General features: G+C 39.8%; 1 protein-coding gene across 1 annotated transcript; it reads right to left on the bottom strand.

Moving 5' to 3' along the window:
* Window positions 1-10,419: 10,419 nt before the first annotated feature.
* P2RY8 (P2Y receptor family member 8) lies at window positions 10,420-43,875 on the bottom strand. Its single transcript, XM_066313544.1, has 3 exons — window positions 43,789-43,875; window positions 40,184-40,269; window positions 10,420-14,618 (listed from the first exon to the last, which is right to left on the bottom strand). Exon 3 carries the CDS (start codon window positions 14,548-14,550, stop codon window positions 13,477-13,479), a length of 1,074 nt encoding a protein of 357 aa, XP_066169641.1. The 5' UTR covers window positions 14,551-14,618; window positions 40,184-40,269; window positions 43,789-43,875; the 3' UTR covers window positions 10,420-13,476.
* Window positions 43,876-70,881: the final 27,006 nt, after the last annotated feature.

Here is a 70,881-nt window from a genome sequence, read left to right as displayed (position 1 = left end):
AAACAGTGGAAAAAGAACATAAAAACTCAGATTACTTTCAAGTAGTGTGATGCTGCATGCTTTCTCTGTTGGCTTGGAAGAAAGTGAAATGTATCCTCCAGCATTAAAAATATGTCCGGTCATTAAAACAGCAGTTTGTGTTGCATATTTGGATATTTTGACGCCTCTCTCATGGACCATGTGTCTCATTGGCAGAAGAGCCAGGCTCTTCTCGGTGGTGCCAAGCAATAGACAAGAGGCAACAGGCAGAAACTGATGCTCAGGAATTTTTCACCCAAGTATGAGGATGAAGTTTAATGTCTGGTTGCCCATGCATTAGGATAGGCTGCCCAGAGAGACTGTGGTGTCTCCCATACTGGAGATATTCAAGAACCATCTGGACACAATCCAGTGTGCCACAAGCACAGTACAGTGTGCTCTAGGACGGCCTTCCTTGAGCAAGGAAGTTGGACCAGATGATCCCTTCCAACCTTTCCCATTCTGTGATTCCATGGTTTGTGTTAGGGGCTGCCAATCTGACAGCCCCATGCCCCAGGTGCCCCCAGCAGCAGGGCTGAGCATGTACTCCATTGCCAGTAGGCAGATATGCACACATTGTATGGTATGTGTACTTGGAGACATGGAAAACCACATGGAGCAACACGGACAGGGACACTAAGCATTCACACAGGCACAGACAGCACTAGGAGTCTCTTTGTTCCCCTCTGGCTGATCAGGATGAAAAACTTTTTTGTATGCACACACATCCCCCTACCTACCTACTGTATGTGTGTACCTCTCCAGTAGCACAACTTGGACAAGGCTCCTGTGGCACCTGGAGTGGCTGGGACAGGGGACTCTCCTGTCCTCGTGGTGCTGCTGGGCCTCCTCTCAGGCTTGGGCCTCCTGCTCTTGTCATGATGCATGGGGATCAGCCATTTGTCACCATAACCTGACAGGCTGTACATCACTATTTTTTAAAATTTTTTTTTAGTGGTGATGACTTGAGAGCAGACTTGAAAATTTAATGACATTTTTTCTCAAGTAATTATAAAATACAAAGAATCTAGGGAAATTATGCTGAATTGAAAACAGAAATAAGAACCATAGATTAAGTAAAACTATGAATGTAGACAGCTGTGCTTTGCAAATCCAGAATACTGAATATAATTCTGGGATATCTGGAGAGCCAGTGGAGAAAATAGGGCCTGTGTGAAAAAGGAGGTCTATGCTTGTCCTAGAGCTTGTCAGAACAAATTCATTGTTCATTTTTCAGGGCTGTGAAGTGTGACACTGCTCCGTATTGAAAAGATATTGCAGAAATAAGATATTGCAGAAATGAAAACCATAGTACCTTTCTTATGATACCAATATAATTTATGGAACTATAATGGAATAAATAACAATGGAATAAAAGGACAAAAATCTCATCAAGTAACAGAGGCTTATGTTTCCTGGCATGCACAGAAAAAGATGTGGAGTTATTCCTCTGGAAAAAAAATTACAACTTAGCAAGCTTAACATAAATATAAATCCTAATATATTTACATCTTCAATGTGACTGCATTACTAACCAAAAAAAGGGAAATTGCAATTTCCTAGGGTGTTCCTAGAATCTGGGACAAATTTCTTATCCAGAGAAATCTTTCTATACTATGCCTTGCTTTGTGTTGAATATAAGCAAGCATGATAAACTAAAATCAGACACTCCAGAGGGCTAAGATGATAATGCAAAGATTTATGTATCAAACCAGCAGGCCAAATTTTCTTCTTTTCCTCATTTTATTCAGTGCTCCAACAGAGCAATGAAGCTGTGGCTCCATCCCAATCTGTGTGTCTGAATAAAGGAAAGACTTAAGCTGAAAGAACACCTGTTCCTGACAGCTTGTTTTGAGAGAGGAACAAAGACAGATCTGTCTCTAAACACCTATAGAGCCTTCAGAGATGCACCCAACATAAATCCTCTTTTTTAGGTGTGGCATCCCATTAACTGAAGAGGAGAACAAGCCTGATTTGTTTCCCTTAACTGAATTCTGCTTTGCACAACAGACTTTTTGAAATTTAAACAAATAAATGGGAAATATGTGGAATTTTGATATATTTTCCATGAAAGTTAAGACAATCCTAAAACCAGAGACCACCAAAAGTGTTTTCTAATTGAAGAAAATGAGATGTGGCTCTTGGATTTTTTTAAAGGAGTGGTAATTACTGAATTTCTTGCTCTGTTAAACTTACATGGCAAATAGTGGTTTTGTTTATTTAAAAGACAAAACCACGGACCTGTAGAAATACATATTTTCATTTACCATCTTTATATGTTATTTCTGCTGGTGTAAATGTCAAACTGAAGAACCCTGTGTGAAAAGCTAAAGCACATCACACAAGCTGCCACTGTTGGGAGAGGTTTGACAGAGAGCTGTTAACTGCCCCACGGTTGTGCCTCACAAGCCAGGCACAGCAAGTGTGAGGCTGCAGTGAGCTGACCGAGGGGGAGATCAATGACACCAGCAGTTATCAGAAAAGTTTGTGTCGTGCCTGACTGTGCTAGTCAAAGATTAGCTTATCCAAGGTTGGTTATGAAACTATTGACTTTTTCAAATATCCAAAGTATTTTGAACAGAAGCAAAACATCAGTTAAAGCTCTGAACTGCAGAGACCTCAATATTTTTGTTCTGGACTTCTCTGCTTTTCTGTCTATGCCTTTACTCGATGGCCATCACAGTAACACCTCCAAGCATGTGAAGAACACTGTGATCATTAGGTTCTTGTGCCTACTTGTGTGTGTATTGTGATGAGTGTCTCTATTTCAACCCAGATGTATTATTTGCCTGAGCCACCTGTGCAAGCACAGGATCATCTTGTTTGGGGAACAATGCACTTCCATTGTGAGGAAAATCCCGAACTCTAGGGGCTTAGCTACAAAGTTGCTATGAAGGGAATAAGCATTTCAGCTTTCACAGGGCAGCTTGACTTTTCTACTATAACCTCATCAATTCAAAGAGCTCGCACTTAGGTTTTTCAATGAACCTTTTTCTGCCACCAAAATCCTTGCCATAGTTTAATGTGTCTGCCTAATTCGTGAAGTAATTAATACCTCTTGTTTCTGTTACTGTAGGGGTAAAGATCTGTAGTTGTTTGCAGATGGATTCTATTTCATCAATTAATCATCAGTAACTCGATTCAAAATCGTGGTGGCATTTAACATTCCCTACGGGGTTTTTTTGTTTTTTATATACAGCTTGTATTTAGCTAGCAGCTTTCTGAGCAGAGTTACCTGCTTCATATAGCACTCCTCTCCTTGATATTTTAAGATTGCTTTACATGTTCAACTAGATTTGTGGTTTATGAAGGGGTATTCGAGATTTTTCCAGACTCAGGGAGTGGTTTCAGAACAGATACCCTAGATTTCTTTCATAGTTTTACTGCTTACGTCTGTGTTCTCATTTTTAAGAATCCATATCAATTTCATATCAATTCATATAGATCCAAAGTCAGCTCAGCTTCAAATGCTCCTTCCTCCTCTTTTATCCAGCTTGGAAGGCCTGTAATATCCCAGTGTCTCTAGATGACCACTTGCCAGAATTTCCTTCCTATCTGAAGTAGAGTAGTACTGCAATCATTTGGAGACATTTTGTGGAGACCACAGAAAGTGAGATGAAATAAGATTTAAATACCTGTAGGGTACGTAATGTCCCTGTAAATGTTTTTACATATACTTAATCTGAAGATCTTTGTCTTCATAGCATAGTTATTGAAAGACATCATACCTTGGGAAGAAACTTGACAACTGCTGAGGGAGTGCAGCATAACTAGGACCAGAAGAATAACAACTCACTTATCAGGCAGCTCCACGCCCATCTCCTGGGACAAGGAGAGCAGCTACATTAAGCATGGCTGTAGCAATGCCCAGGAGGAGGACATGGCATTCACAAAGCAACTTTTAACAGTACAGAAATAATTATCCAAGCCCCAAAGAGTCATCCTTGGCCAGCACATTAAAGTAGTGTAAAAAGTGTCCTTCCAAGAATAATTGAAGAAAGGATATCAGGAATTCAAACTAACTGCTTTTGGCCTCTGCCACAGAAAAAACATTGCAAATTGGAGAAGCCTAGAGCCTTGAAAAAAATTTCAGTGTGAAGACAGCTAAGTCCTACCAATAGGAGCACAGAATGACAGATTTTGTGCCTGTGCTGGCCAAGAGGATGAGCTGGCAGGTCGACAGTAGCAACACAAGATAGAAGAAAGAAATGAATGCTTCTTTCCTGCTAGTTTCTATCTGATATCAAATAAGTTCTATATCCTCCTTCAGTATAAAGTGGAGTGCTGCAAGCACATCCTGATTTATATGACTTAGAAACAGCATTACAGTTACACACACTGCCAGTGCTGACTTTCCCAGCTGTTTCCACAGCCAATGTCTGCTGCTGAGAGCAACTTATGGTCTGCAGCTTTCTTTCTCTGTGCTATAAGCTTGAGGCCAACAAGCAGCCTCAAAAGGGAAGACTGGGCAGTGTCTAATAACCCTGTAGTCTCTGGGACAGGAGGATAAGTGTTTGCTGACAGCATCCCAAGATATTTGTGTGTTTGACAGCCAGTGGATTATGTTGAATCCATGACGCTCTCTTGGAGTGATATGTTTGGTTTTGCTGCACATGCTGGTTCCACCTCTAATCTCAGCATTGCCCCAGTCTCAGTTCAATTAACACTTACATATTTGCTAGACAAAAAGAAGCTGTGTATCAGGCTAAAGAAAAACACTGGTTCTGTGTTATTTAAATTTGGAAAAGGAATAAACAAGTACATGAAATATTTTGGGAAAAATACATATACATAGTATGTTATATGCAGCATGCACATGACTATATGTGTGTGTTCTTATAAAAAAAATACATGTGCACATATGTGATGTAAGATACAAATATATACTTGCCTAAGTCTGGAAAATAAATCTTCTTCTTTTTGTACAGTATAATGATAGCTGCAAAGCTGCATGAAGTTAGGGAAAATTAAAATAAGTTGCAGAGAAGAGAATATTAATTGGCTCTACTGTAATCCCAGTTTTTCCAGAAAATAACTTCCGAGGCTCCAAGGTCAAGATCTGTGGAGCTCCTCTATTTATTATCTGAATCTCCACCGGAGGGCAGTGCGTCCCAGCTTTTTCCTACATATTGATTATGAACCTTAACTTTCAAGTACCTGTAAAATGCTGTAACTTCTAAGAACTAAAGACCACACACGCCAAACGCTCATATTTCTAGTTTTAATTTTAAGGATTACATAATAGAACAGCTTCAGGCCATTCCCTCGTGTCCTGTCACTGGTGACCACAGAGAAGAGGTCAGTGTCTGCCCCTTTTCTTGCCATCGAGAAGATGTGAACCACCATGAGGTCTTCCCTCAGCCTCCTCTCCAGGCTGAGCCGTGGATGCACATGTGTGTGTGCAGATGTGTACTTTTAGGGATCGTCAGAGCTGATGTGAATGGCAATATGTCTAGCAATATCTTGAAAGAGATGCATTGAGATTGAAGTGATAAAGAGACACCATAAGCACGCTAATAAGTGCTAAGTTATGATTGCCACAGATCCTAAGGCTCCTCCAGCAAATTTTCTTGGTTCTAAGAACAGGAATAATTCTACCCTATTAAAAAATACCTTTATTGAATATGGAAATAAACACTGTCAGATTTCTGTCTTCTATCATCTCAATTTTATCGCATGTATCAACTGAAGAAAAATTAAATGTTTTATTTTAACTTATTTTTGTAATAGTTTAGAGATTTTTAAAAGTTCAAACATATGGACACTTTATGTTAAAGTGTACAGAGAAATTTGCATTACTCATCAAAATGGGGTGGGATACCAACACATTCTGCATATACTATGGAATGCAGGATGAAATAGAGAAAAGAAAAAATGTCAGCATGCTGACAATAATAAGCACCCGGGGAAACCAAGTCAGAGGTGTTGTGCTGAAATTTCTTGAGGGAGAAAAAGCTATTGCACTCCATAGAGAGTTTCTATTTGAGAAGGTGGAAAGACTCTTTTTAGAGGTAAATGATGGGAAGAGACTTTAACTTATACATCAACATATATTTTCTTTTATTTTCTGAAGCCATGTGAGTTTGGGGAGGTAACAAAGACCCACAGCCTATTTAAATGTTTGCTGGGATCCCCAGGAATATTACTGTAACCTGCTGTTACAAGCATGAAGATGGCCAAATTCAAAAACAGCTGTCAAGATGAAGATGGTAGCAGTTGTGGGATACCAACATTTCTTTTGTAGTGTGTGGCTATGGTAACACAGAGATCTACTGACATCTGGGTGTCTGAATGCAATCAAAAACCAAAGCAGGTATCGTTTAGGAAATGAAGGAGACAGTCATCAGTCATCATGAGTGCTGCCAAGCGATAAGATGCTTAGGGCAACACTTGATCAGGTAAGCTGGACCTTTTGTGCATGGCAAGCCCACGTTTCCAGAGGTTTGAGTCACTCTGTGAAATGTTTGTTCTGTATCTCAATAGCATTTGTTTGTCTGTTAATCACATTTCTTTCCTTACAGCAGAGATCTGGAGATTTACTGCTGCTTCCAGCTTTTCTGCTGAAAAGGCACCATGTTTCTAAAATGAAAGTGTCTGTTTATGAAGAAAAGTATTTGCAGACATTCTTTAACTGCAGATTGCCTATTGCAGAAACTAACTTCCTGTGTCTCTCTGCAGTCATTTAAAGTATTTCTCTGCCCAGCTGCCACAGAAGTTACTTCTTTAACCCCTCTCCCATCTCTAGCTTGAATCTCTTTATACTTCATATAAGTCTGTTGTCCCTTTTCCTTTTGATAAAGCTGCTCAGGTTCACAGCAGAGGAGAAAAACCTTTAAATTTTCTTCAGATTTAAGGCACTCAGCAAAACACTTTTCCATTTTCCTGGTACTTCACCATACCCAACAACAGAAATTAAGATTGTGAAACATACTAGGAAAAGCTCCAAAGGACAATCAGCCTGGGTAGCTCTCAGGAGGACAGCGGGCACTTTCTGTAAACTGAGCTGTGCCAGGTCCAGGTCATGTGGGCAGTGGTGCAGAAACTGGGGAAAGAGAACCATCAGTGTGCTGAAAATTTCTGCAGAAGAAAAAAACTGACTGGAAGGCATCATCATGAGCGAAGACAGTCAAGAAGGGAGTTGAGGTATTTATTTACGCCAAAAGCTAGCAAGGTATTCTGTCTGGCAGCTCTGAACTTCATGTTTTATAATTAAAGAGGCTTGGGAGTCTCCCCATTTCATAACATATTCCAGCTGTTTAGACTTTATGGAAAAATACTAGCAGACTTGCAACTAAGTCATGAAAGACCAGGAGTTCAGTGGCAGTCCAGACTTCAGCTACTGCAGGTTTGTTCTTTTGGGTTTTTTTTTCTCAAACAGAAAAGAAAGCTTAAAAAAAGATATTTCAACTAAGCATTATGCTATACCCTATTATCCACTTTATAATTACACTTTATAGATTCAAGAAAAAAACACTTCCTTGCAAAAGCTTGATCCAGAATGAAAATAATCCAAATATATAAAAATTAATAGTATGACTGAAAATTTGCTCTCAATAACTCCTTTTGAGACTATGAACCACAGCATAAATAAGGGAAGTATATTTATTCCTGGATTTTTTTTTTTTTTTTTTTTTTTTTAGGATGGATTTAATTACTAAGGACAATAACCAAGGCTTATATCGTAATCATTCTTGTGAGAGTTATTTTATATTAGAATTTTCATTTGAGGCTCTTAAAAGAACTGCAACTTTAAATGTATCTAAAAAATTACCAATAAAACTGATTATTTTAATGGACTTTGCCAGGTAATAGCATCTTAAATTAGCTTTTTTAGAGGAACTAGTGAAGTCATTGAAAAAGATTTTGTTACCTTTTTTTTTACAGAATAGGTACACTAGACTGTATTTGCCAATGTATTTGTGACAATTCAGGCCAGAGAACTGTACTCTTCACTAATGCAGCAGTGAGCTTTAAAGAGTAGATTAGGCTTCTGCCTGAGAAATTAAAAAAAAAAAAAAAGCCAGCAACAGTGAATTTCCCTGCCTCAAATGGACAAGAAGGTCTGCTGCTAGTCAGCTGCAACAGCAGCAGCCTTTGAGAGAGATAGGTGATGGAAAAAATGAGACCAGAGGTGAGAAAATACATCAGAAATGGAATTACTAATTATGTGTTTTTAAGCAAAATGGATTAACTGTTACAAGCACCTGGAGAGATTTGTTGAAGGGCAAGACACAAGTTCATTTTTACCTGACCGTGAGAGATCACTTGGTTAGAGGGGTAGGACATGGTGACCTCCAGAGGTCTCTTCCAGCCTCAGCCATCCTGTGATCCTGTGACCAGTCAAAAGGGCTGTGACAGACCATCAAACTTGTGCCCCAGGCTCCCCTGACTGTGGAACAGCTTCTTCCAGGATGGCAACAGGGTGAATTCCCTGCTGAACCCCCTCTGGCAGTACTACAGCAGGTGGGGTGGAAGAGGCCAGGCTTCAAGGTGGTTCTGGCAGGTTCTGGGAGTGTGAGATGGACCAGAGCAGAGCCAAGGGGCTGTCTTGCTTATGGTGTCCTGTCTCAAACACTTTCAACAGAAGGGAGAACAGGAAAATTGACTTCCTCTTAGTACTCCTTCTACCTTTGACAATTTTAATTCCTGGGGTCTTCCTGGGCCGAAGATTGCCTGTTTAGTAACCTACAGTGGATTACTTCTCCATGTTCTTTTCCAATTTCTCTGGACCAGTGTACTGTGTGCATCCACAACATTCTTGGCAAACTATTTTCTAACTATACTATGTGTTATCAGAAGAGATATGAACTTATTCTGGTTTTAAGACTTGATCTCATTAGCTTTATATGTCGTTCACCAATTATTGGACAAAGGCAGTGTAAGTCATCCAAATCAGCTTTTGCACTTCATTGAGGATTTTGTAGGCCTCTTTCCTACCTACCTTATATTGTCTCTTTTCTGAGATAAGCAATCCTAAACTATTTAACTTCTAAGATTTTAAAATAATTTCGTAGAGCATACCATACGCTCTTACCTTGATGTTTTCTAGTCGTTGTTGATCTTATCTGTAACAGAGGCCAGAAGTGCAGAGAGTAACCTAGGTATAGGTTAACCGTGGATTTCTATGGTACTGAGCTGAAGAATGGAATTATGGATTCTGATTCACAGTAGTTGCTGACAAGCAACATTATTTTATACACAAAGGTGTGACTGGACTTTGCTGTGTGCATTACTTCACACTTACCAACACTGAATTTCACACACAAATATTTGTGCTATCCCTCCCACCTTTGGGTAACATATACCCTAACCATCACCTTAGAGAAATAACACCCCATCAGGTATCAATGTAGACTTCATGTTATTTTAAACACTTTGAACTGGAAAAAATGACAAAAATTTGTGAGTTGACTCCAGGATAATCTCTGGCCCTCTCATGTATCAGCATATATGTTGCCAGACAATGAACCCAAAATGGAACATAGTCTAGGGAAAATTTATGAAAACACAGCATGCTGAGCTGGTTGAACAAGGTGATTATCCTGCTTTTCTCTGTGCTGGTGTGGCTTTACCTTGTGTCCTGGGTGCCACTATATAAGACAGACATGAAGTTCTTAGAGAACATCCACAGGAGCAGTACAAGGATATTGAGGTCGGCAGAGGAGAAGCTTTATCAGAAGCATCTGAGGGCACTTGGTCTGGTCAGCCTGGAGGAGGCTGAGAGGTGACCTCATTGCAGTTACAACTTTCTTGTGAGGGGAAGAAGAGGGGCAGGCACTGAACTCTGCCCTCTGATGACCAAGAATAGGACCCAAGGGATTTGCCTGAAGTTGTCAGGGGAGGTTTAGGTTGGCTATTAGGAAAATATTCTTTACCCTGAGGGTGGTTGGGCACTGGGACAAGCTCCCTAGGGAAATGGTCAGAGCACCAGCCTGACATAGTTCAAGAAGTGTACGGATAATGCTCTCAGGCACAGGGTGTGACTCTTGGGGTGTCCTGTGCAGGGCCATGAGTTGGACTTGATGATCCTTGTGGGTCCCTTCCAACTTCTTATATTCTATGATTCTATGATTCCATGGCTACTGACCCTGACTGTCCATTCGCAATTTCCTCCAATGCCCTGTTCCAGGCTAGGGGTGGGACAGGATCTAACTGCTAGGCTCCTTCAGAAATGCATATAAATTTAAAAAAAAAAAAAAAAAAAAAAAAAAAAAAAAAAAAAAAAAAAAAAAGTATCAGTGCACCTATTGGGCAAGGAGAAAGATTCAAGTTAGCCAACATCTCATTAAGGTATTGATACTTTTAAAATTTGTGTGAAGGGTCTACAACAATACCCACTTCTAATATATATCTATTCTGGGAAAATATCTAAAAAAAAAAAAAGTGAAAAAAAATTCACAATAACAAGGGGAAACAGATTAATTTTATTTCATAACTTGGTTTCCCTACCCTCTTCTATGTTTGGAAGTTTTTCACACATGGCAGGTAAAAAACACAGCAATGAATCTTAAATCATATGCTTTTTAAAAAATTATTATCATTATATGTACAAAACAGTTCAAGCACATTCATAGATTAAATTTCTATACAGCAATTAAAAAAACAAAACCAAACACAAACTCACTTCCCAACCCTGAAACAAACAGAATCGTTTACATTCTTGTCTTTTCAGTAAAACTACATTAACTATGTAGTAATGCTTACAAATAAGCAAGTTTCCCAGGGACCTTATTTTCCAAACTGAATGTAATATGGACATGAAGTTCTCAATAACCTCACAAATTCCAATTTACATTTATATGTATATATGTATATGGATGTCAACTTGCACTCACTGATCAAGGAGGGGAGAAGCCATTATTCCTATGATGCTCCAGAAGGATATATTTCCAGAATCAATGAACAGCATGATGGGCCTCTTTTTAATAATAATTTTTTCTCTTCCTCTCTAATAAAAACTTTCCAAGACCTCACTGTATATGCCATTGAACTCGAAGGCTTGCTGTTGATGGGTTCATTTTTGTATTCCTTTCTCAAGGAACAATCCCACTGACCCAAACAGGAATCTGAGCTAGCTATAGCCTAGTTAATGGAATGGCAGTGCACTCAAAGAGGCATTCTTTCTGTTCCTTGTTAAACATTTTCAGAAGACACATGAAGGGTTATGAAGAGCTGGATGAGGCTGGAGAGAACATTTTCAATCAGTTGGGAACAACTTTTCTCACTTGAAAAAGGAGCAATTCACTGTTTTTCAAAATGCAGCAGTTTCAAAGTGCAAGGTTTCTGCACTTTTGGCTCTATTTTGTGTCAGTTATAGTTCAGGCACTTTGCAGCATATTTTAGGAGGAACTATGCACTTGACATCCATGTTCAAGATTAAACAGAGTCAAAATCTGCATTAGATGTCAGAGAGGTAAAGGCTTTCAATGTAAAAATATTTCCATGTTACAAAAAAAAAAAGAAAAAAGAGAGAGATTTCAGTATAAACTTCAAAAAATTTTCTGCCACAACAAAATGTGGAAGAAACTTAAACAACTGTGATAGTAAGAAAGCTGGAATCATGTGAAAGTGAATAATGAAGGATAGCTTCCAGGCAAATGGATGGGAGGATTTAGGTGCTACATATCACTAAGGTTGGCCTTGTATACAGAAAATCTGCAGATCAATTAAAACTAACACTATTAAATTCCACAAAGCGTTGAATGTTCACATTGGCTTATAAACAGTAGTGCTAGGTCCACTCACCTTTATTCTGCTCCAAAAACTGATAATACTTTAGCAGAAGATAGGACATTCAAATATCCCACTGTGTGTGTTGTGGTTTTCCACCCTCCACTGTGAATAAGTTTATGGTGATTAGTGGTGGAAAATAGGTTTTTAGTCATGAGATACCCAAAGAAAAATGGCAAATTTTAAGGGCCTTGGGCATTACCTAATACTTAGGCATAGGAGCTCAGGAATCAGTGCAGTATGAGATGTTCGAACCAACTATCCAAAATGCTTCAGACAGCTTCCTTCTCAGTGTTGGGTGGAGTTGAAGTGCAGCAAAAGGATATGTAGTAGCTTTGTCTTGCTTGTGTGGGGGACTTGTCTGGTCTTCTCAGGTGGTTCGTGTCTTTCCTCTGTCAATGAAGGTCAGATGTAGGGAAAAAGCTGTAAATACTACAGGAAAAAATTAATCTTTCTTCTGTCCCTAGTGAATGTTCTGTAGCAGTTGTCTTTCCAAGCACACAGGCAGTTGTTGAGATGTGAGAAGAATTAAAGATGGCATGGACTTTGCAAACAAGCTGTAGAAAGATATTTCAGAGGAGGGCTCCAAACACAGGGCTGCTCAGCTCGCCTGCCATACCTTATTTTCAGGATGTTTGTTACAGCTCCCATTCTCAAGCCCTATTTTCCTCTTTCTTTTATTCTTTCTTCTTGCATGCCTGAAAGAAATCTGTTTCTGACATCTGGTCATCAGGAAAAGTTTTCAGCTGGTTTCCGCTGGCACAGAATGACTCTTTAGTCTGTGGTTGAATTTTCATTGATCCAGTTGAAAATTTGGTTTATAATCTCCACCATCTCTGTAAGGAAGAAAAACTCACTCCCCAAGCACTATGTAAAGCTAAATTCTGTTGAGTAGTATGGTTCTTCTATGTGTAGCCTACAGTGAACTGGTGAAATTGACTGTTTGATACTAACCCCATACAAGCAGCATTGGTGCTGTAATAGGTTAATGTGGGAAAGTCTGTTTCCTTAAATAAACTGCTCCCCACAGTCCTGAGAAATTAACAATTTCAAGAAACACAGAAGTATTTTCAAATTTTGTTAGCTTTCCTTTCATTGTATGAGATGTTTTGCCATATAAGATTCAAGTAAATAATATGAGTCAACCTAACCTTTTCAAGTGTCAGTGTGGTTTGACTCTGATAAGCAGTTGGGTGAGTTTTGTGGTGGTTTCACAGTGGTTGTGCATTATGCATGAATGGTAAAATGCCATTCTACTTTTTTTATTTATTTTATAAAAATACAACAAGAGAGAAAGAAATATAATTAAAAAACTATAAACAAAAAAAATCTTAGCACATTGCTTAGAAAAACAACTCCCTTACTCCCAAACCAGCTTGGGTGTATGCTCTAATTTATGTACAGTATTATTTCACATTCACTAAGAATCACAAGTCTTTGGTTAACTATCATATAACCTGAGAATCACTGTTCTATACCTATCCCTTGGTCTTATGCAGCAAGGCTATTTCTAGGCTAACACTGTTTGATTTGCTTCAGTGCCTTCTTGAATAAATTCAGCTCCTGTAGTACTTCTATTTCTGACCAGAAAATGCTAAAATTCAATTTAATTACAGCTTGAGTTCTGTTACTGGAGCAAGGTATTTTGGGTGTGGCCATTCGAAAGGAAATGTTTTCTGTGTCTACACATGGGTTTCACAGGTGTTTTTCTTCTGGTAATATCTAAATCTAAAAAACACTTTCCTGCCTTTGCAAATTGACCTTTACTCCCTCTAACCCATCCATGGGTCCACTTGACATCGATCTGACTGACATGGTCCTGCCAGTGAATAAACTTTCCCTTCTGTTTTCCAAGCTGTCACTGAGCAGTAACGTAGGGCGAAACAATTGCATGAATTTCTGGTAAAATTCTTTCGATGCAAAATAATAAATGAAGGGATCTATGCAGTTGTTGAAGCAACTGAGGCACAAGGTGAGCTTGTAGGCAGGGTACAAACTGCTGCTGTAGAATAAGCGGCTGATCATATGCGCAAGTAGGATAAAGTTATTGGGTGCAAAGCAAGTGATGAAGGACAGAAGGACAATTATTGCCAGGTATATGGCTCTAGTCTTTTGCCTATCGCCATATCTGCTTGATGACTGAATTAGCTTCCTAATGATACCAATGTAGCATCCAACTGTTACAACAAAAGGGATCAGGAACAGCACAACAAATAAAGTGAGGAGAAAGGCTACCCAAGCTGCAAAAGTGGGCAGCATATCCCATTTTAGAACATCAAAACAGGTTATAATCCCTAATTCTTTCACTTCATAGGTCAGGTCTGTAGTTTCTAGTGGGTAGAAGGCTAGTAGCAAGAAAATCCACAAAGCTAGGCAGGCAGTCAAGGCATATCTTTTTCTTCTCCACTTGATCAACTTCAAGGGGTGTACCACTCCCACATACCGCTCCACGCTGATAAGGGTCATGGTTAGTATGGAAGAATACATGTTGGAGTAGAACATCACTGTCACAAGGCTGCAAAGAGTCTTGCCATATGTCCAGTGATTGCTATGGAGGTGATAAGAAATCTGGAAGGGGAAACAGCTGACCAGCATAAGGTCTGTGATGCTTAAGTTGATCATGAAGATAACAGAAGGTGTTTTGGGTTTGATGTGCCAAATGAGCACCCAAAGGGAGAACAAGTTGCCAGGGATGCTGATCAGGGCCACCACTGAATACACAACTGGTAGGGTGATGGAGATTGTTGTATTCTGGAGCATTGCCAGCGTCAAAGCATCCAGGTGGGATTCGTTTTTACCCATTATTCACAAGTGGATTGTCGATCCCTGTAAGCTAGCTGGATCGTATCATGAACATTTGGCTTGAAAACCTAGAGGAGAAATGTCAAGTGAAAAAAAAAATCAAAACAGAAATTAAGGACATAAATCCTATATTAATCAATTAAAAAAAAATCTTTACTTTGACGGATTTTCCTTGAATGTACTGAATCCATTAAAATTACTTTCTGAAGAGTCTTACCTCCCTCCAAATCCTCATGTTTTTACCAGTCTGACTTCTTCCTATCTTGGAATAGCTGCTTTTTCCTGCTGGATGATTTTCTGATGCTTAGAATCATAGCATCATTAAGCTTGGAAAAGACCTCCAAGATCATGGAACCTTTGATCAAACACCACCATGTCAATTAAATCATAGCACTGCTTGTTGTTAATCATCATCCCCAGGTTCTTTTCCACTGGGAAGCTTTCCAGCCACTCTGCCCCAAGCCTGTAATGCTGCATGAGGTTCTTGTGGCCCAAGTGCAGGACTTGGCATTTCACCTTATTGAACCTCACACCATTGACCTTGGCCCATCAATCCCTCCTGTCCAGATTGTTCTGTAGTCTATTCATTATCACACCTCCTATGTTACTGTAACATAAAGAAAATCACATATCACAAGTTGAAATTCAATTGATGTCTGCATGAGAACACTAGCCCATAGATTCTCTGTGAGCTAAATCCATTGTATCTACTCTAGATGTCATGACCTTGATTTTTTTAGCGCACAATATCTTCTGACCTTTTCCCCCCCTAACTAAACTGTGATCTATTTCAAGTAAGGGCTGAATTTTAATTTCTTTTCTTTTCTTTTTTTTTAACTTAGAGAAAGGAGAACAATGACTCCTGTTAAATCTATAACATAAAGAGAATATAAGGAGAGAAACAAGAGAACCAGGGACAGATTGCAATTGCTTGGACTGGTTTACAGGCTGGAGAAGCCCTCTTCTACCAAGAACAAAAAGACTATTGAGCTTCACTTTCTGCAAAATATAAGTTATTTTAAAATGTTTTGTTTGCAGCTGTCTTATTTGCATCATCTGTAATTCTGCAAAATTAGTTTCAGTTTTGCAGTCTGCAAAGCAGCCCATGCTTTCACTGTCTGGTTTACATAAATCTTTCTTGGCAAATGCAATAGCTCATGGTTTAACCTAATTATTTTAAGCAGCATAGTAGCAGTCAGCAGCTGCAGAACCCACACGTCAATGTGTGTGCTTGCTTTCGTTAAGCCACAAGTACAGGGAGGCAATTTCATAAAAGTACAGCATTGAAAAAGTGAAGAAATGGCAACAAATGCCCAGAAGGCAGAGGATATATCTACAGTGAAAAGTTACAATAATGGCTGAAGAGGTGCCAGGCCAAGTCAGCTGATAACTGTGGGCACATTTCTACTTAATAACAGGCAGAGAGTGGGATCAGGCACACTTGCTTGTGTAATCTCATTATCTGCATGGTTTATTCCAAGCATCTTGTTGCAAGACAGCCCTGATGTAAGAGGTTAGATTAAAAAACATAGGTGCCAGTTGGTGTCAATTAACTTCCTATCTTGTTAGAAAAGAGCTTTAATTTGTGTGGTCATAGGCCATGAGCAGTGTAACCAGCCAGTCCATCAAAGAGCCCATCCCATGGTGCTGGGAAACCCTGTTGCTGGAAATAACTATTCTGGCAAAATCTGTGCTTTCTGAGAGAGGCTTTTACTGAAAAACTTGCTTTCTGAACCACTGATGATTCCTGAAACCTGGCAAATATGAAGTCTCTACTGCAGGTAGATGTGCAGATCTACCAAGTACAGATCCAGAAAAAGGTACAGCTACAGCAGCAAGCAGCTCATTGGGGGCTTATTGAGGTTCTATCTTGATCTGATATATTTGACACAGTGCTTCAAATGTCAGCTAAAAATATTCAGAAGTTGTGAGAGTTAGTATCAAGAAAGTTATAATGATTAATGCTGCTTCCACCTGAGTTGTTGGAGTCCTAGATAAAGGAACAAGAAAATAGGAACTGCAAAAAAGTCAGAGATGTACATATATCATGCACATGTCACAGAGCAAGCATGTTTTAAATAGTAAAGTGATCATCAGATGGGCACAATTGCAAAAAGCCCTTTGAGCCAAATCTGTTGCAAATGAAATTCAGTTCTTGTCAGGGGACTCCTGTCAAGAATGAAACTGGTTCTTCATTTTTCAGGCTAACTTAAAAAAGCACACACTGTCACAGACCTCTTGTGAAAAAGCCTTAATCCTCTCTATTTCAACTCATCTGTCTGAATAGCAAATATTTGTTCATTAATCTATTGCCTCAAAAATCCTGCTCAAGTAGCATTCCTTTGTGCCTAACAACTCTATATTTCTCAAAACAAACAGAAAATTGTTGTCTATATCAGAGTTACCACAGACCTTTAGTAATATACTTCTGCAAGTGAAAGATATTTGCTATGACAAGCCCCTAGACGCTATTCCTATAGAGATTACAGGTACTTGGGAAAGTAGAAATATAGGTGAAAATTTCCATTAAATCTGTCACACTGATCATAAAGCTATCTAATATGTCTCATATTTTGGTTTGTGTTAGAATTAATCTCAAACATATTTTCTTCTGTACTTGCTTTTTCTGACAGAACATCTTGATAAGAAGGAGATAAAAAATGCACACATAGATGCTGCCGAATTCAAAACAGCGTCAGTATTAAGGGCCTGACTAAAGGCAAATTTTATGCACTTGTGGAGCACTACTGTCAGTAAAACATAAGTGCCTCCAAATGTAGGCACCTCTTGAATTAAAAGACCCCAGAGTTAAAAGACCCCAGATTTACTGATTACATGCCTACAAGAGCTTTCCAAAAAGGGTAAGCCTCCTTGACATCATTTTCAGTAATGACCATGTCCATCACAATGAGCAGAAGAAGAATGACAGGTTGTTCCTTTAGAGTCTTCTGCAGGGGAGAAGGGGGCATGCAAAGCACAAAAGACTGATGTTGCATGTCATTCTTGAGGGTCAATAGCCTCTTGAGGAAATGTGGAGTACAGAAAATCTTCCTCCCAGTTTTGTCTTTCTTTTTGCCAGATTCTATCATGCTCAAATCCTGAATTCCTTGTCAGGAAAACCTGGAGTAGAAGAAATTCCTGCTCTGATTCACCCTTACTTGTAATGATTTGCTTTTTAAATGCCCAGGTATGTGGGGTTTGGCTGGGATTGAGTTAATTTTCTTTACAGTGGCTAGTATGAGACTATTTTTTGGATTTGCGCTGAACACAGAGTTGACAATGGAAGGATATTTTTGTTATTGCTGAGCAGGGTTTACGCATAGTCACCACACTGTTTTTTGTAGTGCTATGCTGGCAAGGAAGTTGGGATACATAAGAGGAGACATAGACAGGAAGCCCAAACTGACCAAAGGGATATTCTGACATCATATACGACATGGATATACAAAGGGATATACGACATCATTACCAGTATATAAAGTAGATGGAAGAAGGAGGAAGGGGGATTGGAGGAAAGGGTTTGTCTTCCCAGTAAACCTTTCATGTGATGGGGCCCTATTTTCCTGGAGATGGCAGAACACCTGTCAGCCCATGGGAAACAACAGATTATTTCCTTGTTTTTCTTTGCTTGTGTGCATGGCTTTTGCTTTCTTTATTAAATTGCCTGTCTCAACCCACAATTTTTCTTCCTTTTACCCTTTCAAATCTCTCCCCAGTCCTGCCTAGTGGGGGAGGTAACAAGCAACTGTGGGGCTTTGCTGCTGGCTACGGTGAAACCACAACACCAGGTTAAGCTGCTGGAACCACAATGTACCATTTCAAAGTACTTTACTTCTCCCATGGCTGTGTCTGTTGGGGTTTAGTTAATGCTGTGTTTACATTTTCTTCTTTTTCAGGGTAATTATGACCTTCCCCCACTGCACCCACAGTCTCTGTCTGTCTCTTGTGGTTTAATTTGAAAATGTAATACATCAAGAGAGAAAATAATCTCTCTTTAGAGGTTTAGAATTAAACTGCTCTTACATTTTATGAGCTTTTCCCATTCCATTTCAGGTTTCCAACAGAATTCAAATCAGTGAAGCTTGCATGGATTTCAAAACATCCACCCTAAGCTATGGTTTCATATGCATAATTTTTAAGAATATAGTTCTGTTAGATAAATTTCCCTGTTAGAAATACATGGTTTTGCTTTAATTTTGGGACACCTAGATTTAAAATATTGCAGACCAATGAACATACAGGCAGACTGAAATGGAAACTCAATAATGATTCTTCAAGTGACATGATCCAGCCTTACTGACATTTGCATCAGTCCTCAAGCTTGTGACATAGGAGAAATGTGAAGCTTTTCTGCTTGCCTAATTTCTGAAACATTTAGTAGATAGATGTATATTAGTCTCATATTAAGTAGTAAGCCTCTGGAGTAATACTCACTAAATCCATGTGGGATTTTTTTGCTACTCTTTGTACTCACTGGCTCGTGGCACTGCACAGAAAGCTCACTTGGAAATTCAGTGGCATCAGGTTTTCATCCAAGCCACAAACCATAAGCTAAGGTGACAGCTGCTTAATGCTTTTCTGACAGGAATAGGAATTCCTTTCCCTTCAATTGACAAAAGATGATAAATAAAACATTAAAGGTGTACTGAAAATCAAAGAGTAAAAAAATCACAAAATATCTATGTTATTTCTTTGCTGTGGAAGAGTAACAGTAGAGATGTATCTATTTTTAGAGAACTGCTAAATAAGGCTGATGTGATTTCTCTCTTACATTTATTATCTTCCGACTGTCAGTGACAAGCTCACCTGTGAAAAAGACTGAAAAGCCTGTAAGCAAAATCAAAATGGAAATTGCCAATTTATAAAAAATTTGAGATTTTCTTTGTGACTTGGGAAGGAAAAATAACTCTTAACATATCGTGCAGCAGAAAGCATTTCAAAGCCTATTGTGTTTCATAATTTTTGGTTCACTACCTTTCAAAGCACTACTGCATAGGGAAAAAAAGTTCTTATTTCATAATTTTTTTGATATTGTTACACTTTTAGAAAGACACCTTTCTAGATGAAGAATGTAGGATGACATGTTTCAGATTACAGGAAAAACAAGCTGAAATGCAATTTCAGCTCAGTTGCATTCAATCTAAATAGGTTTAGGATGAAGCAAAGTGAAAGCACAGATTTTATTTTAAACACTTAAAAAAATTCCTATTAATAGTTTTTCATCAATGTAAGTGTACCAGATGAACATATTTTGGTTTTTTTCTTAAAAGACTGCTTTTTAGTATATATATATTCTTTTTTATTTTATTTTATTTACTTACTCAGTTTGATTACAAAGCAATAACAAGAGCTAAAGGGTTAGGACAGTTTATGTTTACCTAATCGCAGATAAAACTAGAGAAAACTTAGAGATTCTCAGTACTGACGGTTCCTCCTGGGTTTTCAGCACCTCCTGGACTGTCTGAATTACTACAGAGATGACAGAAGCGAGTAAAAGCAGGTAAAACAAATGCTTAATTGCTGTTGTAGACTGAGTGTGAGGAGAAGAAGGAGTCAGAAAGGTAAAGAGCCAAGAGTCAGTAATCTTGAGCTGTGGGAAAAGTCACAAATACTTCGATATTTAAATAAAGTAAGGGGTTTATATGAAGAACAAGAAGTGCCCTTCTGTAACATATCTCAAGTACAGTTCCTAAAGCATCATTCATGCGATTCAGAGAAGCACTTCTGCAAATGTTCAAGTTCACCAAACTGAGGCATGTAAATGAGTCCATCTCCGTCTGAATGTTTCCAAAACTGAACACGGGCTTTACCGAAAGAGGCTGTAGGTTTTGCCTTGATGGCTTTCTCACCCTTGCAATAAACTTTCATGCAAATTTTAGCTTGTGCTGTTACCTCTGTACATCTCCGAAAGCCAAGAGTTTGGTTCACTCAGTGAAGATGTGAACCTAAGTCTTCTAAGAAATTTCTTTGTATTTGGAGTTCCTTGTTCTTTTAGCAGATTTTTTCCCCTATTGTTTTGTTCTGAGTATCATTATTACAAAGGTCAGAAACTGTAGTTATGTTATCACAAAGGCATTATTTGATGTTTAAGCTTCCCTTCTTTTAAGAAGAAATACGTTCGGAAAATGACACTTCTACCCTCTCTGCACATGTGTGTGCAAGTATTACTGAGCAAACAAAACTGAAAGCATCTAAGTAGCTATGGTGTTCCTGACCTTCCATGCCATTTAGCTTTAAAACATTAAAACTGTACTTCTTATTTTTTACCAAAGATCACTCAGATAAAGGACATAAGTAAACCATATGTAAACCTTCACTGCAAAAGCGGGCATATTTTTTACAATGAAAAAGTGAAGCTATACTCATTATATTAATCAAAAGCTCTTTCAGAGACAAATGTCAATCTTTATCTTAGTACACACAGTCAGAGTAAACCCTATAGTGGTTATAGATCTGACCTCAAACCATCAGGGCAAGGTAAAACAAGAGTGTCTTCTCTCCACAAGGATTTCACATTGAGAGGTAAAAACTCTCTGGTTTTTTCAGCAAGAAAATAAAGAATCATTATCAGCTTTCATGTAATGGAGGGGTGCATACCTCTACCTGTTAAGCTTGTTAGCTGTATCCATCTAGAGAAAAAACTACTTTATTCAAAAGTGAAGAAAAATAATGCTGTCATTTCTGCCTACTAGGGAATGCTTCTGTTCTCTAGCCTGACTGAGTAAAAGCAGGCACTTTCCAAGATTGAACCAAAAAATTCATACTGTGAAATTTAAATATACAGATGAGATGCAAAGAAACTCCACAAGCAAATATGGCACCGAATCTTCAGAACTTGCTAAGTAGTAAAATTAAATGTACATATGTATTTTCAAATTTCCTGTGACTGTCCTGGACTATGCAGTTTTGCTGATAGTTGAATTTTAGTTCACTCGAACCTTCACCTTTTCTAAATATAAATCAGCAAAGTCAGGATTCTCTGCTGGTGTTAGCAACATTCACCCTAATTTAAGTAAGATTTGCATAAACACAGCCACTGTCATCTGTGTCAACGAGCCAGTTCAGAGTGAAACTCATCAATGTGGTCTTTAAAACATTAAAAAAAGTTTTTTCTGCAGTAGTCGGGTTCTTGGAAATATTAAGTCTGTGGGCCAGTATTGACAAAAAATCCTAGCATGATTTTACAGTTCATGTTCTAATTAGATTACAAAATAAAGCAGTTTGCAGTTTTCTTTATCAGTGTGCAAGTCAGCTTATAAAAATGCTGTGCAGAAAACCTTAGGTCAGTTATAATCCAAGTTGTGTAACTCCACTGGTAAATTTTGTAGGCTGGTTTAAATTTCAGTCAGAGTAAGCATCCTAAACTGTATTTGAAGAGGTGCCAATTTAGAGGCTAATAGCTAGAATATTATATATATGTTGATGTTTCCTACATAAGCAGGCTTCGTAAGCTTAATTTTTTGAAGACTGATATTTTAAAAAAGATTAGCCAAGGCAACATAAGAGTTCAACATATCAGCTCAGGAATTCGTTCTATAGGACGTAGAGTCTTCTGTGATCACTGCCCATATGCACATGTATTTCCCAGCAGCACAAGGTAACTTTCCTCTGGGTGAAACCATGCTGTCTTGCACAGGGAGGAAGAGCCATGTGAATGGTTCCTGAGGCTGCTGATTCCTGGCAGGGAACGTTCACTTAAATGGACCACAGTATTTGTCAAATGGTGCAGGGCCATGAACAATCAGCTTGTAAATCTCCTTTTAGCTCCTCTGGCAGACATCCTGCATTGTGTGGAGTTATCCTGTGCCAGAGGGCCCTCCTGCAGGTACCTTGGCCTTGACTTATGGCAAGATGAAGACATATGTTTTTATAGAACTTTGATGAAATTGTCTGACCTAGTTGAAATTTAAATAACACATGAACTGATTTTCTTTATATCTTTAAGTTTTTAAATATTGTGTGTATCCAGGATTGACAGACAATGGCTTCTGGTCATCAACTACTTCCTTCTACAAGTAATTGCCTCACACAGCTGTTGTGAGGGTCAGAGGAAAAAGGAAAATTGTAGTCAATCATTTCCCTTTGGACCTCAAATTCCAGGAAAAGAATTTAACAGTTTATTGGCATAAGGCATTTGTGGTAGACAATGACAGATTCCTAACAGAGAATCCCTCAATCTTCAGAAACTTGGTGGTCTTACACTGAATCTGTGTGCTCAAACTAGCATTTTACAGCAAACAAGAATATATAAATATACACACCAATAAGCATATGTGTGTATATATATATATATATATATATATTCTGTTTGAAATCTCTACTTTCTATCTTTTCATCTCTCTTTTCTGTGAAGCTCTCTTCAAGTGTTTCCTCTCCTGATCAGTCCACAAAGGAATTGAGGTAGAGTTGCTGCGTGCTCTTGAAGATTATGTTTCGAGATTAAAAAAAAAAAAAAGAAAAAAAAAGAAAAAAAAAAGAAAAAAAAAAAAAACCACCAAAAAACAAAAAAATCCCGCAAACAAAACAAACAAAAACCCAAATAAAACAAAAAAAACCCAAACAAACAAAGAAAACCCCCAAACACCTCAGATGATGTTTTTTCTCATACTTACACTAAGGATATGACAGTCTGTAGCTCTTGATCAATTTAGCTCATAATGGAGCCCATAAACAGCACAGGCCACAAAGTTTTGCAGGTGTACTTAAAAGGATAATTTGGCATGGCATTTGGGAAATGGTTTGAGCAAACAATATAGAGTAATTCTAACAACCATATAACATACTGGGGCCAGACACTGGAAGCAATATTTGTAGGGGTGTAGCAAATAACTTGGTTGAGCATGCAAGCTGTCTTCAGATGGGCCTTTTTCCATTACTCCCACTGGTTGGTCTCAGTAGATTCAAAACATCTTTCTACTTTCTAGATAAATAGATGTGTCCCAAAAAGCTGTGCTGGATCCATAACAACTGGTGACTTGTAAAAATACAGGATGAATTGTTGTTCCTCCTATTAATTAAGATCTATATGAATAGGCAAAACTTTCCACAGCAGTAGTACTAAGTGGCAGGATTTGGGTATAGGTGGCCTTTCCTGCCTGGTCTTTGAGCAGCTCTGGGTTTATCAGCCATAGAAATCTAAGAATCTATTTTAGGGTGAGTTGGAAAGCATTTACTGTACTGGGTGGATCTCCAGTGACTGCAGTATTTGCATACGTAATCACTTCCACAGTAGATTCAGGTGTTTGAAGCTGACTCCAGCCTGTTTTAAACATCCTGTTGATTTAGATCCTGATTTCCTGTAGGCCCATGATTGCCTGGAATCTGTCAGAATCTGAGCTGGCTCACTAAAACATAACTGACCCCTTTCATACTTGGATCACTCAGCTGCTGTTAAACGACCAGGTCAGCCTTTGTGTGAAAATGAATTGGCACAGAATAGGATAAAACAGCTTTGTTTTACCCATATCCATCTTCTTCCACCTGTGTGTTGAAGCCTACATCAGTTTTACGTGATCATAAGGACTCAGAATAAAAATTATTTTGTCTTCTTCCACTCCTGCTGCAGTACTTGCTCAGCACGTATCATTTAGCCCTTAGTGGCAGACCATGGAATGGACTGACCACTGCTCTCCTCCCAGGTGCCTTCTGCAATGTCCTGGCAGTGAACTCCTATGGATTGGGCATTCTCCTGACTCTCATGTCAATTTGGAGTAATTCTCTCATCAGTGCTAGTGAAACAGTCTTGGCTGAAAAATACGAGACCAGGGGCTCTGTAGGTACTAAACTGATGTGCACTGTACAGCTTTCTTGCATATCTTATTCTCCTGATCCTGAAATAATAAGAGGAGCTAGATGTATGGAAAGAATGAGCATCACTTCCTCTCAAACTATACATCTTACTGAAAGGCTTTGATACAAAAATGAGCTTCTGGAGGCACTTTGGTACAACTGGAACTGATATTGCATTCATCCATTCTCCTGTACCTCTTGTCAATACCCACTGAAAATAGGTGACTGCATATATTTCAGGAGGAGAGGTATGCCTGGGTTGACAAAGAACTAGGAGGCAGAAATATGTGCAATCCAAGGCAGTGGGAAATGTGAGCTCATTCCCTAATGCTTTGGACAATGCTTCCTTTCCAGTTTGACCTGAAGGGACTGGTGGTTGGGGCTCACCTCAGGCTCATCTCCATGAGAAATCCTGCACTGACACAACTCTTTCCTTTGCCTAGCTTCTTTTACTGCTTAGTGTCACAGCTCAGAATGTGAATTGTACTACTGAGCTGTATATGAGCTGTATTTTTCTGGAGTGATGTTCAGTTGCTTGTGTATATGGTCACGTATAAGTAAGTGGTTGTGGTTGTCTGCTAGAGAGAGTTTCTTAATCTTTTTTACCAATTGCCATCACCACTCGATAGCATTCAAGCTACAGTCATGGGGTACCCTGGCTGATTCTGCCTTTTAATTAGGATCACATCATCTGTGGAGGCCCAATGGCATGACCAGGATGCAATTCTCTCAGGAGCAGTCCTGTAGGTCTGCTATTCATGCAGCTCACAGTGAAGCCCGAGGCAGCTCTGTGTGTTGTATGCACAGCACATCAGAGCTCTTTGCCTCATAGGTAGAAGCAAGATCATTGTTTCCAAGCTTGTAAAAAATCACTTTCTTCACACTTGGAAAGAACTGAAAATTGGCTTCTCTGCAAAAACTCACAGCTTATGTTGAGCATCAATAACTGCAGTTGTGCTGCTTGTGGCTGGAACAGGGCACAATATGGACTCACAAGTGCCTGAACAGTGCAGAGCTCATCTACCCAAAGGCACAGTGCACAGGTAGCAGGAACCTCAGAAACAGGAGATCACAGGAGCAGATATGACCTAGTTTTAGAAGCACTACCATATATGCACGGAAAAGAGCAGCAAAGAGCCAGCATAATTATTACTTTCTCCGACTTCAAACGTTTTTTCTTGACTTCTCCTCAGCTTGGCAATTCGATACGAGTTAGAGGTATGACTGCTAACATACAACAAGTAGAGATGATAAAATGGGAAAAAAGGGAAAAAGAATTCTAAGAAAAGCTTCACCTTTAGTCCAGATCTTTGTGACCAGCTGAGCTATCACACTAATACAAAGAGCTACAACAGGAATAGCACCCTGAAACCACATCTGCTTGACTCCTTAATATCCTCAAATATAGGTGAGACAGAAAGTCAAAGTTCATCTTTTCAGCTGAACCTGTCTGTAAGTGCCATGGTATTCAGGGTTTAGTCTTCTCTCCAGTCCTCTCTGCACTTAATTAATTTAAACACATAAATAAGAGAGAAATTGTATTATATCCTTGTCTAACATATTCTTTTTGCTTGGGGAAGTATACAAGTGCCCTAAGTATAGTCAGATATATGCTGATACATTGTTATAAAGAGTGCTACCTATGAAATAATCACAGGCAGAAGTCAAAGGTTCTGCAGCTGGTTTGTGTGGGCGACACAGTCCACGTCTCTCAGGCTGACAGCACAGCACCCTGGCGTATCAGCCATGACTCCCAGTTCAGTATCACCACCAAACTCACTGAGGCTGCAGTCTGTCCCTTCACCCAGGTCATGGATGAATAAGTTGAACAAGACTGTAGCCTGTACTGACCCCTGTGGAACACCCCTTGCAAGAGGCTGCCAGCTAGACCCTGCCCTAAGGCGTTTTTGATTCTTATGCTTTCTTATGCTTCAATAAGATACATATAATGGTAGAGCACTAGGAGACAGTTCTTTGGAGACAAAATTTGGGCTGTTAGGAGCCCTAGAGACCTCTAAGTGGAGTGCTCTGAAATATTACCACATTCCTGCACTTCCAGTGTGTAACTGGACAACAGACACATAGAAAAAATTATATAGATTCACTTAAGAGTAAAGGAAATGTTTGGTGCAGATGGTGCCATCAGGAAAATATGGTTTGACCTAAATTAAAATAGGGCAATGTTTCTGTTACTGAAAATTATTTTTATAGTTTTTAAACTAAAAATTAGAGAGAGCCAACTGGCACAGGAAAGTGTGCAGTTCAGGATGACACGTATTTAGTGGTGGGAATGTTATTAAATCCTTTGCAGTCTTAATAAAATGGACAGGAAAAGGTGTTAATAAAGTCCAGGAAGGAACTAGACAAACAGTTGCTACGTGTGAGGTGTGTGAAGCACATCACATAAACCAGTGAGCCACAAAAAAGTCAGATACATAAAAAAGCCGTTAAATGTAAAGCGTAAAAATGCTGAGGCTGATTGCCCTGGTTTTCAGCTGGGAATCTGACCTAATTTAGGCATCTGAGAAGTCTGATGACAGAAAGTAACTGTGAGGAATGGTATGGCCAAGGCACACACTGATAAAGCCCTGCCAAAATGGGCTGTCCTGCTTCAGGATGGTTACTATTGCATTACTTGGAATCTTTGTGTCACATCCAGTGAACAATTCAGGTGCATCAACACAAGACTGAATTTCCATGGGCTGAAGGCTGTGACTGAGGACTGCATCATCAATCCCATAACAAGGATGGTAAATGTAGCAGCAATGTGCTTGGGATAGAAAAATCAGCTGTGAGAGCAAAAATATGGAAATAACAAAACCTTTCAAGTACCCCTAACTGAACTAGGAAAATACACTCTGGTGACGTGTGTCTTCAGGAACATCAATTGTGATTCCTTATGGAAATCAGCTATCCACGACCCAGTGAAGAGATCTTCACAAGATGAGGATTAGCAGTTTTCAGCTCAGGCCTTTGCCATCCTGAGTCTCTACAGTGGCAGGAGCACTCACCTGGGGTCTCCTCCTTCCCAGTCAAGATGCCAAAGAGCTTTGGCCTATCAACTATTGCAAATAAATTTCTACAACTTCAACTGCTTAACTGAGAATTGTTAGCAAATGCCAAGCTTGAAACCTGGGCTCTCATGAGGGCTTCCCTATCAAAAAGTTTTGGTTCTCTTTTTCACTCCGTTGTGGTGCCACAGATCATGAAGGAGAATTGCCACTGGAAGCTCCTTTGCTGCAGACACCTGATTTGTCTCAGCTTTGGCACTGGCTGAGACGTGATCCGAGCCACCACAGCTGCCACCTGCTCTTCTGAAACCCCAAGGATGCCCTCAGCTACCTCGGAATAGAGACAGGATGGGCCTTTTGAAAATGCAGCCTGCTTCTCAGCTCACAGTGAAGAAACACCAGCACCAGCTACTTTCTCACTTCTCTTTCTGAGAATAGTGGAGGTTATCTATTTTTTGCTATTACTTAGTTCCCAGCTTTAGTCCCAGTTTTGGGACTCGTTGCTTGTGCTTGCTCATGAGAAGTTCATGGGCTCAGAGCCATCACAGGGTTTTCCCACAGATCTGCAAGACTGCCCTGATGAAATCCCCTGGGATCTTGGCCCACTTTCTGCATGTGCACACATGGCATCCAGCCAGCATCTCCTGCTGTGCATGTGCACATGCATCTTCTGCATGTGCATGTGGCATCAGCTCGGCAGTGGGGAGGCCGGGTGGGGCATGTGAGGTGAAGTCACCCATGCCTGTGACGGTCACTGAGTGCTGCAGGAGGGTTAATGTGGTTTGGCAAGCAAATGAACGAAAGTGCCACCAGTGTTTTGAAGCTCTTTCAGGGAGCTGAAGGAAACAGACCCGAGTCCTTTTTATTTTAATGCCTCAGAAAGACCTTTCTAAAAACCTAAAGGCAATTTAGTTCCCTTTCTTCTTCTCTGTGTGTTTCCCTCTCTTACATGGCCTTATCATCATACAAATATGCAGAGAAAGAAAAGGAAAGGATTTTTAAGATTTAAAATAAATCTATTTTCTTGAGGGTTGTGGTTTAATAAAGGTTATGCGTTACATTTTTGTAAAAAGAGCCTTGAAAAACAAAATAAATTCTCAGAATCCCTTCTAGCCCCATCCATCTGCCCATCCATGCAGGTGAGCAAGCCATAGTGCCAACATATTAAAGATAAGAGTGCAGTGATAAAAGATGTTTCACCACACGATGTGGGGAAAGTTTCTTACAAGTTAGGCCTAGCTGCTCAGTAGAAGTTCCTCTTTCCATTCTCTGAAATTCTTCTAAAAAAGTTGCACTCACAAAAAAACAACTTTCAAAAGCAGTTTCCTCAGTTCAGCCCTCCCTTCACTCCCACACCACCTCTGTAGATGCTTCTTAGATGTACTACAAACTACGTGTAAGAAGTCACTTGTGTTTGCACTGAGTGGGTTGACAGTTTTTAGAGCATTCTGTTACAGCATGATGCAAACTAACCTACACAAACTCCTTAAGGTTTGTCATTTAGTTTTGTTTACCTGTTTCTTTAATGTAAAGGAAATCTGTCCCTTTTTTTTTACCAAGACCAGTAGAAAGATAAGACCTAGCAATTCACCAGCTCAAACTTATTCTTTCTTTTTAAAGGTTATACAGTCACAATAGGAAATACTTTGAAATGGTCACACTAATCACAAGACAGAGTACTTTTTAGTCTGAACATGTGTTTTTATGAGTCGCCTATTTTTAGGTCACATCACATGCCAACACCTTGCCATTCTCATATGTATTAATAAACAGGTATTTTTCTAGGGATTTTTTTCCAATTTCTTTGCACACCTGATGCAAAACATTTGGAAAATATGCTGATTTTACCTTAGATCCTCAGAAGGCATCTAAATATTTTAGGAATCAGTCCTTAGCAGTGGCCTTCCTGACTAGTTTCCCTGCACCCTTCTGCCAAAGCAAAAGCAAATGCAAAATTGTCTCCTGCTGCAAAAATTGTCAATGAGAACACAGCAACAATATTTTGACCACTATGTCAGTGGCCTCCCCACAGTGCCACAATATCCAAAGCAACATGACTTTCTAGAATAGATTAAGCAGCCACCTTATTGGACATGCCTGCCTCCAAAACCACTTCTAAAATGCTGCCATAAAGTGGGCTGAAGGCAACACTCGCAGTGAGCTTCCTCATCATCACTCCCTCAGAGAGCCATGTCAATAAGGAGATGAAAATGTTCATGACTTCTTTGTATCTCTTGGTAAAAAAAGCCTCCTTTCAATTACAAGAGGTAGATGATTAAGAATCAGGTGTCTTCTGAGGGCTCGCTGGATTGACAAGAGTTGACAAGACTGTAGGTGTGTTCTTGAGGATGATAAACAGAACATCTTTGATTCCAGTGCTCTCTCTCGCTTGCTCAATGCCTTCCCAAAAGGTCACTTTCCTACTCTGATATAATTTTTTCTTTAAATAATACTAATATTTCTTGCACAACTCAGTTACCTTGCTGTTGATGCTTCAAGGAGTATTAGTGTCTTGCTTTGCAAATGCTACAAGAGTTATAAGGAGAACATTTAAAATGGCTTTTGAAATTGAGCACTTCCTTGAACTTTAAATGATAATATAATGAGACTTCCTAAATCAATTATCAAAATAAAAAAAGTATTTTTAGAGGTAGTGGATATATTTTCTGCATGAAATATAATATTGTAATAATATCCTAAGAGGAAATATCTCCATACACTGCAGGGTACTATAGGATTCTCTGGTTCTCAAATGACTGAAAACCTCGTATTACAGAATCAGTGTATTATTTTGTATACTGGATTTCTGATTGATGTCTCGTTCTTGTTATTAGTGAAACAACAGTTCAGCTGAAAACCAGACCAAATACTTTCTTTAGAAACTGGGTGTAAAAGGAGATTGTGGTTAGATTTGCTCAATCACAAAAAAAAAAAAAAAAAAAAAAAAAAAAAAAAAAAAAAAAAAAAAAAAAAAAAAAAAAAAAAGACACAGGAGAGCAGCAGGTACCTAGTGGAGTTAAAACAGAATGTACATCCACAGAGAGAGCCCAGTGCAGCAGCATCCACACCTACTCTGCCCGGTTTTGTAGAAATGGAAATTTCTACACCTGCCGCCGAGGAGTTTGCATGGTCCCATCTGAGATGTCCCCACCTCATCAGCTCATAAGCTCATAATTAGGAATTTTACCATGAGATACAGAAAACCAGGACACTGAGAAGCAAGAAAGCTAGACAGAAACACCTTAGTCTCTCAGAAATCTTCAGATTTTTACACTTTGTGGAGGGTTTCAAAGAGACCTCTAGATACAACCATGTATTACCCCTTAAATTTCTGCTGCAGTGAGATGACTGCCTCCATCTTATTTCATAAAACCCAGAAGTATCCAAACCAGCAACGAGAGTATTATTCACACTTCCTAAATATCACACAATGAGGATGTGGAAGATATGAATTTATTTCTCTCTTCAGAGCAATGAGATTTAAATCTATACACCCCATCAAGCAGTCAGATTTTCTATTTGTTACATCACAGAAAATATATAAGTGACATTGAAATAAGAAATGCATTTTGGATGTCTTCTCCTTTCAACTACTAAACAATCACTACAGTTTTTTTCTCACCCATGGAATTTATATCCCAGTGGCACCTTGCAACCTGGGACAGATTGAGCTGCAGGAGTAAAGTTGTAGATAAATAACATTATTGTAAAATAATGCATTTCTGCAAGAATGCTTGGTTCCAATCAGGCCAGGTAAACATCCACAGTCTGTAGGGAGTGCCCTAAGTATCCACAGGAGTAAAGGGCACATGGCATTGACATCTTGCATCTTTCTGTATCCCATGGAGGATGTAGTCCAATAAGTGTTTTGGCAATTGATGGTATACTGGGTTCTCAAACTGGTGCAGCACAAGGAACAGTCTTCCCCCCACTCAGCAACTGTGGTTCATTTCAGGCCTTCTGCCTGAGCTGGGTATTAGGATATATGGGCTTAGTGACTGGAGCTCATAGTTTTGATAATGGCACCTTTAGGAAAAGGCGAGCAGCTGAAGACCTCAGTCTTGAGTTTTAGTACTTAGTGACAACAAAAGAGTATTTAGGCTCACAAAGCCTTTTTCAGTGATAGAATAAAGGCCAGAAATTAGAAACATGTGATGAAAATTTTCTCCTTCAGTAAAGGATTGGAGTGGATCCCAGCAAGTAGGTCAGGCATGTGAACATGCCGATGCCTGATGCAAGGCATATCATGTGAGTCACAAATGCACATTTGCTTTGCTCTGCCTCCTGGGATTATGCCCCTTTTGCAAAAGAATCTCTTATGCTCCTACCTATATCATCCATTGGTGAGCATGGTGCCAGACTGGATGGATGGATAGTCTTTATCCTCTATTTTAAGAATCAGTGGCAGTCAAATAAAAATACTTGCCTTTTCTGCTTTTATTGCAGTCCCAGTTGTTTTCTCTAGTTCAAGAACCCTGGCAGGTCTTCCAGATGTACTGCCACTCAATCAATCTTCCAGACCATGGAGTTAAAATGTCTTGCTAAACTCTTTGAGAACAGATATTCTGTCCCAGCAGATTAGGAAAGAAATTCAGCATAGAAAAGCTACCTGACTCAACTCCACATTTTTGCACCATTCTCACAGGCAGATATAAGGTACTTGTTGGAAGTGTGTGAGGCTTAATTTTGTTGGTGGGTGTGAAGTTTTCACTGCAAATCACCTGGCTGAGTGTTTCTTGTTGAAAAAAAAGTTCTGATTTCCTGTGTTGTTTAGATGGATGGTCTCATGATGATGAGTTTCAGCCTACAGGGGTTTAGGTATCTACTTGCTCTGTGTCTTGCTAAGGTCCTTTACACATTCCCCCTTCCTGGCTGGAATGGGAGAAGAACAGTGTAAAGATCCCATACTTACACTGACTACATTTTCCTGCCAAGGGAGGCAATTACACATGGAAAAACCTAGGAGGCCAGGCCAGAGAAAAGGACTCCAAAGAGAATGAAAGCTGTGCTCACCGAGCTACAGCAAGGCTCAGGTTGGCCTCAGAGCAAGGACTGACTCAATGTTTTTCTAACAGAAGGAGGCTCACAGGACATACATGTGACGGAGGGTCACACGTGCGGCTGCTGTTAGGAGCATGAAAGGACGAGGCAGGCAGCAGGAGGTCAAGCAGGAAAGCTTCTACTTTATTTTTCTGACTCCAAATATATACAAATTTACAGACAGGCCAAGATTGGCTACACAGGTAGCCACTTCTTTGACTTCGTTGGTGAACATCACCATCAATCATCTTTCTCCTCTCAGAGGAGAAGAATGTAAACAAAGATATAATTTCTAAAAACATACATAGTTTACTTGAAGCTGCGTGAGAACAAAATGCAAACAGTGAAAAGCAGGCAAACTTGAGGCAACACATACATAGAGGAGATCTACACATACCTTCTTGCACCAGCACGAGACCTCAGCTATCTCTTGTGACATCCTGTCACTGCTGGCATGACTAACTCCTATCAGCGGCTGTGTGGGTACATCACTGTGAAGGACAAGGTTTGAGAAAAGCAGCAGTTGATCAAGTCACTTTTAGTGGTGTGTGGTGACAATACGATGCTATCTGTGATGCAGGCTGTCAAAATAAAACTCTGTCAGAAGGATGAATGAGCAGACTATAAGATTTTCAGGGGTAAGAGACAGGCACCATTTCTCCCCCACTCCTAAAAAGCTGTTGCCAACTCTCCAACTTTCTCTTGCTGTTCTGATGAAAAGCTACCCTAAAGTTTGCCTAGCTTTCATAATCAATTAATTGGAAGGATGCACAGATTGATTTATTCATAGGTTGTAAATGAAGAAGTAAAGCACATGTAGAGATTCTCTATTAAAGAGTTAAGAGGAAGGGGGGAGAAATAAGGAAGTAGTGGTTGAAACAATCTGATTTTAAGCAAAGAAAAAAATTAAGAAATTCTTGATAACATTTTAATTGGTATATAAATAACATTGAAGACCCCCAAACTGGATGTTTATTGTTGGTTTTTTGGGTTTTGTTTGTTTGTTTGTTTTAGGTGTGGGGTTTTTTTTGGTTTTTTTTTGTTTTTTTCCTGGGGGTGTGGGTGTTCATAACTAGTAGAAACTGCAACAAGAATTTTAGAAATGGAAACATTACACTTTTAGCCAAAAAAACAAGCACAGTTTTCTCACTCACCCAGACCAAAACATGAAGTGAAGAGATTATTTCTAATAAGAAGAGAGGTTCGTTTCCAAACCCTTCCAAAGTGTAGGGTAGCACAATTTTTTCTATCTTGTTATTTAATTTGATATCAATTTGATCAAAAGTATATAAAACAGAGCAAGCACATTAAAACTTTGTGGGGTTTGCCACAAAGGACACTGGGACTGTCAGTGTCAAAAAGATAAATACAAACTGATTTGCAAAGAACATTTACATACTCTGTAATTCTGATCTGAGAATGCTCTGTTGGCTTTTAAAAAATTGTATCATATTTGGCTGTTTCTCCACTGGGGAAATATTCTTGTCATTTGTTGTGATTGATAGTTGTGATTTAGCAGCAATACAATCCTTGTAGCCATAATGCATATAAAAAAAATAATGCACAAGACACGTTGCAAATGTATTCAAAAAAGTGCTGTTGTTTGCAACTGTCTGATGTAGTGCCTTGCCAAAATCTATGGCATAATCTCTCACCAAAGTGAGTTGTTGTGGAAAGGATTTAGAGTAAGGATGATTTAGGACTAATTAATTTAATAAGTGAAATAAATATCAATAAGATAGATAAAATTGAAAACATTTAATCTTGATGTTCAAAACTATTTCGAAATTTAATTGCTGCAAGCTTAACTTTCTGCTTCCATATAATCCCATTAAACACTGCGCATGAAACAATAAGGCAGTGAATAACAGTCTGCAAGATATATATTTACCAGCATTGCTGCGAGCTATTTATTTTTGATGCCTTTGATGGCTACACTTCAAGAGACTTAAGCTTTGGCTCAGATCTCAGAAAAGGAAATAAACCCCCACCAGTCTCTGCAGCACATTTCTCTGGAGGAGGAGGAGGAGGAGGAGAACATTGAGACACTTATGTCCGTCCATGCAGAAAGCTCAGCCTGAATCTATTGTCTCCCTGCCAGAAGAAAGCAAAAGGGCACAGTGACCCCGGGCTGCAGAAATGGAAGGTGAGGGCCGGGGCCCTGTGCAGCATGATGGAGATAATAGAGAGAATCTACACCAAGGTTTTGGGCCGGACAATTCTTTCTATGAATCAGTCAATGAATGATATTCACAGAAACCAGGCTCAGAATTGAAGAAAAAGTATTTCTTGTGTACACAAATCTCAGTCTTCAAATGGTACACCAAGTCCGGCTTCACCTAACATATGACAGACCCAGTTTATGAATGAACCATATATTTATCTTCCATTGAAGGAAGTGAAAGTATTTAGTATTCAGTAGTCTTAGGCCCATAGCTGGACACTAAAATATCTTTAATATATAAGCATGGCTTTATTTCTAACACCTGGCACACTTGGAATTTTGGGCTGGTTCTTTGTGAACATACACCTACATATTTTCTTCAGACTCACTAGAAATGTTTACACTGATGATACATAGAGAGTGTGGACTTTTTTACTTTGCTGCGGCAAGTTTGGGCAGGGGAGCATTTACAGCTCCTGTAGCATGTTACTGTGAACAACAAAATCATTGGCAATGGCAAGCTGCAACACTGAGGTTTTTATTTCAAACTTTAAAAAGTCAAATCTCCAGGTGACCACATGTGCTTTTGAAGATGGCAAAGATTTTCACTTTTGGGCCACTTACTGCAAGAAAGACATTGAGGTGCTGGAGATTGTAAAGAGACAGACAATGGAGTCTGGAGTACAAGTCTTACTAAGAACAGCTGGGGGTGTGGAGTCTGAAGAAAAGCAAGGACCTTATCACTCTCTACCATCACCTGAAAGGAGGTTGGAGCCAGGTGGAGGCGGGTCTCTTCTCCCGGGTAACTGATATGAAAAAAGGAAATGGCCCTAGATTGCAATATGGGAGGTTTAGACTGAATAATACCGAACATTCTTTCATGGAAAGTATTGCCAAGCATTGGAACAGGCTGCCCAGAGAAATAGTGGAGTCACCATTCCTGGAAGCATTTAAGAGATATGTAGATATGATACTTCAGGACATGGTTTAGTGGCAGAGTTGGCAGTGCTGGGTTAAGGGTTGGATTAGATGACCTTAAGGGTCTTCTCCAACCTAAATAATTCTGTTTCTGACCATCTCTTTTTCCTTCTACACTCATGACTACAGTAGCCACAGAGATAAGTTATAGCAGTCAGAAAAATAGGCACAACCAAAGGAACTGATTTTTCTGCAACACAATTTGCAGAAAAAGAGATTCCTTTCTCTCTCTGCCCTCCTGCAGCTAACTGGCATAGCAATAGTCTTTCCACATGCTGGTGTTCCACATTTAACAAAGTGATTCCCAGGCTCTGCTGTGGAAATTTACAGTTGGTTTCTGCAGTACTGCAGCAGCAGAAACTGGGAGGTGCTGAGAATCCACCCCATTCAGTGTAAACATTTCCAAGCCCAGGGTATATTTGTTACTGATATCCATATTGGCTATGATCTCTGCCCCTCTCATGTGGGGGTAATTATGTGCTCAACCCACAAACACTAGCAGAAACATACACGTGAGTTGAACAAAGCTATCAGCCTACGTTTAGCCACATGTAAAACTGTGCTGTGTCCTGTTAGTTTCTCAGAGAAGAGCTGTTGGTGGAAAACATTTAATTAAAAAAGCTGAAAAAATATTTTTCACAAGTATGTATAGTTTTAAAGGTCAAACATTTAACATGCACTTCACCATAAAAGACTTCAGTGATGCGTTTGTGAGGCCATTTTATCCACCAAGACCAGATTTTAAGATTATGTATCTCCTCTGCTGAGAATTGCTGAGGTTGCAAACGCCAGACATGTAACAGGAAATTTCATTCTTCATCCTCTTAGAGGTGTTAAAGATACATTTATGGCCTATGGCAAAAATCGGTGACCAAGAAGGAACTTTTTCATGTGAAAGACTGGGTTCCAATGATTTTCTTTGACAGGGATGTACAGACTCAGGTCACAAATTGGGCTGATAAGGAGAGGTTCATGCAATGTGCAAGGCAGTTTTCAGTCCAGCTTAAGATCTTGATATTGCTTCTGTTTAACTCAGTCTCACATTCATGTGATAGCAGCCAACTTCCGTTAGCTGCAATCATGGACAGGTTGCAAACTTTTTGACTAACTATGCATTTCTAAAGACTCCAACAGCTCTGATCCGTGTGCTGTGGATTTAAATACTGTGTAACTGAGATCAGCAGCTTTGCTGATTTGCAGCTTTGTGATTGAGGGGAACGGAAGATGTCCCTTATGAAAATGTTTTGTCTTTTCCTTCCATGTTAAAATCCTCACAATGCCCATTTATCTCAGGAAGGTTACTATTCTATCAGCCCAAATAAATAAAAAGCTGAATATCTTAAGAGACAGAGTTTCATCAGCAGGCTCCCCTGGTTGCTTTTTAGCTGAATGATCCTGCTAGTGAAATGGTGGAAGTCAACAAGCTGAAGAGAGGAAATCAGTCCAGTTGCCAAGAAACTCTACAGGTCACACACTGGATGATGGACATATTTAAGCTTGCCCTTTTCCACTTGATTTCTGTTGCAAAAACCAGCAATATTCCAAAGGCAAAATATCCTATCAGAAAAATGTAGACTTTTTTCTCCTGATGGTTCAATAATTGATGCTATGCCCTACATACAATGTACTGTTCACTCTTTTCCTAAGTACTAAACAACTTATTTTTGGGCATTTTATGGCATGCAGTGTTGTAGCATCAAAGTGCTTCAGAAATTTCTTATTTGCAGCCTTCCTCTAATATAAAGATTATTTACCCATATATTACAAAAAGAAGTGATGGCTGAAGGCCCTGGGTTGCCTAGAACCTGATTTCTAAGAGCATTTGGAATTAAATAAAATGCTACTTTTTCAAAGCCACATTTCTATTGACCATACTTGCATTTGTGAGTACTCAATACTCTGCAAATCAGATCCAGATATCTTTTAATAAACATTTGAAAACTAGGAACTCAGAGTTGGTGCCTGTTTCTGAAAGCTTAACCCCTTGAAACCAGATTTGAATTAGAATTATCTGGAAGATAAGCATTACGAGGGTGAAAAGATGAAGGCAGCAGTGAAGGCCTAGGTGTCCCAGAACAGGGTGTGAAATAGCCAGAAAAACAATAAGGAACAGTGTGAAGTCAGCACTCTTCACATGCCATACACACACGTCATCCAGTGCAGACAAAGGATGAGCCTTAAAAACATTAAAATTTGGGAAAAAAAAAATTGAGTCTCACAGAACATAGTCTCACAGGGCAACTACAGGGAGACCTGAATCTTGAACTTCTTTGCCGAAGTTCCTTTTGTTAAAATTGCCTGTTGCCTTTTCTTTCTGGGGCCTAAATATAATTTTCTGCATTTTTTTAAGACAGTTGATAGAAGAAAAACACTTCCCTTCCCTGTCTGAATGGTAAAGCAGTGCTTAATTTGAGGAAATAGATGCCTTAAGCTGCCCTCCAAGTCTGACCAGAGGACTTATTTGAGGTGGAGATTGCTTTTGCCACAAAGCTTCTGTTTACTCCTCATCTTTCACATCAGAGATGCACACTAAAGAATTATCAATACAACAACTTAGAGAAAGATGAAATCACTATGAACGAGGGCAAGAGATTCTCTAGTCTGGTGACAAAGGCAGCCATCAAGTAAGTGCACATGACTTGGAATCTACTCTTTAGTTTGGCCTTTGGAATTATCTAGTGATTACTGTGAAACAGTGAAAAGAGATGAGATCTTTAGCCTTCTAGCTGAATGGTATTTCAGGATGCTGACCTCTTTTTGTCCTCTTTTGCTTGTTCCGGCTTCTGCTGGCTGGGTGCAATTCAGCTCAATCCATAGTTATAGCATACTACCTAGCTAGTAAGGAAAGAGGTGGATAAGCCTTTAAATATCTTCCAAATACAGAGTTGAATGTGCACGATCTTCCTCTTAGGAGCATGCTCCAGAGGAGGAGTTATACTATTTCCTACTCTTTGACCTTTTGAAAAGCAAGTACTTGCATTTGTGAAGAAGAAACAGTTTCACTCACATTCTTTAAGCATTCTCCTTGGTGGCACCAGACCAGCTCTCTCAGTCCTGTCAAAATCCATTTGTTCTATAGTTGGTAATGGATATCTTCTCTATATTGGTCTCTAAGTACCTTAAGTACTGCTATCCTGTTATCTGAAGCAACTACTATGGTATGATTCGCCTGTAGTCTGCATCAGAATTTTTGCTGTTCAGAACTGAAGTTCTGAAGTTCCATCCTAGCTCCATTCAGGCATTTCATATGTATCCTTTTCTGAAGAAGGTGACCTTTTCTCAGCATCACAAAAGCTTTTCTCAGCATCTCTTTTCAGGTAGACTCAGTGGCAGAATCATATTTCCCAGAACATTGCTCAGTCACTAACTAAAATCACAAGGCTGTTTTGTTTTTTCCTGTGATTCTACATCTCGGTCAGCGTGCCCTCCAGCAGCAAGTAGAGGAGAGATGAGACAGGAAATGGTCTCCCACTAAACAGGTTGTTCACTGATTTTTTGTGCTGAAGTATTACTCTGTAATATCTACGCTCAGGAATCTGAAGAATATACCACCTGCACAAGGGAGATTTTACTACATGTAAACTATGTCAAGTAAATTTAACACTGTCAGAACAGTGCTCAGACCGTGAAATTCAGTTGCTTGGGCTGTTACAGTTCTGGCACAGTTTTGTCTCACACCAACTAATGTTCCCCCAAAAGACTCTGAGCCACAATCAACTTCTTGTACAGTTCAGGAGTTATGACAGACAAAAGATCATCTCAGAAAAGAAGTTTGGATGCAGCCATCATGTTACAGAGGCTGAGAATAATTATTACAGGTGTGTCAAATATGCTAAAGATCAGGATATGACTGGTTCCAGCAAAAGAAGTGAAAAGTTACTGCTGGGTAAAAGCTTTTTCTGTGTAACCCACTAGAGGGTGCAGACACACCCGTGCTGCCTCCAAGCTTTACTTCCATGTTTCTGAGACCTGGATATTTCAGAGGGTTCTCCAGAGTATTTGAAGGAAAGATCTGAAAGACTCACACCTTGCTGTCCTCTGCAAATCCACTTTCATCATCAGCAGCATATAACCTGAAGTCTCTCTTCCTCCTGTTAGCTGCTATCCAGATCCCACCCTCTGTCCTTATCTACCTGAGTTCCTACTACCAGTTTTCCTTTTTATTTTTTGGTCTCATCCTCACCATTTCAGTGCTTGCTTAGCCACAGTTTCCTACCCTATCTCTCACCACTATCTGTGTTCCAGGGGGATTTCCCTTTGATCCCTGCACTGCTTGACTGTCACAAGGTGAAGTGAGGAAAGTACAAAAGAGGTTTATTTATTCTCACAGCTTTCAAATGCTGAACCATTGCAGTCCTAAAGTGGGGTCTATTCAGTGTATCCAGGATTCTGGGAGAACAGGATTTCAGTTGGGCATGATTTAGTAAGTCTCAATCATGTTTTTCAGAAGTTGAGGGGATGCAGGGCAGTGAAGAAAGAAAAAGTCTTAACAAGATTATTTCTGCCTTTGTGCTTACTCACCTACTGAAATCTTGTGTTCCTGAATATTCCCTTATTGCCTCAGCAATTGCCTCATACAGCTAAACTCTGCATGTAACATCCTGCCAAAGAAAATGCAAAACTTTTCATCTTAAATGTTGAGCAGACTTACACACAGCTCCCTAAGGAATTTGTCCCGCCATTTCACCACTGATGTTTCCGTGCTGCAGCAGATCAGGTTTCCTCTATGAGTGAGATCTGCAGAAAGGAACAAACAAGAAATCTTTTAAGAATTAAAAAACCCCAACAAAACAACAACAACAACAACAATTAACAAACAAAAAATGACAACAACAAAACCCACAACAAAACCAACCAACCAAACAAACCCCCCCCAAAATATCTAAAGATAATTACAAACAGTGACACAGTGACAAGCACTGATAACATTTCTATTTTCTTTTACAGCTTTAAATATGTGGTTCACTAGCTGTACAACATACATTTGCAGAGCTACTAAAGCTTCAGAATATAGGCATCTGAAGATGAAGAAAAGATAAATGAGCACAAACTTCTTGTTGGTTTGCTATTTTCTTCTCATTTTTGCAGATGTGAATCAGGTGCAGTATATCTCACAGTAAGTAGCCCTAGCTGCTTCTTTATGACCATAGCAAGGTGTAATTTCTGTTCTTATTTCAAGATTTAGTCAGCAGTTGGGAGGGCAAGGATTTTCAATTCACCAGCTGCTGAGCCTGAATTCTTCATGCAGTAGTGTGAAAATGTGACAAAATGTGCAGCTTATGATGACCAAGCTTACAGAAACCTGGCCCCATCCTGAACAACCCTTGGACCCTCATCAGTCTGTGTGCAAAAAGGCAGAATCTCTCCGTTAGGATATCAATGACAGCTAAAACCCACTATTTAATTATTGAGCTGCTGCATGAAGCATACACAAATTTCTCTCTCTCTTTCTCTGAGTATTTAGCTTTAGTTAAATATTCATCAACACTGGAAAATAAGATTACCAATGGAAAATTTCTGTAAGGACAGAAGGCTTCCAGCCAAAAAGTATATGAAAAAGAACTGGATCAAACTGACATTACTGGATTCAAAGATGTAGAAAATTAATTCTGTGGGATATTTTGGATTGATTATCAATTAAATTTAGACAACAGTTGGGTTATATTACGCATTTTAAATCTATTTAAACCTTAACTCTCAGGCTGGGTCCCTCTAAGGTTTCCTGTGTATATATAGTAAGCTGAAGAGGAACATCAGCTTGACTTTCCCATTTGAAAGCTAGCAGTTAGAATAATCAAGACAAAAGTACAATCCTACAGACATTTAATTGTAAATAGAGCTCATCCAGGAATTCTGGAGGCAATAGTCAAGGTCCAAACTGTTATGTCATTTCTGTAATGTCATTTTTCAGAGAACAGCTACATTTTAAGCTCCTTTTGCATCCTGTGAAGAGCATGGAACCAGTGTCAATAAGCATGCCTGATAAGAAAACCTCCCTTCTGTCCAACTTTGCAAACATCAGTTGTCAGCAGTGAAGCCCCCTGAACTTCTGTGTCAAAGCAGCTTTTTATCTGGAAACTATGCAAATGGGAAGTAAAGTTTTCAAGCGGCAATACATGTGTGAAACACCAGAACATTTTTAGACATAGGGTGACAGTCTTGGTGTGCCTTCATTTTCGAGCAGGACAGAGGAGTCTACCACAAAATAACTTGTTGCCACTGAGTTGTGTCTGGGTTTCTCCCCTCTGGCCACTGGACCAGAGCGCAGCAGTTACTGTGGCAGACCAAAGAAACCCTACAAGGAACGACCTTTCTAGTATTTGTTAGTTTTCAGTGCTGTTACACATAACTGCTACACAAGGTGTGTCAGCCTCAGGGAGAGGAGTGCACCCTTATCCCACATCAAACACAGATACTGGTGCTGAAACAGAGCACTGAGAGCAAACATTTTAAATCATGCACTAACAGTAATCACTGAAAGCCTAAGTATCTGGACAGGCAGACACATCTGAGTCGAACCCAAACCCACGCAGCAAGACAGAAGGTGAATGCACAAGCAGTGGGTAAGATGCTGGTTGGTGACAGGGGATGCCTGGGCTCAGTTTGCTCTTCCCACACAAAGCTGCTGAACACTTTCCCTTGAGCTGTGCCTGTTCAGTAGCAAGGAAATGTGACTGTAGGATGGCAGGGACACCTCAGCCAGCTTTCCTCCAGCAAACTATGGCATAGGCTGCAAGTGTTTACCAACTAAGGCCATTCAGACCTGTAAGTAACAGCAAATTGCTTAGCATTGATGTTCAAACTGAGAAGACTGAGGCTGATGCAGATGCTTTTGCCCATGCCATAGCCTCTTCCCTAACAGAATGGTGGCATGCTCTCTGGTTGTTTCCAAACTGACACAGCTGTTTGCAAGGGAAGACTGGGGTTCTTGATCAGATTGCCTGCTCTGTGGAGCTGCAAAAACCAGGGCACAAATCTGGCATCAGCTGGGATTCATATGAATTCCCCATCTGTAGATGCAGTGACAGAATTTCAAATGGATCGAGTCTGTTGAAGGGTGAAATTCATTACAGAGGTCCGATTGCTACTCTAACAGCAATTTCACAAGTAAAGTGGAAACAATTTAGGAATGAAGTCCCAACATGGACGGAAATTTTGTGTCCGTAAAAAGTCCTAACTAGATTCTCCTGACTACTATATATAAAATCCAGAAAGTGTTTAAACCAAACATTCAAGGAGCCAATGTCCAAACATTAAAACTGATTACAAGCAAAGACTTAAAAACCCACAAATGACAAAAACCCCTGCATCTTAAAAAACCCACAAAAGCCAAACCAGTGTATGATTTCACTCGGGGATGAGTATGGCATGTACAATTTCCCTTTTTATACAGTGACATGATGACAGGACATTATTACAATAACTGCCCCACAGATGGCTTGTTTATGCTTGTTTCTAAGCTATTAAACAAAACAAAAATGTTTTCACACAAATAATATCTCCATATCTATTAAGAGGCAACAAATGCCGTATGCAAAAGTGCACAGTCTTACAGGACTTCCTTCTGGTGCCTGTTTGTCTGAGTTCAGCTTTTATGCAGCAAAAGACCCCGATGAAATGGTATCATTTTATGATATTGTTCCACAGTCACTTCTGTGTGAAGGTTGGGCTGTTGCAAACCTCCAGAGCAGTCTCAGGATGAGTACAGTACATGACTCTGCAATAGCTAAAGATAGATATCAAGTCCAGATTTACAACTAAAACTAGTCCAAAATTGTCTAGTTTGATTTTTTTTTCTGTCCCCCAGTATGTAGAAGCTCATTCTTCCTCTTTTTAAAAACTGAGTTGAAGACACATTATGATTTTTACTACTCTCCTTACTAAAGCAAACTGTGCACCTGAGAACTCCTTATTTTGTTAGTGGTTCTTGAAGAATGAACTCCTTAAAACTGGCAATGAGTTTTCTTTCTCTTTTGCTGCAGTATTTGCTGTAATAAGTCTGACTTCTAAATATGTGCAACAAAATTTCTTAATTATCTTTGCCCTATTACTAACCCATACCATCCTTTCTTTATTTCTACAGCTCACAGTCATCTGGCACAAAGAGACACATGCACTTTTTGGATTGCAATGAACTTTGTTATCACTTCAGATGTAAATAATAGGAGGGAGAAAAAATCAGTCTTGACTGAGCCTGGCTCCTCTGAAAAACTATTATGAATAAACAATGAAGAAGTGAAAATCTGTGTTCCTTACCTGGTCTGAGAGGTACAGTGCACCTTGAAAGCCTCCTAAATGACAGAGAAGAAATAGAAATAGTTGAAAGTTTTGACTCATCCAACCAGAGGACTCAGGAAATGACTATTTTGAAATATTAACTCCTTCCTCACTTCGAAGTCTTTCAAGTACCACCGCAGTTTGGTAAAAAATGCTCTGCTCTACACGATTTCAGTTTCACACAGAATATGCAGGTGGCCAGAGGAGAAGACTCTGTTCACCTCTGTGGAAGAGAAAAACTGTAGTGTTTTCTGCATAACTGTGACCAAGAACATTTTGCTGTTGAGTGACGCTTACGTAATGAAGTGCAGAAATGGCCTAGAGTAATGGTTTGACCTCTCAGCTCTCATTTATAGAAAAGGTCTAGAGCAATGGAGCAATATTCTCAGCAAGAATCCAGTGTTGTGGTGACTAAGAGAGCAAGGCAAAAAACTAGGTTATTTGAAGGAGTGGCATCCATTGCAGCCTGGACAAGCATTTAGTGTATGATACGCAGAGGGTCTCCAGCTGAAAGTCAGGTATCCTGAAGCATCAGGAATTAGTCCTCTGCACATAAAAAACCCTTTGTGCCTAAAAACCTCTTTCTCTCTCCTAAATGTATCTGTTTGACTAAAAGGCATTTCTGAGACTGGGCCTATAAACACCCACTAGCCTGAAAGCTATTAAAGGCCAGCTGCTCACAAGAGCATAAGCTACTTTTGGGGAGTGGACACCGCTGTACAGAACCCAAGGTGCCCAAGGTGGCACTGGGCTTCTGAGCCTGTGGAGGGTCCCCGTGTTGGGTTTTTCTGAGACAGCAATGAGGTTGTCTTACCTAGTTCTGAGCATTTGCCCTGTAGATGTTTACACTAGAGTTTGTAATTCAGGGAACTCTTGAATTTAGGCAGTGAAAAGGAAAAGATCTTTGCAAGGTTCTTTATTTGGGAGTTTTAATATCCAAATCAGAGTTCCTTCTGCTATATGGACATATATGCTCATATGACATTTTATGAAATCAAGATTTTATAAAAACGACCAAAAAAATCCTTACTCTCTGCAAGTTAAGTTTTACCTTTGTTTACCTAATGGTTATTTCTAGTAACAAAGACTCAAGAGGCATGTTCCCACAAGACACTGATAAGGCTGATCTGCAGGCAGAAGTTTGAAGTTTATCCTTTTACAGTCTACCACAAAAATAATGAGGATACTCAAGATCCTTGATCTGCACAGGTGCTTAGTTGCTGTCTTGGAATGGAGACCAAAATATTTGTGTGACTCCTCAAGCTATGGCTATTGATGCTATAGCTTCATATGCAGAAACACCAGGGCATTTTACTTTGAACACGGTTGCAGGATGGAGACTCAAGTTCTTGCTTTGACTCCTCTCACTTCCACATATAAAAAAAAATTGAAACCAACTGTCAGTATTCTCATCATGCCCACAGGTAAACAGGAAGGAGTTTCAGCCTCATAGCTCCAAAGAGTGCAAAATATATTTAATCAGACCCCATAAAACCTCCTCTAAAAAATAAGATTGGGTTTGCTTCTTTGGTTGCTATATTTTTTAACAATCTTCTTTTAGTTCAAATATTGTAGTTCAAATACTGCAGGCTAGAAATAGAGCTTTATATTTTCACTTTTTGATCCTTAAGGCTACAAATAATTTAAAATTTGCAACTTTTAATTCACTACCATTTTTAAAAAAACTTTCCTCTCTAAAACTGGGGAAAGCAACTTTCAGAATGAAAAGACCCAGCATGTAATTATGAATCCCTGGAGTATTATGATGAGTATATGCAGTAATTAATGTTGCAGTACTATATACTGTGATGTATCATAACATATTATAATGAAAAGAAAACTACTTATTCATCAAATAATCTTAATAATAAATACTGCTACTTCTACAAGATAATCAATCTGATGACATTCATTTGGCCATGCTAAAATTTCCTTAGAAAGCAATTAAGTGCTAAGAAATCATCCCTCTGAACACTGGTCGTGTCTTTCAGAATGATTATGAACAACGGTGTAATTTTTTATAGATGAGTTTCCTTTGGGTGGAGCCCACATTTAGCTTCTCACTGAGCTCAGCAGGCTCTGGAGTTTACTTTGAGAGCCTTCCCTGGAGCTATCTCAAACTGTCCATGAGTATTTGGGCTCCTGCCTTTGTTGGTAAAAAACCTGCACTTCAACTGTGTTCTCCTGGGAGACAGGGACATGACTCTTGTGTAAGATATTTTAGAGTAGTCTGGTGGCATTTTTTTTTTTTTAAATAGTGATGTTAGAAAGCTCCTCAGTATCTCTCCAGTGCAGAGGTCTTCCTCTAGGGTCAATCTGCAGCGACCTTGAGGTTGACCTAAATGTGGCTTTGGTTCCTGGAGCCCAGAGGAAGCAGATGCAGATGGGGATCTGATTTGCACTACCCAGCCTCAGGCCATACCAACCCTTTGCATAAAAAAAAAGATAAATAAATAAACGGTTTTAGGGAGCTGTACTAAGGCTAAATGTTATTAACAGCAGTGTTATTCCCAGAGAAGCAAACACTAGATTTTCTTCTGCAGCTGAGGAGGGTCTGGAGGAATGCAGAATTGCAGGCTAAATACAGGACCTGCTTTGGGGTCTCTCTGATGGATTTAGCCTGTCATTCCATGAGCAGAGGAAGGTCTAACCTTCTGTGAGGACATGACACAATGTTAGCTGTAACATGAAAACAGGAGAGATGCAAGCTGTCATTCCACCTTCCCAAGGGGTTCCTCATCTGAGTTTGAGCTGAGCTGTGCAGATCTGGTTGGAGCTCAGCTTTAGATGCACTGGGACACGAAGAGATCAGCAGCTTGCACAGGTGGTGGTGGGAGGTTTGTAATTACAGTGGTATGGGAGCATGACAGTAGGCAACCTCCAAAAAGAAGTCCTGTGATTTGAGAGTGAGAAGATGGAAGGGTAAATCTGTATGGAACAGAGAGAAGGTGGCAGCATCAAGGGAGGCTGAGAGAAGGAGTCCCTGAACTGTGGAAGGAAGACAAGCAGAACAGAGAGGGAAGAAAGAGGGTCTGGTGAATCTATCCTATATCATAGCAAACATGAAGGAAATGAGAAGAGTTTTCTGAGAACTTCTGCTTGTCTGTCATCCAGCATCAGGAGGTCTTGAGCAGATCTCCAGGGCTCAGGTGCTTGGTCCATTCTAGGCAGGTGAGATAACTATGGCATGAGTTGTCCCATAGCAAGGTGAGCTTTTTTGAGGGATTAATGGCAGGCAGGCAACCAGTGAAAAGAATGAGAAGACCCCTGACTTAAAACCAATCTGATTATCTCCAATCTATGTAACAGCCACCCACTCTCAGAACTGAGTTATGATGCTAACAGTGATAGAAAAGACAGAACACATGGCAGACAGAATACATTACTTTGGTGCTCATTGTCCAGGTGGCAGAACTCATTTTTGCCCATGTGTGTGCTATGATGTCATTACACATCTGAAGAAACTCCAGTCCTCAGTTATGACTGATTGTTCATTTTAGTGCTCACATGAAATCACCTGTGGAGCTCTCCAGAAAGGAGACATTCCAACCAGCTCTTAAGGAATAAGCATATATATTGGCCAATTACTTCTAGTTAGATTCATTACAGATATTCTGGGCCCATGGGAGGGTGGTACGGTGAGAAAGAAAATGTACCTAACAGTTTATCATTGCATATGAGATGTGACCTGGTTCCTTGCCCAACATCACAGCTTTCAAGGCTCAAAACATTTTGTCTGTCAACCCTCAAATTGTAGGTTTGTGTAATGTTGGCCAAGAGGAAATGAATGGGAAAAACCTCAAAGCAAAAAATAAAATTATGTCAGTGTTTTCAAACTGACATCTTTTCATTTCAGCCTAGGAAATTTCTGCCATAGGAAATGAGAGCTGCTACCTAAACTGAGTGGCAATGATAGTAGTACATGATATGGGTCTTTGCTTTGTTTGAGATGGGCCTTCCATCCTCTGGAGGAGCACTTCAGTCACTGGACTGCAGAGCCTTTTGGGGCCAGGATCTCTCCAACTAGATCTGTTCTACCATAGTCAGGGAAACATCCTACTTTTTACACTGAGGTGAATATCCTGGTCAGCACCTCTGAACCAAACTGTCTCAAGACTTTCAAAGTCTTAACATCTCCCCCTCCAAACACATTCACACTTTTCTCCTGGTTTCTATGCAAAACCTGAGGGATTCTCCAAAGCAAACTCCGGGCATATGTTTTTCTTGCAGCAAAGGTTCAGGTGAGTGAGACCTTTTTGCAAGCAAGGGGTGAGAAAAAGTCTGTGAAGGAACAAAGGGAGAGTGATGACAAATGGCAGATGATAGTTAATATTCTATGATGTGCAAGGGGGGTGGAGCAGCAAGAGAGCAGAGAAAAGCCCTTAGATAGGATGAAGCAGTGGACACAGCCTGCAAATCAGGAATAACCAGGCTCATCAGATACATTGTGGCATGCATCAGAGTGCAAGTTCAGATGCAGCATTTGTCTTTCCTGTTTGATGTACAAAATATTAAAATATTCTCAGTGCAAAATGAATCTGTGGTCCAGTGACTGGTGACTGCTCCTGGGAGGGAGGTGATGCTTGGAATAAAAACCAAGAGATGTCTCAGTGTCCTGCAGCTGAAACTAAACCCCACTTTGTGAAACACCAGAGCTCTTTTTCCAGGTCTGTAGCTGCCATGTCACAGCACTCCTGTGAATCTAGCTGTCTCTAAACTCTCTAAAAACATATGTAGAAAAAAATCCCAAATGAAAAAAATGTCTCTGGACTGAAACTAAAAATTTAATCAGCGCAAAATAAAGTACACATTTATTGATCTAGTAGAAATTAAGGAATTTTTTATCTCTGCTTCTCACCATGGCGATGTTTTATAAGGTTCAAATCACGCTGTCATTTCTGTTTTGAGGTTCTAATCACTCTGTTATCTGTTTTGATCACTGCCTCCATTGTGGTGGTTCAAAAGCTCAGTCTGAATAAATCCACCTGCACAGCAAGAAGCAGCTAGAGCCTTTGCTTGAATTGACTCAGCTTTGAGAAAACTCTTAACTGCCTTTGAAATAGTTCAGAAAATTGCATGTTTGCTGACAGATTGACTAACCCTTACAAGGCAGATTTCAGTTTGATTATCCTGATACTCTGTCAAGTGACTTTCCTTTGCTCTGATTTTTATTTCAGGGTATTATCCCTACATAAATGAGTGTCCTTTAATTTTCCAGTCATTGTAAAAGAGGAGAGAAAAAAAAAGTGCAGGAATCAGAATTTCTTATCTACTGTGTAATTATTGGAAGTATTTTTCCACCAGTCATGTAAAGTCCAATTCTGTTTGTCATTTGTCATTCAAAAAAAAAAAAAAAAAAAAAAGCATCTCAATTTCAGCCTAAGGCCCAGACTCAGTTCTGAAAACCTCACGTGGTAATGATGTGGGAGAAGTGCTGGAGGCAGGATCCATGACCTTGGTCTATCAGGTTACTCCATTTCACAGAGGGAACTTTCTCTCAGGCAGAGACAAGCAGAGTGGTCAGCAATTTACCAAGGTAACTTGGGTTGGGAGAAAATGTAGTCAGTAGTTTCCATTTTCCAGGTACCTGTTTGAGCTGAGCCCTAAGAATAGGCAGACATGGCCACTCACATCTCTCGTTGCTCTGAAGACCTCCCAAAGTGTGGGCCAGCTCAAGATACAAATCTCTGTGGTCCTGCAGAGAGCTCTACACTCTTATGGTAGAAGGAATTGAGTGTCACCCCAGAACTGAACTCTGTCTTGGGTCTCTGCCCCATAGTTCTTAGGAGATGCTGGTAAAACCAAAGCATATTCTTGGGTCTCAGTTTCTGGGATCATGCCTTTGAAACACCTAAGGACTGACCAACTGAAATCAGTATGGGCAAGGCTTTGGTCAAAGCTGGGTTACCAGGGACAGGACGAGTTCATCCAACCAATTCCTGCTCCACTGAACAATCCACCCTTTACATCCATCTCTCTCCAGCTTAGAGAGAAAGAATGTAGGAAGAGACCATGTCAAAAGTCTTACAGAAGTCCAGACTGACAATATCTCTTTCCTTGTCCACTGCTGTAGTCACACCAGTGACAAAGGCCACCGGGATATTCAGGTAGAACTTGCCTTTGGGGTCCCTTCCCTGTCCTCCATGGGTCCCAGCACAGCTTCTGGGAAGGTCTGCTCCATGATCTTCCAGGCACAGAGGTAAGGCTTACAGGTCTGTTGCTCCCACAGTCCTTTCTATTTTTTTAGAGATGGGTATAATGTTTCCCCTTTTTCCAGTTACTAGGAAATTCACCTGATGGTCATGACTTTTGGAATATTATACAAAGTTGTGTGGAAACTACAATGGCAACTTCCCTCAGGATTCTGGGATGCATCTCATCAGGTCCCATAGTCTTATGCACAACCAAGTTCCTCAAGTGGTCACAAGCCTGATCTCTTACAATGGGATGCACTTTGCTCCCCCAGTCCCAGTTATCAAGGCTATTTGGTCTCTTACCCACCAGACTTGTTTCCTGCCAGACCTCAGTAGCCAGCCCAGACACTTTAGCGGCTGGTAGGCAGGAAGCCAATGCTTCCTGTCTGCCTGCTCCCTGCTTAACCAAGGTCATGGATATAATACAAGGTTTGGTTTGGAAGGGACCTTTATAGATCACCTAGTCAAACCCCAAATGAAGGACATGCAAGTGGGAAAGTCCTTAGGCTGACCATCTTCCTAGATCCTTGCAACCACTCTAACTAGCTCTTGGACAAAACCAGCAGGAAAATGTCCAGCTCCTGCAAAAGTCAGTACCTAGGGAAGAAAATATATTATGTGGCTGCAAAAAAATTATAATGATTTGTATTTAGTTTTGCTTTTTCTTTTATCAACTAAAGTGTTTCACTGTTTTTGGTTTTTTTGGAAACTATTTGAAAAGTGGTGGGTTTTTTGTTTGTTTTTTTTTGTTTTTTTTTTGTTTGTTTGTTTTGTTTTTTTTTTTTTGTTTTTTTTTGTGGGTTTTTTTTATTTTTTTTTATTTATTTGCTGCCCAGATGTACATGTGACAAACTCAAATATGGCCAGTAGATGCTTTAAAGCCATCTTCTCTCAAGCAGAGGATGCTGAAAAAGGAGGCTGTGGCTGTTGCATACAGGATGGTGAGATCTCGGCAGGTTTTGGTTGTATTTTTTTCTCTTTTGTCCCCACCTTGCATCACACAGCTGCTGGGGAAATGTATTCACCCTTGTTTGGGTAAGCAGATGCTGTCAAGTCTTGACTGCCACCAAAAATACCTTGAAGACAAATCTACTTTTACCCCCAAAATAAGGTGTGCTAGAAGCAAGCCTGCCTACTGAGGAAGAAGAAAGAGTTACCAGAACCAGAAATTCCACCGACCAAGACAAGATGACGTAAAGACATCTGTGTCTTTAAGAAGACTCAGGATTAGGCCCATCAGGGAGGTGAAAAAATCTTTTCTTTCTTTTTTTTTTTTTTAACTGTTACAAAGTTGTTTTGCAGACGTTGTGTAAGACATCCTATTTGTCTCTAACTTCTCACTTACTACAGATCTCGGGAAGGAAGTACTCCACCCAATTTCTTAAATTATCATGCACCATTGCTAAAGGTGTCATCTGTGTTTCTGGTTTTACTCCCTTTTTTTAAGAAAAAGAAAAGAGGAAAATAATAAAAAACAAACAAACAAAAAAACCCCCCAAAAACAGATGATCTTACTGTTTGTTAATTATTAATTGTATGGCTATTAGACTCAGAAAAGCTCTTGAGTTTTCCAGACACACATTTGCTAAGAAATCTTTTCAGCAAGATACAAAAAAATCACGGTATTTCTTTCAAAAAGGGCATGGGGTGTGTGAGAGGGGGAGGTGAGGTTGTGAGCCCCAAAGGGCTCTGTTTTGCAGTTTAAATCAGAAATCTGGATTCTATTCCTGTGATAAATGCATCAGTCTTGTACTTTTAGTCTTGTAATTGCTCCTGAGACCATCACACAAAAAAAAGCGAGGGTCCAATTATGCTCCCAGCTCTGCTAAGCTGCAAGTAAAACCATGGCAGCTCTTGGAATGATTCCAGTGTTCCCGACATCCTCATAGGCTGTAGCCTTGCTCTTGACATCCTCATTGCCTTTGCTTGCAAAGCTGTGCATTCAGAATGCTCCCATTCAGGGCAGGGCACACACTTCGAGGTGACTCAGGAAAAATCCTGCTTGCTTATGGCTCTTGTGTTGGAAGGGCAGTGGGGAGGGGAGAGAAGTGAGGAAGTAAGCAGCATGGGTCGGGAAGGTTTAACAGGAGTGCCCAGGCAGCTGGGGAGGAGCCGTCTGGGGCACTTGCTGTGACAGGTGTCCTTTTAGCTGCAGGTTTTCAGAGGAGTGGCAGCCTCACATGTAAACCTGCTGGCTTGGACCTGTCTCTCACAGGGCACAGCTACAGCCCTATGTAGCTGCTTTTGGGGGTCCCTGGAAGCAGACATGGATCTGAGAGCAAGTCTTGGGCAGCAGGGGAGGCTGTAAGGCCAGTGCCTGGAGGGAGGAGAGATGCAGAGCACGAGGTTGGTTTTCTGCTTTGCCATACACTTCAGATATTTGAGGGTAAATAACATGGTGGGCCGTGCCCAGAAATGGCTGATAAAGCACAAACATCATTAGGAAATGTACATGCAACATGTTAACACTGAGCAGTCAACAGCTCAAAAAATGATTGCAAAGAGGAAACTAAATTTACGTAGACAGATTGAAGATAATCTGTGGATCCTTCTGCTATTCAATTTTTAACTGCAGGCTCTGTCAGCTCATCTGCACTTATCCTTGACCCAGGCAACAATGTATTTTGCTGTCCTTCCAGATATTTCTTTGCTCCATGACTGAATGTTTATTGTATTGTCTTGAGTAATTTCCTTTAGGAATTCAAAAGGGAAAGAGGCTTTTGAAGAATTTTTTTAAGCCCGAGAAATGTAGTCCAAGAGAGTGCAGGGCCCCTTCAATAATGTACACCTTGCATTTCTAATTCAGAGACATTCATATGCTGGGGTATGTTGATGCCAAGAAAGATTATACTTAACTATTTTGTGATGGTAATTGTCTTCCAAAGAAGTTGCAATTGTTCTGGCAGAGAGCAGTTTGCTGTGTTTTTTGCAAATGGAGCTCAAAAATAGCAGTTTTTTTAGGTCCCCAAAAAATCATGAAATGTGTATCTATTCCAGATTAAATGCATTTTCAGTTCTGCAATTCTTTCCTCAGGAAGTTCTCAGCATATCTTCATTTCCAACGCATATCTCAAGAATGTATCTGCAGATCTTCATTTGTGCCTTTCACTGAAACTCTTTGCAACACAATAGCAACAGGATCAAAGTAGAGACTGTTTAATGCCAACAAGAGCTTATACAACCCCAAACAAACTCTTTAATTTGGCAGCATAGGCAAAGTGGATTATTATTATCACTGTTTCAGGCATATAGCATACCATAAAATTCCTTCACAATACAAAGTTGAAAGCACCAGCGTGCTTTTCGGTTTCCTGGAACTATGTACAAGAGGAAGTGAAAAGTTTTCATTAAGAAGTTTTTGAATAATTGTGATGCCATTGCTAGTGTGCAGGGACAGAGCACAGAGACCTGTGAGCCAAAGCAGCGTCTCTATTGTAAGCAGTGTTCCTTAAGGAAAATATAGGCCAGGGAAACAAACACGTCATTTAGCTGTTGTCTGTCATTCCTGCACTGAAAATTGTGATGTGTCTTCCTAAATTAAAGACTTGGAGAAGGTGCACACCAGAGGAACAGATTTGAACACCTCAAATGGTTGCAATGTCAAGTGACCAGCTCCTCGGCAGTGCCTGAGGCTTCTGTGTGCAGCCTGAGCTGGAGCATCATCTCCTTCTGCAGAAGGCAACACCTGCAGGTGACAGAGAATGGGGCTGAGGAGCTGGCTCTTTGCTAGGGACAGCAGACAATGCAGACACTTGTGCTGTAAAATGAAGGGCTGCTGGTTAGTTTATAGGGAAATTTTGCAAAGGGAGCTCAAAGCATCAGGCAGCTACAGGATTCCTGCCAGAAGGCTGGGCTGGCAGGAAAATGAGCAAGCAGAGGACTGATGGGGCAGTGTGGAGCTTTTGGTCTTGAGCATCTCCTCTGTTTTGATACCTACTGCTGCCACAGTTATAGGATGGGTTTGGTGATCTCTACTCAGATTGCTTTACAAGGTAAAAAAGAAGGCCCTTTCTTTTTTATGGAAGAAAGACAAATGAGTAAAGAATAAACCCATTATTTTCTTTTTAAAATTTATATGTTTTTTTAAGAACAAGTGCCCTTACAGATCAGAAACCTTTTCACTTCTTCGTTTTCATGTCAAAAAAGCATATACATTTTCATTCATAAATATTTTTAGTAGTTATTTTCTGCATATTTGATATGTCTCATAGTTGTAATAGCAATTTAGGTATCGGTACATAACGTATCACAAGAGCGTGCTCTTTCTGAATAGCTGTTCCACCAACTGAATATTTCCTTTAATGTATGTTTTTACTCCCAGTCAATGTGTTTCTTTCTCTGGTGGGGAAGCACATGGTAACACTGTGCTGGGGATAGCTTTGCAGCACCTGCCTTGCTCTATGCTTGTCATTGAGGTGTCATTCTCAGGAACAGAGACAGGCAATCAGCCTAAAGGCAACCTCTGTTTTACACCACCCAGCTGCTCATTTTCCTGTGATTCCCATCATCCCTGTGAAGGTGTGCAGGGGTCACTGCTTGCTGTTTCCCACTCTTGTTTGCAACAAGTGAAACTGGAGAACAGAGGTGAGAGGGATTTGGAGGTTGAAAAGCCCCATCCCCATGTGAATCCCTCCATGGGTTTCTTCCCTGTGCATTACGTGGGTTTTCACTTTTTTCATCCATCCTCTGAAGAGGACCCACTTGCCACCTCTGAAATTCTAATTTTCACTTGGTACAGCTCCTGTTGCTGCAAGTTTAGAGAGCTTTAGAGGGAGTCTTGGGCCAGCATGAGAGAAGACAGATAATGGTGCTTCCTGGTGGCTTCAAGATTCTGAGCTCCTGAAGCCACAAATGCAGATGTGCTCAGCTAACTACTGGGCACCACAATATAAGAAAGATATAAAGACATTATAAGTGTCCAAGCAAAGTAGTGAAGGGCCTTGAGGAGAGGCTGTGTAACAAGTGGCTGAGGTCACTTGGCTTGTTTAATATATTTTTGTAGCTCTAATGGAAACATGGGAAGCAGCAATAGCTACACCCATTAAGGTGGCCAGCCTACTGGCTCACTATGAGCCACTTCTCCTACATGAACAGGACACCTTTGGGAATGCTGAATCCAGTGGCGGAAAAACAAACCTATTTGGCTTACTGGGAGGAAAAAATCAGTCCAAAAGTATCTGCAGCAGCATTTTCTTTGGTTCTCATTGACAAATTCAGCACTGAATAAACTTCTAAGAAGCAGCTAGAAGCCAAATAAGAAAAGTGAAAAAGAAAATATTTAAGAAATTCTTTGTTCCCTATGTAGTCAGGCACTATGGCTCTGTGAAAAGGCTAAGATCTAAAACAAACTTTTCTCAGGTTTGATATACTTTTCCACATCTAATGTTGAAGTGTCTTTAACCTTAATTTAAAGCCTTGATGGAAATGTAAGGATTTTGATTTTTGAACTAGTGGCAGCTAGATTTTCAAATCTCTGAGCACATGTAAGCTTCCACAAGGGCAAAATATTTTGTGTTTCCCCTCTTCCCAAAGCATGATTTAATTTGTCCTGGATTTTCTATCCTGTAGATTTCTCCTGCTTCACCTCAGATGTGGGAACATTATTGACCTTCCTTCTCAACTTCCACACACAGATATGAGTGGCTGCCTCAGCTTTTATTAACATATGTAGTGATCTGTTTGTAACCTCTGTTCTTAGAAACGTACCTCAAATCTGAGAGGCTGAGTCTTTAATGAGCCCATGGCCCTGGATGATGAGGCATACTTCCTGTAGATTTCAGCTCCATCTATTGTTTTTTCTAACAATGGAGAAAAATGAAATGTGTTTTTGAAATCAGCAATTTTATGACACATTTAGTTTGCATTTCCTACTGATAAAACATTGGGTAATACCAACATTTACAAAGGAGAAAGAGTATGAGCAAATAGGATAAAAAATAAGGCTAGTGCATCTCTAATTGCAATTCATTGAGCTACACTGAATACATTTAATTATTCAGTGGACTAATCACACATGTAGAAGCCTCAACTGACACCCTGTACAAGAGCATGGACTTTCATGAGCATCAAATCCTGAAACTTTGCTCCCACCTGCTGCAAGATCCTCCCTCTGTGCAGAACTTCCTGGCTCCCCACTTTTGAGATGAGCTGTGTTGTCCTTTCCCTACAGCAACAGCTGGCACCACAAACATCCTCCTGTTCCTGCCAGAACAAGGCAGGAGCAAACAGTTGTCCAGGGAAGGGAAGAGACACAGCAGGAGGGTGGCCAAGCCAGATGCTACTCCAAGTGTCTGCAATGCCCCTTTGTTTGGTCAGCTTCAGGAAAATCAAATTACCTCACTTCCAAGTCTTTGCTTTTTATCCACACTCTTCCCACCTTTTACCCCTTCAGCAGGCTCTGGACTGGATGCAATGTGGGGCTCTGTCCCACAGAATATATTTTCAAACAGCTGCCCCATTAACCCAATGCCAAACTGAAGTCTGCCTCTCTCGGAGCAGCTGAGACTGTGACCTGGAGAGGCTGGGATGTCTTCAAGGACCTGTCTGGGCCCTGCTCTGACTGTCAGACACAACAGAAACTAGAAAACTTTGATCACCAGCAGAGACCTGCCTCTGTCCCTCTTCCTCTTCAAGATATTAAATCTCTTTTCTAGACAGAAGTATCTATCACTCTCCAGTTGTCAAGATTAATCCAGACTCTTGCATTTTAGACTGTTTAATTCACATGAATCCCATCCTCCATTACTTACTCCAGAAAGGCAAGTCTTAGCTCATAGGTTTTTTAATGAGTTAAACTCATTACAGCCATTGCTGAGCATATAATCAGGATGAAGGTTCCAAAATCAAGCCTTGGTATACTCAGTCTATGAAACTAAACTACTTCAGACTGAAGGTTAGATGAAATCTGATAACAGATGAGTATAAAAGTGATTTTCTCTCTCCCATCCCCATTTCTCATAAAGTGATAGAACTGTGACATTTCTGTGGGTGTACACCTCAGAAAAATTGAAAGAAGAGTCTGAGTTAGTAACAGTTGGTGCAACTGATGCTCTAGCAGATTAAGTCTATAATATTGCTAGCTATTTGTAGAGATCTTTCAAATTAAATGTTTTAGAATTAGAGAGTGGGAGCAGAAAGTAATGCTTTTTTATTCCTTCACACTTTTACCTGGAAGTTCTACTGCCAGTCTCACGCATCTAGAAATCCTAGATGTGATACATACTAAGAGATGGTTTAAAATATTTATTTCTTATTTATTTCTTAAATAATTACGTTATGAGTTGTCATTCACAGACATCCGTGTCTTGAAACCTCTTCCTGCAACTATTGGAATGGAAAAACTTCTCTCTTAAGAGCAAAAAATAGCTGAAGAGGAAAGTTCAAGTTATAATTAAAAAGAACTAACTAATGCAATTAAAAAAAGGATCTGAGGTGATATGGAGTTGAACCTGAACCAGTTTCATTTATCCACAAAAATATTGCTCCAGTGAAATGAAAAAAATCCAAAAAAATCCAAAAATCCAGCATAATCAACAGTTTGGAATATGACCTGGTGGAAGAAACCCAGGCAGCTGCACTGACACATCATGCTGCTGTTGCAAGATGTGTGAGAATCCTTCTCTGAAGGATATTTTGCCAGCTGCAGCACAGAGATATAGACTGCAAACTAAATGTTTCCAGAACAACAGGAAAAACCAAAAGGAAAGTGAGCACACATTAAATGTAAAATGTCACTTTTAAAAGTAGCTTGGAATGTCAAATTGGGGAAATTAGGAGATAACAGCATGAAAACTACTCCCCCCGTTTCCACAAACATTGTGAGAAATCTTGCTCTTTAAGTACATAACCATATTCCCCCTCTTCCTTTGACCTTGGTCAGGGCCTATTTCTAGGCTACCTTGGCTTTACCTGCCTCTGTGGATGCAAAGGACTACTAATGTCAGTCATACATTCTAAAAAACCAGTTTTTGTTGATACTGCTCATTAGAGCAGGAGCTTCATTAATGCACTCCTAGCCCCACAATTCCATTTCTTTTGTGTCTGCACATAAGACTAGGCAAAGTTTTGTCTCAGTATCTACAGATAATCAGACTCAATTTGCAAGGGGAGTACACTTGACCTCACACATGCCCCATCCTTCTGAAACTTGGAGAAGAGCAAGACGATGGGACAAAGTTTTGAAGCCTTGGCTGCGCCTGCTCCCAGTCATAGACAGGAGTGTGGGTGGATCTGGGCTCCACTGAAACACCAGCCGTGGGCAAAATGTAAAAAACTCGCTGGGGAATTGGCATCACACGAGGGATTTGGAAGCTGCAGGGACGAGCAGGTGCCACCAGGTGGTGGCATGACAGCACAGGAGCTGCCAGCCTTGGTTTACCGCAGTACCTCCAACAGCACCTCGGCTCCTCCAAACTCTAGAAATCTGAGAGTGTTTTTGGTCTGGTTTGGTTTTGTTTTTGGTTTTGGTTTGGTCTGGGTGGTGTTTGTTTGTTTTGGTTTTGTTTGTTTGTTTTGTTTTTGTTTTTTTAGTTTTTGGTGGTTTTTTGTTTTGTTTTGTTTTTTAAACAGAAATAAACCCTAAGAAATAATTCTTGCAAATCTGTTTCTACCCTGCTCTTTGGAGCTGTATTCTATTGTTCAAGAAACAATGTAAAGTAATCATGGAGGAAAGAGCAAGAAAGAAACTATTGGTATAATTAAAAGTTTTTGACCCTATCTTCATATACTTTCTTTCCCCTTTTGCCTGAATACATGAGCATGTATTCACTACTGAGCTAAAAGTTTTGGTTAATGATTCAGAGTTGAAAAGCTTGGGCTTATCAGCCATGAGCAGGATATAATGGAAAAGTTTTGGTGTTTGGTCAGCAAATATCAAGACTAACACAATATAGCTTGGGGTGGAAATATGTATCTGCAGTCCCAGAGTAAAAGGGGAGCTCTGACATCGAGTAATTCTCTCTCTCTTTCTTCCACCTGTACTCACAATTATTTTTACTAGCATGCCCTTCTCCTCTTCCTCTTCTTCTTCTTCTTCCCCCTCCCCCCATCTTAACAATTTTTTTCAGAAACCAGAAAGGTTCTATTAAATCCAGAAAGGTTCTATTAAATCCTTGGCCTTCCATCTCCTTCCTGAACTCCTCAATAGGACTGTTTACTCATCTATACCAAACATTTGACTTCCTTTCCATTTGACTCATTCCTCCCAAGTATCTGTCATCCCTTTTGGGAGACAGCTGATCCTTACGGCTGTGGGAAAATCTGGTAATTTTGAAGGCAGGAGATACATAGTGAAGTACAGGCAGAAGGTGAGAAGGGATTCTCAATGCACCTCACTTTAGCAGGGTTCTTTGGGTTGTTCTGAGATTTGATGCAAAAGATAGGAAGTGAGGAAAAAACGGATGAGTCCTGACAGTTTCATCCAGACAGCTCTGAAGTATAATTTTAAAAGCCTTAAAAAAAAAAAAAGAAAAATGTTAAATTCCAAGAAGCAATGGCCCACAATACAGTCTCAAAGTTCAGTACTATCCAAAGAACAACTTCAAAGGGAGCCAGTCTAATTTACAAATGCCGCAAGGGATCAGCACTCATACAGAGCATTGACATAACATGCACATAGCCATTTTGAAGTAGGACCCTATATGCTCAGCTGAGGAGTGACAAGAGTTTTCAGATACTGAAAGCAAAACCCTTGCACCTACCTCAGAGCTCCTGGGGCACTACCAGGCCCAGGGCTCAGTGCAGCTGGCTCGGCTCACGTCAGAGGAGATGCTTGGATGAAGATGCCTGAGACTGAAGGACAGAGAGGCAAGGCCCTCATCTCAGCAGGTTGGAAAACTGCCTCGGGTTGAACAGGGTCACAGCAGAGGTGCTGCTGACTCAGTTGTGGATTCCTGAGGCTGGGGCAGTGGCACCTGTTGAAAATCCCGGATGTTCATTTCCCAGGAATTGCTGCCAAAGCAGGGCAGGAAGAACATGTTTAATGCCATGGCTTTGTTGTATGACTGAATTGTCAGGTTTCTGAGCCCCAAGTGGAATGTTGTACCTAAAAACTCATTCCCATATTACTGTTCTGGTAACAGTAATAAAACACCTGAGACACCTCTGAAGAGAGGGACTTTTTTCTCTGACTAAGGCCAGATACCTTAAGCCTTTTCATGTCAGTTCTGTGGCTTCATGCAGATTTTATGCTGAGCTTTAAACTCATAAATACAACACAAGGCAAAAAATAGCAGTTGTATTTCCTTTTGCTATGCGTTCTGCATTGATAAGGACTATGAGAATCTTTTCAGGTGTTTCACAAACAGATTTTGAAAATTGGACTTTGCATCACCTGTACAAGAAGGCAGGAAAAATGGAAGTCCTGGATTGTGAATTATTCATTGATTCCCTTTTCCCATCCTTGTGTCTTAGCAATGGGGCTTTGACCTCTATGGCTAGCTCATGACTTGTCTCTAAATTGCAGCCAGGACTTGGATTTTCTACCAAGGCAATTAAACATCCAACAGTTAAAAACATCAAGCCATCTTTATCTCTGAGCAGTTTCATGGGCACAGAACCAATTTCAAGCTGTTCAAAGCAAGGGCACATCACAATTTAACAAGTTCAATACTCAACCAAAGTATTTAAAGCAGGACTTATTTCCTACCAGGTACATAGAAAAGGTAGTTTCCACTGTACATATGAACATGAGGGCATAAAAGGTCAAATCTGTTGGCTTTCATGTTATGGCATGGCCAAAATCTCAATCCATAAATGAAACTGCACTTACACTGCCAACAAAGTTCTGTTTCCTCCCTGTAGGCTATCACTAGGCACAAGATGATGTTAATTTTTACTCTATTGTATCCAGCTGAGGCTAGGACCTCATCCCCGTGGCAAACTGCCTGAAGTAAAAGCCTCTTAGGAGAGGTCAGACAGACCATAGAGACCAGTTCCTGGAATCCATTAAGACTTTTATATTGATGTGGTTTTGGCAATGCAGCTGCTTCTCCAAAAAATATTTCATCCAAATAATATCCCTACACTTGCCTGTGTATGGTGAGGTGGGGATAAATATATAAAAAATCAAAAAGTTTCTCTGATGAGAAACTGAAAAGCCTTCCATTGTTCATATTAAATATTTTACCTGAGTGTAAATTGAGCAACATCACTGCCTGGAAAGAGACTTTAACATCTAAAAAAAGTGATCTGTGAAGCTCCTGTGCCTGCTCATGACTTATATCCACAGCAATATTTTTTCACACTGAAGTACCAGGTAGCACATTGAACTTCGTATTGAAATATAAATAAGCCACACTATTATCAACTTACATTTCTGTTATGGTCTAACCACTGTCTGAAGAAAGAGATTTTTACATTGTCTGCTTTTATCCCTTCCTGATACCAGCAAGCCCATACTACCATAAAAAAGTCATTATCTTTGTGGCTGTATGAAGTAAATGTAAATAAGTGTGATCTCAGTATTCAAGGCTTTTACTTGCTCTAATTTCTTCTGCTTCATTACAGCTTTAGAGTCTTCTCTTTTCTCTACTGTGAAAGTCTCTTTTTTTAGTATATATATTCTGTGCTGTGAAGTTTAGTTACAACCACAAGAGAACAACATGCTTCCTGAAAAGAACTTGAGCAGAAATCGATTCTTTCTGTTCTAAAGAACAAAATGGTGAGTGGCAGAGCAAGGCTTCTTCCAGAGATGATCAGAAAGGGTTCTGAGGTTTCTGGGAAGTTCAGGCACTCTTAAAATTTGGGTTTGGTCTGAGTCAGAACAAAACTATACACACAATGATATTCACTTTTTTCTTCATTTCTCAGAAACCAAAGATTCCAAGAAATTATGTTTCCTCTGAGGAAACACACTTTGGGTGGTGCCCTTCCTCTAGGATCTTGATGTTTCTGAAAGTTTCAAACCCTCAAGGATTTTACTGAGTATGCCCCTTGCCTGCTGCCCAAACACCTTGAAGCCTCCATCCCCAGTACAGGCTCCTTAGGCCATGGCCACATTGGCCCCTGCTGGACCCTAAAGCTTTTTCACATTGCTGGCCTCATGCTCCAGGACCCAGAAAGCCCTGTTTGGAACCCAGAGGCTTTGCTGATAATGCAACATGCTTCCAAGAAAACTCTCAAGGTAGTACAACAGCATTTCTCAGTGATCCAAGAAAAAGTCAGTCCAGCTTTTCTGCTGAGCCCCCATTCTGGCAGGCTGGGAGTGATACCCTGGTTCTGCAGGCTGGTTAGGTTCACACTGCTGGGAAGGAATCAGGGCAGAAAGGGCCAGGAGTATCACTGGGGTAGCTTTACAGCTCCCATTTCCTTGGGAACTGCATCCATGCCCAGATCCTCAGCTGTGGCTCTTTCCTGAGCTACACCACAGTCTGTGCCCAGCCTGTACCTGTTGGCCATTACCTACTGCCCCCACTGGGCTTCGTGCCTGCCCCATCACTGTGCCCTTGCCAGATGGTTGCAGGGCTCTGGTCTGGCTGTGATCACCATCCCTGTCTTATCCCTGCTCCCTTGCTGGGTGCTGATGGATTGACCTGCCACAGGAGGGCATGGCCCTGCCAACCTCATGCCCTCTCCTGGCTCCTGGCTCCTGGCTTGCTCCTGCCCACCCCATAGAGGCTGTGACATCCCCATGGAACAGTGGGAGCAGAAAGGATGCTCCTTTCCTCATGTTTTAACTACTGTAATTTGTGAACATACCTGGTTTTACAGGTTCTAGTAATTTCCTAAATAAAAATCAGGACACAAAACTGAGGGAAAAAACCCCAGAACACAGCTACTCTGTGCATGCATGAAGATGCAAGTACATGATCAAAAAGAGCACAGCTAAACAGAAAAGGAAGTATTTTGGACAATTCTCATTAGGATTTACCCTTTAACCAAAGAGGTATTGGTATAGGCTATGATGTGAACTCACAGGTTCTGGCATCATATCAAACAGAAGTGGAGGGCAAAATCTGTAAGACTCCAGGCTCTGCTTTAGTCCTTTACTAGGAGTTTTTACAGAAGATATCAATTTCCTTACATAACATATCATCCTTCTAAAAAAAGTAATATAAAAACCAGTGAACTTTTTCACTGGCTCCCTAGGGTTTATCCTAGACAGTCAAGTAAGAATCCTGTGATAAAAACAGTGGAGTGAAGACAAAAATCAGACTTTTTCACATTATCTCTTACACAAGAAAAGCAGCTACCAAAAAACCACATCTGTACTAGCCTTTCTCTTTGGAAAGAACCTTTTGCCCAGTTATAATTGATTTCTTTATCTGAAATCCTCGAGAAGCTCTGTATATTGTAAACCTAAGTATTCATAAGCTCTCCATGCAGTGAATATTAATTCAATATTGTCTTCATAGTGTTTAAAGTCACATATGTCTTTCCAGGACAGGGAAAGTTTTCCACAGAAAAGTCAATTTTCTCCCCACATTAACCAGCTGACCATGGTGTGTCAACACCAGTACAAGTCATCTCCCTCCAGCATCTACATCTCAGCTGTCTTCCCTTGTTCTCATCACCCAAATTTGACTTTCCTTCTCAGCAGCTTGTTGAATTCATATGCATGCAGGAGGACAAGAACAGCCCCCCTTCCTGCAGCAAACTCCAGAAGAACAAGCAGAATAAACTGAGCAGCTCTCTGAGTTTTGGGTTTTGTTGTCATACAGTCCTCATCCTATTCACTTCTGCTGTTGTCGGCACCTTGCCCACATTTAACACTAGCAAATCTTCCAAAAGAGACACTGAGGAAAATATTTCTTTATGAAGCCTAAGTGACTTCAGAGGGAAAAATCTGACTTGGGCTCTTAAATTACAAAAGCAGTTATGAAAACTTCAACCTTTTCCTGAGATGGATTTATGTATGTAAAACACTTGGCATCATAAAACAGAAGTGGAATTACACAATTGAGCAAGAGCAAAATACATAGTTACATAAATTAATCAGATTGGTGGATACAACAAAGAAACACTGTTTTCAGAAAAGAGCTATTGCCTTAAACAGATTCTTTCACAACTTTATTTAACTGTGGTCAAGCCTAAAGTCCATAGCCATTTTTTCAAGAAAATGTGGCTTGTTACAGTCCAGCTTTACATAATTAATCAATATAGAAAAATAAAAATGCATCACTTACAATCCATGGGACTTTGGATAAAATATTTTTGAGGGTGCAGGGATTTACGCTTCTGGAATTTGTTTCACCAAAAGAGCAAAGGTAGACCAAACCCAGATTTAGCGTGTATAACACAAAACAGTATTAAGAAATAGCAACCACAGTTTCACAAAACAAATAGGGCTGGATGGGGTCTTATTTCTTCACATCCTTTCCCTATGGCACAATCAATTTGATTTCTGACATTAAATTTTCTAACATTTTCTTAAACAGAAGGATGGGGAGTATAAATTTTTCAAGCAATTTGTTCAAATGCCTTCTTTAAGTGAGAGAAGAGAAAAAAAAAAAAAAAAAAAAAAAAAAAAAGATGTGACTTGTTACTCAGTCTGAAGCCTGGAACTGTTTCACTCACTCTGAACAGAGTTAATGAGATCCTTCCTACTAAACATTCTTCTTCTCCAGTCTAGACAAACTAAATCTTTTCAAACTACAAATATTGAACAAATACTACCACAAATCAAATATTCCTGCCAGTCAAACAAACTGTTTAAAGCGTAAATTTTACTCCTAGTGACTTTATAAATTCTAAATAAATAAATTATTGTCTTACCTGATTCTTTAACATACATTGAATTTCTTCAGTCTCTTCTTACTGAATGCATTTCTGCTGTAGGATGCCAGTACAAACATCTGTTATATTATTACAATTACTTCTTACTTTCTTTTTTTTTTAATCACTGACAAAGCTATTTTAGAATATTTGCTAAAATATTCCAGTTCAAAACCTGTTTTGGTACTCATGGAGCAATCTATGGCTGTTTCAGTCACCTTGCATCACAAATGCTGGAGTCATCAGCAGAGGCATTTTTCCAGAATTGACTTATGGTTTGCAACACTGAAATTCCAATGTATATATATCTTCCCTTTAAAGAAAGGAAAACTGCAAAGAATTTCTTAAAATATTAGGTACTATCCAGGAAGAAGACGGAGATGAGTATGAGGGAAGCAATATGTATTAGCAGCCTGATCTATCCCTGTTACTCACTCATAAGATTAATTTTCCGTAATGGAAAAAACAGGGAACGTGTTTCAATAATGCTACATAAGCAGTCCTAATCTGTCCCAAGGCTTATGCTCTGCAGCTTATCAGACAAATGTCCAGTGCAGGATGGCTCCAACATAACACTGGTCTTCAAACTTCTTTGATCATGCAACCCAAGTAAAAAAAAAAAAAAAAGCACAACCTCTCAATGTATGTATGTTTATTTATAAATAAGTTATATAGACGTATTACTGTAATAACATGTTATGTACATTATAAAACCTACAAGAAATAGGAATTACAAAAGATGAGATAAAGATGAAATAAACACTACTTTAAAATCTCATTTTTTAATTTTATTTGTTAATAGTACAAATAAAATTCCTGCCTTTCTCTGAAATGTCTTTCTCACTCCCTGGGGTACAGACATCCTGTTTTAGAGACAACTAACAAAAAAATCACATTAAGTAATGCCAGCAATGAATACAGGATCCATAGACCCCTGTTGTTTCTGTAAAATCAATTTCTATGCTAAAGCTTCTTCCTAATTTGTTTTCCTAATTTATCAAACCAGAGAACTTCTCTGGACTGGTAGTAGAGCCTAATGCTAAAAACTAGATCAGGTAAGAATCCTTCCTGACTGGTGCAAATGTCTGAGACTGGGAAAAGGCTGTCCTCTTTGAGGTCTAGCTGAAATGTTGACAGAAATTATTACCTCAGCTATTAATTTGTTCCTTAGCAGATCAATCATTTAACATGAGCTCCTCAAAGGAAACATCATATATTAAGCAGTAGAAGATAGAAGCAAAATAGATTGGAGTAATAATACACATAGCAGCTTTCATAGAATTAATAAAAATGAAAAAAAAAAATCCATATGTACAGCATGGCTTTGCTCACACAAACAATACAAGAACCTGAATGTATCAGAGGAGAAGAGATTGAGAAGGGAGAAGTAAGCTGGGGCTTTCCAATAAGCAGAAGTCAGAAAGCCTGATGATTAAAACCAGTACATACTCAGAGTTCTTAATATAGAGTCAAAAGCTCAATGTTAGTTTCAATGTTAGTTTTACGTGTATTACCTTTGATAAAAATTAGAAGTACCCGGTAAAAATAGTTGTGCTAATAATAATTTCCCATAATTAATGCAGTCCTGAATTAGTAATACTCAGTAATGTTTTACTTGCAGATATGTCCCCTCTTTCTTTCACTGGGCTAGAGTCTATGCTACAGCACCCATGCCTAGCACTCCTCATCCCTCTTGAGGTTTAGTCACTCAATTTAAGTTACATTCCATTTTTCCTCTATTAGGCTGTTCTTCTGTTAGTGACCTTCAAGGTGAAACTTCAGTTCTGAATATTAATATTTTCTTCTATCTTGGCCATTATCTACATAAGCTAAATGTAGACAATGCTATAAATGCTATAGTTATCTATGCATTTTTTTTTGTTTTGCCTGTATTTCATTACTCTTGAGTGGGGCACTGGAACAGGCTCCCCAGGGAAGCAGTCACAGCACCAGCCTGCCAGAGTTCAGGAAGCCTTTGGCTTGTGGAGGAGTTGGACTTCGATGATCCTTGTGAGTCCCTTCCAACTCAGGATGTTCTATGATTCTTGTTTTATCATAAGTCAGATGCACCTCTTTTCACCTGTTGCTGTGAGAGCCTAGTTACTCTAGAGCACACTTGCTTGAAGCCTTGAGGTTTTCAGATTATAGATGAAGGTCAACAAAAAGAGCAACATGCTCTGTGTACAGAAGCCTTTCTAAAAACCACTGTTCTCTACAAGAAATTTTCTTTGCTTGGGTGAAACATCAAAATTTGCAGCCAACTTCCTGCACAGAGAAGTGGTAAGAGGGAGAAAGAACAATATAGTTTTTTCCTTCCGCTGTTTCTCAAATCTACTTTAGTGCTCAACTTAATTGATGTGATTTTGAATCTGGCACCAGCGTAAACCCCCAAGTCACATGCAGAAGCGCTGATCTCAGTTGCTCAAAATATATTTCAGTGCACTTAAAAGTGTTTGTTGGCTGTAGTAGACTAAAGTGTGACATGTGCTCCAGCTCTCACAATTAAGCAAGTTGGGCTGTGCATGAGGGCAGCAGAGATGTAAACAAATACTAACTTTTCCTTCTTCTGCTTGTGGTATTTAAGCTACAGCAGAGACAGATTGGTACAGATGATCTTAAACTGAGGTAGTAACTTCTGCCTGGTTCTGGCTGGAGAAGGAGAAAGCATGGAGCTAGACCTTAAATTACTACAGGCAAAATCAATTAGGTGAGCCAGGCTGGAGCTGGCTGAGTGATATTGGTCTTTCGCATGGGAAAGGGCTCATAGAAAGTGCTTCTATGACAGATCAGCAGATGTGGTTTTCTTTGACATCCCTGAGCCCAGCAGGACACCTGGGCTTTTATCTGAAATAAAATACCTGAAAGAGTTTAAGCCAATGTGAAAAGAATTGAAAAACACTACACAAATGAAAATCTCCCCAAGTACTTCTAACAAGTAACACCACATGGGCTTAGACTTCATCATCATGCAGGTTTTAGAATATCTCTCACTATTCATGCATCCAAGGTAACTGGTGGCTGAACAACAGACATCACAACAAATTTTGCACACTGGGCGGTTGAGGTGCTAACCCAATTTTGCTTTATCTTTTAAACTCATCATTTAATAAACACTACTGCATTTCTGGTTCCCCAGAGCCTGGAGTGAAAAGTAGAATTTGCTAGAAATCAAACACTTCAGGTTTGTAAAAGTGAATAGTGGCTTTTGTGTTAAGAACATCCTATTCTGACTATGTAGTAAAAATGTGGCTTGAAAATTTTGGTTGTGGGCTTGTTTCTCTCTGGGCTGAAATGGGAAATGAGTTTAGGCTTCCTACGACACCTGAAGAAGACAATGAATCTTCCCACTGAAAAGATCCTAAAGAAGTCAATTATTTGATCCTTGGGGGAGAGAGATTTCAGCACTCATCTCCTGCAGAGAGCTGAAATGAAGACCTCAAATCTGTAACTGACTTCAGTCTTGAGTAGTTTCTCTTCTCCCAATTGACTTTCTAAAACCTCACCTAAGGTGTTTGACTCCCTTCATTCAAGTGTGCCTATATGAAGCAATAGCTTTAGACCTAAAATTTAACCACCATCATGCTTAATTACCTTAGCTAGAAAATATTTATAGAGGAGTTTTGACAGGGAAAAAATTCAATTTCAGTCTGTTGGGCAAACAGTTCAACAATCAAATTGCTTCTTCATACTGTATAGTCACTATTAGCTGTCATGAACTTGGACTCAGCAGGCCTTGAGAGTTTATCCTTACTAGGATGCTGCTTTGTCCCCCAGTTGATGTGCCATATCCCTAAATGCACTATTTTAGTAAGAACATGCCAGAATGCCAGTGAAAGAAAGCTGAGGGAGAAAAGGAGAGCTAAGAGTCAGGGCAACTGCAAACATTTGCCTAAAACTATACTTCCCTGCAATCTTCTGATGAGAAGAACTTGTTTAAAAAGAGTCGTGGTCCCTGAAAAACTGATTGAAATCACAGGAACGATATCTATATTTGTAAAGAAAGTCAGGATAGCCCAGCTCTGTAGAGAAGGGTGATAAAATTGTAGATAATCACTGCCATAGAATTTAAGTCCTCTTACAATACCATAACCAACACTATACAGTATTGTTGCCATTGTGCCATATATATGTAAAATATTTAAACACATCACAGAAACACAAAAACCATTTCCCTTTCTAAATCATATGCTATGACTCATAATTAAATCTCCTTGCACTAACCTAAATAACTTTTCTCTTCCCTTGGTGTAAAGCTTACTGCATGTTGATATTTCATACCAAATTACAAGTAAGACAACAATTAAACTGTAGTGTAAGTAGCTGAAAATACACTGCTAAGTTAGAATCTACTTCTTCTATACTTAAAATTACTTGATAAAACCTTTTAATTCTCTCCCCACTTGCAGAAAACTTCCACTTTATCCTTGAAACAGGACAGCAATTATGTTAGAGATAACTACTGCCCAAAGATATGAAATACATGGCAGCCTACCTTCTCCCTCTGTCTTCTCTTCCTATCATGCCTATAATATTATCTTCAACAGAATAGAGAAGTGCAGGTTAAATAGAAATAATGAAAAAAATGCTTATTCCATCCAGTCATTGTACTATTAGGAAAAATAGCTCACCTCAAGTGACGTTGTGGGTCTTGCAGCCAGAATACTGGAAACCCCAGGATTTATGTGAGTGTCCAAACACGGACAGAATAAATAAATTCTACACAGATATGGCTCAGACTTTCCTGTGGTGCAACTCAAAACAAACTGCACTATACTTGAAGCTGATGTCACTAAACCAGTTTTGTGCCTCCTTACTTTTATGTTTTCTGCTGCTTCCAGATGACACAACAGGAAACAGGACCTGAATATCTGCTCATTTATGGCAAGTTCAACCACTTAATCTTTTTGTGATCTTCCATCTCTGGCTGGAAATTGTTTGCTGCCCAATATTAGCCAATATGTAGCACCTACACAACTTTCAGAATTTCATTCTGACTACCCAGTGTTTTTTTCGTATCTGAGTTGTCTCTTTACCTGCTGATATACTTGGGGAGGGACGCGAGAAGAATATTTACCAATTAATCTTGGGGTAACTTGTCATTCTGTATCACAGAATCACCAGAAACCTGAGGACTTTTCCTACACAAACTCAAGCGTCTCTGTCAGATGTAGATGGACGTTAGGAGAAAATCAGTTTATATATAGATACATGTATGTATGAATATCTGTATAAATAGATTGATGTCTAGTGATGGATATAGAAGTATGTATATCTATATATAATAGGCCAGAAACAAAATCTGATAAAACTTTGTCATTGACTTGGGCTGCCTAATGATTATTTCAACTGTCTCATCTGCATTTTAGTATAATCTCAATATCTGGTAATAGAAATGACAAGAACACATTTTTTAAGATGCAATTAATGAGCGCTGGCAGCACATTCTGGAACATATTGACACTACCTGTCTGTATGAAAAGAGTAGTGCTATGTGCAAATCAAATGTCATCTGGCTTGGTGATCCTTTGTTTAGCTTTTCAGATTTCACAATCAGGCCCTGGGAAATGGGAGAAGGTTGCCAGCAGCAAAATGAATGCAAACTCAGCAGAGCATTCTGCCACTGATTCCCCTGACATCCCTGATGAGTGTGTTGGGAAGCAAGGCTGGGGTACAGACATTGCTGCTGAAACATGGAATTGATGCCAGTCATTTATACTTATGCCAGATCTACCAAAGTATCTCTGATCTTTTTAGATTAGGTGAAACTGTTAGTGGGCAGGGCACGCTGAACCTACAGAAGGGATCTTGTCTGCTTAAAAGATCTTCACTTCTTCAGAACTGTAATTCTTCAATTTTATTAATACAGTTTTAGCTCTTCAAAAAATTAAAAAAAAAAAACTCTTCATGGTGTCAACAGCTGCACCTGAAATGAATCTTGTGGAACTTGTCAAGACAAATATCCTGCTAAGGCAGGTTAGTGTTATTAACCTGCTGCTCCTCTTTTCTTCAGAAAGGCCAACAGCTCTTGCCTTTCACTCCATAAATTGTTAAGTAAATTTCTGGATTTAAAAAGTGACATAAAAGCACAAGATGCTTTAATGATTGGTATCAATCTGTAACATGCAATACTATGGAGTAAATACTTAATTTTCAAGCATTAATTTGA

This window comes from Sylvia atricapilla, chromosome 2 (assembly GCF_009819655.1).
Source record: "Sylvia atricapilla isolate bSylAtr1 chromosome 2, bSylAtr1.pri, whole genome shotgun sequence".
Lineage (NCBI taxonomy): Eukaryota > Metazoa > Chordata > Aves > Passeriformes > Sylviidae > Sylvia > Sylvia atricapilla.
This window is presented reverse-complemented; position numbering and strand designations above follow the sequence as displayed.

Excerpts from the sequence above, each read along its gene's own strand:
- P2RY8 (XM_066313544.1), bottom strand. The coding sequence starts at position 14,550 with ATGGGTAAAAACGAATCCCACCTGGATGCTTTGACGCTGGCAATGCTC.